The sequence below is a fragment of the Heteronotia binoei genome, chromosome 6, assembly GCF_032191835.1.
Source record: "Heteronotia binoei isolate CCM8104 ecotype False Entrance Well chromosome 6, APGP_CSIRO_Hbin_v1, whole genome shotgun sequence".
Lineage (NCBI taxonomy): Eukaryota > Metazoa > Chordata > Lepidosauria > Squamata > Gekkonidae > Heteronotia > Heteronotia binoei.
Window position 1 is genome coordinate 112,254,275 of NC_083228.1, and position 72,089 is coordinate 112,326,363.

The window sequence follows — 72,089 nt, forward strand, 5'->3', positions numbered from 1 at the left end:
CCACTAAATTCAATGGACTTTAATTAAACATGAAGAATGAAGACTATAGCCCTAATTTGAATGCCTCTATAAATGTGGCAGCAATCACAGAATAATCCAGTGGATGATCATCCTGTTCCTGATGAATCTAGAAGGAATGTGCATAAACCTCCAATCATCATCTTTAGTGCAGGAAAGCAAAGCATCTAGACTCTCAATCTTAAGGGCACAGCTCCACCCTTCAAGCCTCTTCCACGGTTATGTTGTTTTTATAATTCTGCTGTGATGAACATATGCACACAATCGTTTTCAGCATGAACATAATGCTCTCAGGGAAGAAAAACTATTTCCCAGCAAGTAATTTATTTCACCTTTATTTGCTTGCGCCTCTGTGCAGCTGCAAAATACCATTCTTCCAGACAGCATCTTATCCCTAGAAATAGGCGTCTTAGTCAGTTAGGGATCACATACTGAGCATGAGCCAGAAACCAATTCAGAGCAAGAGCAATGCTTCCTGTAATGCATTGCTTTCACTCTGAGTAAGCACTGGGACAAGGACACTGGCTAGTGGCTACATTAATGGTGTTCGAAGAAGACAGCTTTGTTTCTGGCTGGGCTGCCAGGTAATATACTTTCCTACCTATACTGTTGCAGTACTGATACTTCCTTACCTAAAGTATCACCCCCTTTCAAGCCTGTGAATTATTTGTGAAAAGTTTCCACTCTCCCAATTTGGACTTAAACTCGAAAAGCTTACTTAAGAGCCACTACACTGATGCAGTTAATTCCAAAGGTTTGTGTTTATGGAGGGGAGGGGGAAGCTATCATCTGAGTTCAAAGGGGCCTATGCTATCCTGATAGAACTGTATGTAAGACTGTACTCACCTGGAAGCCAGTTGAACATATTTTCAATTGGCCTTTATTTTATGTGCACTCAGAACAGTCTGACACTAGAAAAAACGATAAGGTTTGAAAATATAGTATGGAATAGGTGTAAGAATCATAACACAGACATTTTTTAAAAAATGATTTAAGGCATTCTCATGAAAGCAGCGAAAGACTTCAGTATGATTTAGCTGGGACTTTGACGCCAAGAAGTGTAAGCATTCAGAAGGAGCAATACGGAGACCTCATGGGTCCACTTGAGGTTTAAGAGACTGCCTTGTAAGTATTTTCATGATTGCAGCTGTAATGTCCTATTTGTCTTCAGTAAGTTCAGCTGCTTTTCAAAGTTATATTTTAGATTTGATTGCTCAGCAAACTGAGGGACCAACCAACCTTGAACTTCAGTTTTATTAATCTGAGAAATGATTCAAGCCTGAGCAATTTGTTAAAAATCAAACTAATGTAATCAAAGTGCTCACATAATTAATTTGAGAATGCAAAAAACCCCTGGAGTTTCATTAACTGAAAACATAATTGTATATTTCCCCTTATCATTCACAAAGTACAAGTATATTGCAACAAAATCAAAAGCCAGTCCTAAAATAAACAAGGTTGTTATATTACAATTAAAACATTTTGTTTCCCTGAACTGTGGGTATATGTCGTCATGAAGCTGTGAAAATGTTCAGGGCAGCTGGTTTTCAGGCTGAATGTGATCTTCAAAAGCCATTTCAAGCTTGCCTCCTTCAGCAGGAAGAACATCTCCTATCCAGGACTGTGCTCCTGTATTTTACCTCCTTCAGCAGCCTTGCTTGAGAAGTGTCACTGAAGCAGAGGTGCCAAGAAAAGCATAGTAGATCAGGGGAGTCAAACATGCAGCCCCAGGGGCTGAATCAGGCTCCCGGAAGGCTCCTATCAGGCCCTTGAGCAACTGGCTCTCATCTGCTTTCTTCTCCCTCTCTCTTGCTTCCTTCTGCATCGGCTTGCTTTGCAAGGCTTGCTCAATCACACAAGAGCTACAGAGCAAAGCCTCTGTTTTCTCCACTGGCTGAGGCTGCTCCCTTGGCCAGGCTCTCTTAATCGTATAGCAGAGCTACTGATCCAAGCCTCTCTTCCTTCTATTGACTGAGGGTGCTCCCCCTCCTGGTCCCCTGGGGAAGGAAGGAAAGAGCCAGAGCTTCCTTTGCCCAGTTCCCTGGATTCCATGGGAGAGATACAAAGGAAGCACCTTTAAGACCAATGAGTGCTAATGTTTTAAGTATGTTTCAAGTTTTTAAAAAAGATCTTTAATTGTGTTTGTGTCCTTTATAAAGTTTATATCTCTGCTACCTAATCTTGGCCCAATAAGGGCCAGATTCGGCCCTTATAACAAAATGAGCTTGACACCCCTGAAAAGTCAGATACACCCCACAGAAAGCAAAGGCTAAGCCTTGGGCATTAGGGCTTTGTAGTTCATTCCAACTTCCTTCCCAGACCAAGTTCTTAATTATCTGTCACAGAAGACAATGAGCAAATTCTTTTCTATACAGGCTAAGGCCAGGTTTCAGCAACCTGCTGGCAGGTACATCTGCATCCTTTTTCACACAGCCAGCATCTCATTGAATTTCATACACAACTTTAGCCAGAGATTTGTAGTCCAAGCATGCTTTGCATTGGCATGCTAAAGATGTATGCATAACAACACTGCCAGAATAGCACCTCATTTTACAGCTATTCCCCTGAAGTGGTACATTAAGTTATCATGTTGGGGCTCTAACATCTCCTTCTCTTGCATTTGTTGGCCTTAGGATCAACTTAAACCATTTAATGTAAGCAGCAGAGTTCAGCTAATTGTCTGCTTGCATCTCACACAGGGTATGTGCAAGACCAGACCTTAACATCATGGCCTGGAAAATCTATTGTGCAGAGTTGTATCTTTAAAAAATTTGTAATGTCCAGCCTGATAAAGAGTTCTGGTGAGTTTGAAAGCTTGCATATTGTTCTGTGGTGATTTTGTTGGTCCTAATTAAAAGGCATTACATGGATTTTATGTGGACCAGTTCCCTCCCTCCCCAATTAAAGCATGACACTGGAAGACAATAATTTGCCTGTGTGACACAGAATACCCTTAGCATGTCATTTTGATGAGTCCTCAGGCATTAGGCTAACAGACTTTAAAGATCTCAAGTCTGAGTGGCTGCTGTGCTGGCAGGAAATAGTGTTCACCTTGTGGGCCAGTTTAAATGAGACCCTGAGCATGTGTGAAGGTTAACAAGAATGGCCTTCTTGCCCATCTATTTCAGGATTTTAAATACTCCCCAGCAATGCTCCCTCTAAGCTGTGGAGTCTTGAGCAAAAATTCTATTTTGTGAGCTACTAACATTAAAGTTGTGAGCTAATGCATAAATTAGTTTGCTCTGGGGCCATTTTTCCTGAGCTGAGACAAAAATGTGTGAGCCAGAGGCTAAAAAACTGTTAGCTAGCTCACACTATCTAAGCTTAAAGGGAACACTGTTCCCCAGACCTATGAATGCAAGGGAATGGAGATGGTAAATCCTGTGGTAGAACCACTTCAAACAGTAGTTAATAATGTTCTCCAAAAGCGTCTTTGGAAACTAATTCTTAGCACATCTGAGCTGTAGGCCAGCTTTCTCCGATATACTAGTTGTCTCCTTGCAGTGATTTTGAAATACACAGACACATTAGAAATGGCATTCTCTATTCCAAATCCCTGTTCTTAAGGTCACTGGAGTGGAAAAAATAAGAAACTTTCTGTTGTTCTGTCTAGCAGATGATACCTAAGACCAGCACTGCTGACCTAAACCACTGCTCTTTGAAATGCTCCCTCTGATAAACCGCTTCCGATGTTCAACTGTCAGTCAATCCATCCTAGAAGGCGATCTGGACTGCCTCTGCGACCCTGGCCCTGACTTTCGGTGTTGGAAAGCTTCTCGGGGTTCAAGACTAACCAGCAGCCGATCCTGTTTCTCATTCCACGTGTTACCTGGAGGAACGTCTGAAAAGGCTTTAAACTGAGAAGAGCATAATCCGAGGCAGGCACTTTTCATGCAGCCCCAACCCCGAGAACGCGCTCGAGCTTCCCTCCTTTCTAAACGGCTTCTACTCCGCGGTCTCCCTGCTTTTGCTGGGGGGCGGGGAGGGAGGAACCCCACGAAGCCCCTCTTACTGTTTTCCCAAAAGCCCCAGTAAGGTGAGGGAGCATTTATGAACTTTATGGGCTTTCCCCACTCGCAGACCTCCACACGTTCCCACACCACCCTCCCCCTCCTCTCTCGCTGATGTCAACCATTCCCTTGAAGGAGATTGTTTTCCCTCTCTCTCTCGTCGTCCGTCCCTCTCCCTCAACAGTAACCCCTCCGGCGGCCTCCTGGCGCCTCAGCCGGTCGTCAGTAGGCGGGCTCCCCGCGCGTCGCCGCCTGCCTCGCCTTCCCTGCCTGCTTCTCTCTCCCTCCCTCCCGCCTGTGGGGCCCGCTGAAGAAGGCGGCCCCCGAAACCCGACTCCTCCTAGCGGGGAGGAGCGGCAGGATTAGCTCATCTCGGCGGCGGCGGCAGAGCAGCAGCTCGTCCGCGGGAGCCTGCTTCTCCGCACCTCGTTGCTTCACAGCGCCCCTCTGCTGAGCGCCGGCGGCTGGCAGGCGAGCGAGCGAGCGCGGAGCGATCTTTGGATTGGCCCCCCCGCCACCCGCTTGTGTTTCCCCCGGCCGGCTCTGATGGCTCTGTGCAATGGAGACGCCAAGGTCAGTGCCGCGCCGGCGGGAGGGACGGCAAGGCAAGGCAAGGCGAGAGAGAGAGAGGGTGACGGCGGGCGGCGAAGAGGCGCCTCCTCGGAGGCAGCCGCGCCGTCCCTCTCCCTTCGCGTTTCTTCTCCGCGCTCATGGCCTGGCCGCTTCCTCCGGGGTGCTTTGTGTGTGCTTGCGCGAGTGCCGGAGGCGGGCGCGCTGTGGGGAGGGTGAATCTCTCTCCTCTTCGCGGTTAGCCCCTCAGGGTCCCCCGCTGGGCTCGTCTGGCCATCGCAGTCCTTCTCCCCTCCTTCGCGGGAGGAGGTGCGGACGAGGCTCCACGCCGGGCATATGGGAACGGGAGGGGAGGAAGGAAGGAAGGGAAGAGGGTTGCTGACTGGCACTCGCCTCCCCCACCGCGGGCACCCGGAGAGGAGGAGGAGGAGGAAGAAGGCGGCAAGAGCTCGGCCCCGAAGTCCGCCGCTCCGTAGTCCCTCCCCTTCCCCTTCAGGCACATTCCCGCGGCAGCCGCTTGTCCCACATGGGGCGGCCGTGCTCTGCTTGCCAGCCGGGGCGAGAGCCCTTGTGTTTCCTGCCAGGGTGGGAGAGCAGGCGAGCGCCGGCCCACTTCCAGCACGTGGTGGGGCTTGGAGTTCAGAAAGGAGCTGTAGAAAGCCTCCCTTTGAATTCCTCCCAAAGGCGGAAGAAAACCTGGTGCTTGTTTATGGTTTAGTTGTCCCCCTCCCTTTAAAGCAGTAGCTGCTTTCTGTATCCAAACAAAGTGAGTTTTCTTTTCTAAGTAACCTTTTTATTTTTCCTGAGGCCGAAGCAGAGTGCACTGTTCTCTCCTGTCACACCCTCACAACAACCGTGTGAGGTAGGCTGAGAGTTGGGCCAAAGGTAATTTAATCCTATGCACAGTTATTCCAGTCTTAAGTCATTGAAAACTGAAATCAGTGGACTTGGACTGGAATAACTCTGCATAGGACTGCACTTCAAGTGAAATTCATGCAGGGTGGGGGATTTGAACCCAGCCCTAGAGTACTAACCTATGGAGAATTATTCCAATCTAAGTGCATTGTTTCCTTTGGGTTTACACTGGAGTAATTCTGCATAGGTTTACATTGATAGTCTGAGAACTTAACACCCCTTTAACTGTGCTTGTTGAGGTGGTAAAAAAGTATTTTCCGATACTGACTTTTGAATACATTCTTATGTGTGAAGTGTGAATTCAAATCTATGTGCAATTTCAGAGAGTAGGAGTGTTTTAAAGGATGCTTGTATGGTGTGCATATTGTGTCTTTACTGCAAGAGATTTCAGAAGCTTGCTTGTCTTCCTACTGCTCTTTGAGCTTGGGATGTGGGTGGGACAAGAACAGGGATAACCATCATCATACGCACTTGGACTGTTGGGTAGCAAGGACGCTTAACTGCTTGATCAAATTGCTTCTGTGCTTGCTTCCATGGTGTCCAATAGCTAGCTTATTCAGCACAAGAACTTAATTGTAAAACACTCTTCCTTCTATTAGCTACAAGGAACATTTTCTCTTATATTTTAATAGTATGGTACCTCTCTCTGTGTTGTAGTATGTCACTTCTTCGCTCTCAAATACTGTGGGTTTTACAAGTTTAAAGTTTTCTAAGGTTGGACAAAGTTAAATCTGATATTTAAAAAAGGTTATATTCTGTCAACAAATAGATACAGTGTGACAGAATCTATTGGTAGTTTGTGGACAAATAAAATAGCTGCTTGAGGTATTATACTGGTAGCATAACTGAGACATAATGACAGTAGCACATATTGCACCCAAAATTCTGCTCCTGCACTCCTTTAGGATTTCAAGAGGCATTTCAGGCTTCTGCAGGAAGGGGGGAGCTGCAGGAAAGGAGAAGCTGAGAAAGGGGAGAGGCTTCTGCAGGAAGTGGGGAGCTCTTGTGTGGAAGTCCTTGCACTGTAAACACACTATACTGGATCTGGCTCATGGCTTGTTTTTGCATAAAGGTCTCTTTCATACAGGCTCTTTAACCCACTTTGTTAAGCAGATTTTAAAAAAGATTTCACACACCTTAAGGATAAAGTGCAACAAAAACAAATCTGATCAAAACAGGTTATTGGAAGGAAAGACAGGATTGGTTTCATTAACTGCGGGACAGCATTCTGTCATTAAGGCCCATGAAACTTTAAAAGCCATCCATTTACCTTCAAAGTGGGTTAAAGAGCCGGTATGAAAAGAACTGAAGGATTGTGAAGCAGTCTTCATGTGCAAGTGCTTGCTTGCCCCTTTTTTTCATCTCCTCATGCACTGTGATAATGCATGGTTTTCGCTTCCATGGAAAGTCACAGTTTGTTGATGCATCTGAACCACTGTTCATGATAGACCAAGAGTCCAGGTCAGGATTATATCCCTGTTAGGATTCCTGGCTTGAAGAGAAGGGAACACACCACAGTTTGTGGTTCTTGTATAATCAATGATCTATATGAGTTGCTGCAGAAGTAAAAGTCTTTTTTATTATTGTGCCAGGTGAAAGAGGAGGAAGGAGAGAGTGCATGAGCTCATGAGCCCAACAAGATTGTCCATGGCTTGTTTACCTAATGAATTGTCATATATTTCTGAATCAATGGTTGAATGGTCTAGTCACAAACTTAATGCATTGATGAATACTGGTGGAAGAAACATTTGATTTGGGGACAAATATCTTTTTGTCCATACCAAACTGAAGGACAAATGTGTTTCTCTACACAATTATTTAAAATAATATGTCTACCTCTCCTGATTTACTCTTTATTCTTGAGAATATGCTGGTCAAGATAGTTCTCATAGGTCTTGCAACTTCGTTCTTTAATTCATTCTTTAATTTAGTTCTTTAAGTTGTCACAAAACTACAAGTTTGTTTTAGTAGGTTCCTTCCCAGAGAATCTGTACCTAAACTCTTTATTAAAAGTATTTCTAGCCCAGCCTTACTTGTTCATATGGATTGTAGGTCCCAGTTTATATAAAAATGTGCAAATAAACTGTGCAAAACAATAAACACAAACAAAAATATGTACGAAAAAAGACAAGCCATTAGAAGAAGATAAACATCATGATTTTTCAGCCCATAAAGCTTTTTAGGGGGACATTGGGGAAAAGCACAAGAACAAAAGAAAAGCCAGCAAAATCCAAATATAATGAACTCATATGCCAGTAACAGTGGAATTATAGTTAGCCAGCAGAATTAACAGTTTATAGTTAAAGACTCACTTTAAAATGTCTTCAGCATGCAGTAGAAACAAAAAGGGGATGTGGTAAGTGGGAAGGGCACTTCACCGTCACAGAGCTGCTGTTGAAAAGGCTTTCTTACAGCTACCTGTTGTATTTCAAAAGGACCATATGAAGCAGGATCTTAGCATATTACTTCAGTGGTGTGGATGGGATTGTAGGGGAGAGGTAATCCTTACAACATCCTGACCCATGACTGTCTAGTAGAGCTTTGAAGGTTCAGAAACTGGCCCAGAATGCTGATTGGCCCAGAAACTGGCAGTCAGTCCAGGTGAAACTGCCCCTTGGCTTGCCCCCATCAGCATTCTGTCAGTTGCATTTTGAATCAACTGTAGTTTCTGAATGTTCTTTAAAGGCAGTTAGTTCCATGTAGAGTGTGTAACTGTATCTTAACTGTGGTCAGCCTCCTCTGTCTAGGACAGGGCACAGCTAGTGAACTGATCAGCATGATTAAAAGCACTTCTAGCGGCAGCCACCCCTGGACTACCTAGGAATAGCCTCAAACTTTGGATGTGAGCTTTCCAGAGGGGTACAACACCCACCTCAGGTCAATACCATTTGTCTTGTCCGCCTTAAACTTCAGCTTGTTCACCCTTAGTCAAGTCTAATGCTAATCCCATATTTCAGTATTTCCACCGAAGACATCTTTTTAAAAAATCCAAACCCTTACTTTGACATTAATCATTCAGCACACAAATTCTTTTTTTGTTAGAAGGCATGCTCAGTTATTCTTAAGATGAGGAACCTAACAGATGCTCCTCCATTTACAGACAGAGGTGCACCTGAGCATATTAAATCTACTTTGCACAGAATTGTAGTTTTAAGGATTGGGGCAGGGGAGTATGATTTTATGTATGCAGTATGTAACATTATAGTCAGGCGCTACCACTGTATTTTTCTGGGAGCACTGGCATCTTTTGAATGCTTCAGATCAGAAGAAAAGACAGAAAAGGTATGATAGAGTATGTCTTCTTCAAGCCATGTGTAGAGATACTAGGAGAGGCAGGCCTGCAGAATGTTAAGAAAGGGGAAAGTTGGTTCTTTCTTAAGGTGCAGAAAATAAAACCTCTCAAGTAGACCTGGCTGGTTGCTTGGCATACTGCAACTTCTCTTTAATACTTTTAGCGGAACAAGGGAAATCAATGAGAAGCAGCTATTCTTGAAAATAACTATAGACAAGAGGGATATGTTGAGGGGAGTCTGCTCTCTGTGTTAAAGAGGGCACAGAATCAAATAAGCTAGAAAACTGCACTAATTGATGGATATCTCAAGGCAGGAAAGGTACCACCAAGTTTAGAAGGATGCCTGTGTAGTTATTAACAACGCAATTTCAGGAAGCCATAAAAGCTAGAAAAGCTTCCTGTTAAAACTGGAAGGTAAACATCTCAATTAGGGGAACAGAAAGGAGCACAGGTTCAGGCATTGCAAACGTAAGTTGCCAAAAAGAGTATTTGACAAGCAGATTGCAGAAGAGGTTAAGACAAACAGTAAACATTTCTTCAAATATACAAGAGCAGGAAAGTGCCCAAGGAGGTAGTTAAGTCTTTTGAATTATAAAGGAATAAAAAGATTGCTTAAGGAAGATTTGATGATGGTAGAGGAACTGAATGAATTATTTGTATCTGTTCTCATTGTGGAAAGCATAGGGCACATACCCACATCAGAGCTGCTGATTTTGGGAAGGGTATCTGAAGAACTGAATAAAATTGAGGTAATGAGAGTTGAAGTTCTAGGACTACTAAGCAAAATGAAAACCAGTAAGTCTTCAGGTTCTAAATGAACTCAAATGCAAAATTGTTGGATCTGCTAACCAAAATATAACTTCTTGTTAAAATTGGCCTATGTGGTGGATGACTCAAAATAACAAATATATCATTTTTTTAAAGGTCCAAGAATCTAAGGAATTACAGGCCAGTTAACCCAATGTCTGTTTCAGGTAAATTTAGAAACTATGCATGGGCACAGACCTGAGCCGAAGTCCAGACCAGACTTTGCCTGGTTTGGAGTTCATGAGCTGAGGTCCATCTGTAGCTGTTAGCTTCAGGTATAGAGGGAACACCCTGTCTGGGGCAGTGAGGCTCTGTATTCTTGGTGCTTGGGGGCCAACATTGGGAGTTCTGGCCCCACTGGTGGAACTCTTGATGGCAACTGGGTTTGGCTACTGTGTGTGATACAGAGTGTTGGACTAGATGGGCCATTGGCCTGATCCATCTTGGCTTCTCTTATGTTGTTAGAGAGTTCTGAGTAAGTTTAGCAGAGTAACAGGATAAGAAGATGGACTTAAAATTGGTTAAACTCCAAGAAGCAGAAATTATGAATAATGGACAGTTCTAGCAATGAAGGGGAAATGAGCAGTGGGTTACTACAAGAAGAGTAGGCTTTCATACCCCACTTCTGTCTTCCTTAAAGAGTCTCAAAGTGGCTTATAATCACATTCCCTTCCCATCCCCACAGCAGCCACTTTGTGAGGTAGGTAGGACTGAGAAAGTTCTGAGAGAACTGACTGGCCCAAGATCACACAGCAGCCTTCATGTGGAAGAGGGGTGGGGAATCAAACCTGGTTTTCCAGATTAGAATTTGCTGCTCTTAACCACTACACCGTGCTGGCTGTCTTGTTTTCAAGACTAGTGCTATTTATTTTATTTTTTTCATAAATGATTTGGAATTGGGGTGAGCAGTATAGTAGCCAAGTTTGCAGATAATACCAAATTAACACAGGATAATGAAAACCAAGGTGCATGGTGAAGAGCTCCCGGAAGATCTCTTTAAATTGGGTGAGTGGGCAAAGACATTCCAGATGAAGTTCAGTGTAGGTAGGTATAAGGTAATACACATTGAAGAAGAAGAAAAAGAAGAATTGCAGATTTATACCCCGCCCTGCTCTCTGAATCAGACTCAGAGCAGCTTATAATCTCCTATATCTTCTCCCCCCACAACAGACACCCTGTGAAGTGGGGCCGAGAGGGCTCTCACAGCAGCTGCCCTTTCAAGGACAACCTCTGCAGAGCTATGGCTAACCCAAGGCCATTCCAGCAGCTGCAAGTGGAAGGGTGGGGAATCAAACCCAGTTCTCCCGTGCACTTAACCACTACACCAAACTGGCTCTCGAACCGAAAAATCCTAACTTTAAATATGTGCTGATGGAGTCATCTGGCCAAGACTGAGATTGCAAGGAATCATTGAGCTGGAGTGGTAACTCAGTGAAAATGTCGACTCAGTGTGCTGCAACAGTGAAAAAGGAAAACTCCACTGTGTGGATTATTAGGAAAAGAAAACAGCCATTATTGTAATGTCCCTATATAGACTGATAGTGCAGTCTCTTTTGTAATTCTTTGAGTAATTATGGTTGCCATATTTTAAAAAGGATATTGTAAAACTGGAAAAAGTACAGAAAAGGGCATCCAAAATTATTAAGGGGATTGGAGCACCCTTCCTATGAGTAAAGTCTGGGGCTTCAGTTTAAGAAAAAAGGTGATTAAGGGGAGGGACATTATAGATGTTTATATCACCATGGGTTGTAAAGGGAACCTCCGTAAACAGAGACAGCAAACTTTCTGAATACCAGTGTTAGGAGAAAGCCTAAGGGGAAGGCTTTGGACTGTATGTGGTTGATTAGTTGGTCCTCCATTGAAACTGGTTGGCTGTAGCATAAAACAGGAAGATGGACTAGTCTGATCCATGGGTTTTTGACTGCTCAAGACTTTTAGCCAAGAAGCTTTAATCAAATTAAAGGAAAGGAAAGGACTCTTCTTATACCTTCTTCTCTTTTTTTTATGGACAAGGAGCTTGAATGCCCAATTAGTTCAGTACAACAAATGAAGATTTACCTATTCTCTGTCCCTCATTTTATCTTGATGTCACCTTTAAGGAAGCTCAGATTTCATTGTCCATCAGAGTCTCCAAGGATTCTGGGGTCATTTGAAGAAAGAGGGACATATGTTTGCAGGTGGGGAGACATGTATACTAGTTTCTTGATGGAGATTTAGGGAGGTTATTTTACCATGTCAGCTCCACATTTTGGGTAGTATTTGTTATGAATAAGCCTTGGCAGGTGAAAAGTTTGACAAGTGACGTTCCTGATGAGGTAAGTACTGGTTGTCACTGTATAAGGGAAGTATAAGAAATACTTTCCATAGTAAATGGAGTAAAATAATCTTGTGAATTATTTAATGAATAATCTTGTGAACATGGGAACTGGGGTTTGGGAATGCATTAGGTAAAGAATCACAACTGGTATGAATGGCCTTCAATATCTACCATATATCCTCTGAGCTAACACATTGGATACTGTTTTGAATAGAGAAGTGTGCATGCACAAAGTTACTCCTGAACACAACAGGTCACTGGAGTGTTTAGGAACAATCATCAGTCAGTCTACTCAGTAGTAAATCCAATTTTTTTCCCCATTGGGCTTGCTTTCACTAAAGTGTTTTTAAGACTGTGAACTTTGATTAGTGCTGGGAATGTGTTGTCTTGAATTGTTAATCAGTTCTGAGTACTTTAAAAGCAAAAGGGGAAGCCAGGATCTGAACCAGCCTTTCTATAGCTGAACTTTAAATTTAGTGACTGACGTTAAAGAAATTCCAGCCTTGGGGAGTCGCTCTCTTACCTGCTGCTTTCACATGTGGAATGTAGTAGCACGACATGTGGCACTGAAACATGGTCCTCTTATTCAGTGCAGAGCTCTGAAGGCCACAAGATGGGCATTATGAGTCTGTTTCCTCCCCCTCAGATGCCTCTGTGCCCTTCCTTTTGCCTCTTGCTCAGCACACTACTGCCACAAAACCATTTTCCCCCAATACAGCAGTGATGCATGCAGGCTGATGCTTCTGCTGACCCAGCAGAGATGTTTCAGTGCCAGAGCAAGGAAGATGTTCCCTTCCACTTAAATTAACAGAGAAGTGGACGTTCATCTTTATTTAACATTTAAGAAGAGCCCTGCTGGATTAGACCAGTGGTCCATCTAATTCAGCATCTTATCTCACACAGTGGCCAACCAGTTCCCCTGGAGGGCCAACAAGAGGGCATGGAGGCCAAGGCTCCTAATGTTGCCTCCTGGCTCTGGAATTCAGGGGTTTAGTGCCTCTAAACATGGAGGCTTCCCTCAGTCACTATGGCTAGTAGCCACTGATAAATCTATCCTCCATGAAACTTTCTAGCCCCCTTTTAAAGGCCATCACTACATCCTCTAGCAACAAATTCCACATTTTAATCACTCTATAATTAGCTTTTAGTATTCCGGTTCCCTCAAATTTACATTCTTAGAATTTGCTAGCAAAGCAAATCATGAGATGACTGTAAAATATTTTCTCGTGTAATTGGTTTATTTGGTTGATCAGCCACAGATAGTGGCTTACTTCTCTTGAATGAGATTATTTCTTTCTGTGTACACTCTTGTGATTTAAATTAATGTACACAATCTGATAGCTTGAAAAGGGATGAAAGGGGCCTATTGTAATTTTACTCTGACCTCTTCCTTCACCATTGCAGTGTTCTTTCCTGAAAGAAGGTTTCTGATTCACATGCTAGAGAGCTCTTAGCTTGTTAATGATTTTCCTGCTTACTTAATTTCACTAGTATTTGAAATGCTATTCATTACACAATCCTGCTGTACCAACTACTGGTCATTGTACTCTGTGAAAGCACTTAGAATGCATTCGTGTGATCAATAATATGACATGGTTTAAATGTTTTCTCTGTGAGCAGTCGATGAGTGCTTGTTTGTGGACACCCCCACATGTGACAGGTTTCAAGCAAACAGTCCTATATAAGGAGCAAATGTTCCCAGACCCTTTGAATAATTATGATAATAATATTAACACAATAATAATAATATTTGTTATTGTTATTATCCCACTCTCCTTGGAGATCAGACTCAAAGTGGGTAACATAATTTGTAAAAACATTCAATACATAATCACAATAAATACCATAAAATACATAATAAATAAATACATCCCCCCAAACAGCTAAATAATGGGGTAAAATCTCAGGGGAGGAATACGGTATAGTTATCTGATGAGAAGGAAAGGAGGAGGGGAGAGAGGAAGAAAGGGAGGAGGCCGGTCCGAGATGGAAACCATCAAGATAGAGCCTGTTGCTGTCCTCAGCTATATGCCTGGCAGAACAACTCTGTTTTGCAGGCCCTGTGGAACTGTAACAAGTCCTGCAGGGCTCTGATCTCTCCTGGGAGAGTGTTCTACCAGTTTGGAGCCAAGGCAGAAAATGCCCTGGCCCTGGCTGAGGACAGCTGGACATATGTGGACATATGAAGCTGCCTTCTACTGAATCAGACCCTTGGTCCATCAAAGTCAGTATTGCCTGCACAGACTGGCAGCGGCTCTCCAGGGTCTCAAGCTGAGGTTTTCCACACCTATTTGCCTGGACCCTTTTTTTGGAGATGCCAGGGATTGAACCTGGGACCTTCTGCTTCCCAAGCAGATGCTCTACCACTGAGCCACTGTCCCTCCCCACTTTGGGTCAGGGATCACCAGCAGATTTTAATCACTAGAGTATAACGTTCTTTGGGGGATATACCAGGAAAGGTGGCCCCAAAGGTATGCTGGTCCCAGACCAGTTAGGGTTTTAAAGTCCAACACCAAAACCTTGAACCTGATCCAGTCTTCAATCTGGGGCCAGTGCAGCTTGTAGAACACCGGTTGCATACGTGCTCTGAAAGATGTTCCTGTCAGAACTCATTCTGAACCAGCTGCAATTTCTGTGTCAGACTCAAAGGAAGCCCTGCATAGAGTGAGTTACAGTAGTCCAAACTGGAGGTAACTGTTGCATGGATCACTGTGGCTAAATCAGAGGAAGACAGGAAGGGAGCCAATTGTTTAACCTGGCAAAGGTGGTAAAGTGCCAATTCAACAACCTTTTGTGACCTGAGCCTCCATTGAAAGGGAGGCATCCAAGATCATCCACAAGCTTCTGACAGATGATGCAGGTGTTAATGGCACACTATCAAATGCCAGGAGTTGGCATACCAACCCTGCATCCCCCTGGCCCAGCCACAGGACCTCTGTCTTCGATGGGGTTAAGCATTCTCCATCTCAAGTTTTCTTCTCCTTCCAATAACATTTGTGAGGAAGGGCTCAGATAGCTCACATTTGTTTCCTAGATAGTAATCCCTGTAATGATCCCCCCCCCCAAGTTCTTTACATTCTAGGTTAGAAATACCGTATTTTTCACACCATAAGACGCACTCCCCCCCCCCCCAAAAAAGTGGGGGGAAAAGTGTGTGCGTCTTATGGAGTGAAGGTACCATACGTACCTTCCTCGGGGGGGGGGGGAGTGTGATCCGCTGCCTCCGTTGCGGCGCTTCCCGCGCCTGCCTGCCTGGCTCCAGCTCTGATGCTTACAGCAAGCGCCAGGATCGTTCCTTCCGCCCTCCGATCCCAGCGCTTGCTTTAAGCATCAGCGCTGAAGCCATGCAAACAGGCAGGGAGAAAGCACGCCGGCCCCTCCACAGCTGGCGCTTGCGAAGCGCTGGGTTTGCGGAGGGGGCGGGTGCTTCCTCTGTGCCTGTCTGCCTGGCTTCAGCTGCTGCTTATAGCAAGGGCTGGGATCGGAGGCTTGGCTGCCTCTGATCCCAGCCCTTGCTATAAGCAGCAGCTGAAGCCAGGCACAGAGGAATCAGCCCCCCCCCTTCGCAAACCCAGCGCTTTGCGAAGCGCTGGGTTTGCGGAGGGGGGGGTGCTTTCTCTGTGCCTGTCTGCCTGGCTTCAGCTGCTGCTTATAGCAAGGGCTGGGATCGGAGGCTTGGCTGCCTCCGATCCCAGCCCTTGCTATAAGCAGCAGCTGAAGCCAGGCACAGAGGAAGCACCCCCCCCCCCCTTCGCAAACCCAGCGCTTCACGAAGCGCTGGGTTTGCGGAGGGGGCGGCATGCTTTTTCCGTGCCTGCGTGCCTGGCTGGGAGACAAGCGGCGAGATCGCTCCCTCCGCCCCCACTGCAAACCCAGCACTTCGCAGGGAGCGATCTCGCTGCTTGTCTCCCAGACAGGCACGCAGGCGCGGGGGAAGCACGCCAGCGCCTGCGTGCCTGGCTGGGAGACAAGCGGCGAGATCGCTCCCTGCGAAGTGCTGGGTTTGCGGTGGGGGCGGAGGGAGCGATCTTGCCCTTGTCTGCCAGCCAGGCACCTGCGTCTTATGGTCCGGAGCGTCCAATGGACCGAAAAATACGACTGGCAGTAGTGAAGCTGTTGCTTGTGCATGTGTCCTGTATTGCCACCCCCCAATTCATGCCTGTCTCTGCAGTTGAGGTATCCACTCTCCTTCCTAAGTTGCTTTTTAAACTTGGGAGTTTAAAAGGACAGTTTAAAGTTTCCCTTTCAGGTGCTCTTCTAATTGGGATATGTCCCTTGGGGCCAAACTAGACAAGGCTGTGATCAGATTGCCGGTATCTTTTAAATGTTTAAAAAATAGCATTTGCAGGAAGGGGAGGGACGGTGGCTCAGTGGTACAGCATCTGCTTGGGAAGCAGAAGGTCCCAGGTTCAATCTCTGGCATCTCCAAAAAAGGGTCCAGGAAAATAGGTGTGAAAAACCTCAGCTTGAGACCCTGGAGAGCCGCTGCCAGTCTGAGAAGACAATACTGACTTTGATGGACCAAGGGTCTGATTCAGTATAAGGCAGCTTCATATGTTCAACTGCATCTGAATTGTAGAAGTGGTCAAAGATGTAGTTTAATCCCCTAAATTCTTTTTTTTGTATGACCTGGTCTCACAGAGGTGTTATTTACCCTAGAAGAGAAACTCTATATATGTTTCAAAGATTTGTATTTTTTATATGGCATGAATGACCCAGTGCGAGTTATTGTTTTTCTATGAACAATCACTTAGTGTACAATTGAGTTGTATTTACCATGGTAGTAAAGTTTGTCTGCCTTCCCCCATTCAGGCTATCAGTTCCTCACCAGTTGCTGTGCAGGGGTACATTTTTATCTGCAGCTCCCTCCACTTCCCCTCGCAGCTTCTGGATCTCTAAAAAACAAGAGCAGAAAGTTGCAAGGGAAATTGAGGGAGCTGCGTATCAAAATGTATCTGTGCAGCAACTGGGAATCAATCACTTGAGTTGGAGAAAGCAGAAGCCTGGGGACAGAGCAACTACTAGTGAGGAATCGGTCAAGATAAAAAAAATCATTAGCTGAAGGCCTACTTATCCCTGAAGCAGGGTGGCCAAACTGTGGCTCGGGAGCCACATGTAGCTCTTTCACACATTGTGCAGCTCTCAAAGCCCCCAGCACCCTGTTGGCCAGCTTAGAAAAGGCATTTCTCTCTTTAAATCACTTATCCAAGCCAGCTGGCAGCTTGGAGAATGCATTCAAAGTTGCTTTCTTTCCACCTCTACCTCCTCCTTCTATTTCTCTCCCTCCCAGGCCCATAGCTACAGTAGGGGCCAGAGCGGGCCAGGCCACTCCATTCAACCCCCCCCCCCCTTCTATCTGTATGGCCTCTCCATTGAAGGGCCTCCAGTCTGCCTTCTTTGTTCACCACCAATTGCCGCTGCTTTGAACAAGTGCAGCATTGCTACTGTAGGGGCTTCAGATTGGGAAGCAGGGGAAGAAGCCTACTTGCAGCTAGTTAGAAAATGGGGGGGGGGGCTCTCACTTTACTTGAGAAGGAAAGAAAGGATTTAGGGCCAAACCAGGTGGCCCCCTGCCCCCCCCCACAAGAAATGGTGCTGCAGGCCCCTCCAAGCATGAAATACTGGCTACGGCCCTGCTCCCTCCCTCCCTCAAACACCTAATGTTCATGCCTTGCAGCTCCATTTATTCTATGTCTTTAAAATCACTCACACTGACATATCTCATTTTACCAATCTGAAACATGTTTTCATCTCTGTTGCTACTTTGTTTGGAGGGAGCTGCACCTTTGGAGCTTTCACCGGTTTTCTGTTTCTTTACAGGCTTTTCAGGGGCTGCCTGTTTTTTCCGTTTTGCCTTTTTATCAACTTCACTGTCTGAATCACTGGCAGATGAGCTTGAAGACACAAGTTCATTACATAAGTCCCTCTTATAATGGAGTGGAGTCAGATGTGTTTTGATTTCGGGTTTTTCCCCTTCTGCCCTGATAGTCTTCCTGAACTGATGAGCAAGGCCTAAAAAGCTGAACCTTTTAGAAGGACATTTGCAGTTTCATAGAAGGGGAGCAGTGTGCAATTTTTAGATGACAGCTGTTCTAGAAATTCAGCCTAAGACTGAATTGTATTTTTATCACTTTAATTCTGTGTAATTTTGTTACCCTCCTTGGGCCTAGATTCCTAGGAGAAAGATGGTTTTATAAGCCATTTTAAATAAATGACTAAAATCTTTCAATCAGAACCAGAAGGTTTAAACATTTATTATTAAAGGATGAATAAAACATAATACACTCTAGTGTCTGAAAATGCCCTCCATGCTAAAGAGCCATATTGATCTTCTGTTTGGTGCATAGATAAGTTCTAGAAGGCTTTGCAATACAGCTCTGGCATGCTTTGAATCACAATTGCCTTTTTACTACATGGGTGGGGATTATGGAAATTTGCACAGGCCACACCGCTTTCTGCATTAAGCGCTTAGTGGTGTAATATGTGGGCAGGGTTCTGCATTTTGATACAGCCTCCATGAGCACCGCTTGTTATGCTGCATGAGGGTGCAGATACAGCCTGTTCAAGTTTTGGCCAAGTGTAAAGAGTTGCTAGGGTTGAACAAACCTAGCTGGCAGTGAGTCATTCATGGTATAACCTGAAAAAGCATCCTCCTCTGCCTCTCTACACTTTACTTCTTGTGCCATCTTCCAGGCTGGTGAGAACAACTTGTTGCCTGTTCTTGAACTTTTTCTACAGTAGCCCTAACTTTGTGGAGTGGGTTCCCCTCGGAAGTCCACCTGTCTGCTTTTGGAGAACCAGCATCCCTATGAGACTGTCTCTCCCCATATGTGTCCCAGAGAGCCTTATGCTCTGCACATCAGCATCTACTGGTAGTCCCTGTCTGAAAGACATTCATTTAGTCTCAACTTGGGCTAGGGCTTTTTCAACCCAGAGCCAGGGCAAGGTGCTTTTTCTGGCCTGGTGAAACATACTTCCATCTGAGATCAGGGCCTTGCTAGACTTATTACTGTTCCACAGAGCCTGTAAAACTGAGTTGTTCCACCAGGCCTTTGGCTGAGGCTGCGGACGTTCAACCCTCTCGACCTCCCCTGCTCACAGTAATTTATTATCTGACTAACTAGGCATGATGGACTGCCTTGAAACAGTTGTCTTCGTTTTAATTGCCGTCTTGTTTTAAAATCTAGTTTATAATATTTTGTACGTGTTGTGAACTGCTCCGAGCCCACTTGCAGGATAGGGTGGGATATAAGTTTAATAATAAAATAAACAAATGAATATGTTTCAGTTGTTTTAACATTCTTTTCTGGCAGGAGGAAAGTTTGGTAAACAGTGTTTTTTTGTACAATAAAGTCTATTTTACAGAAACTTCCTCACCTGTTTGTCTAGAAACTTGCCTGAGGCATGGCTATTTACAAGCCTGCTCTCTGCTGACCATACTTGTTCCCTTCCCTGAGCTTATGTCATCTCTTCCTGTAGCAGCAAAAACAAACAAACACACTACTGCTTGGAGGTTATAGGCATATATTTGACTGTTAAAGAGCTGTTAAGCTGCAAACTCCTTCATTCTTTTTGAATATTGTGAACCTCCAATCTTTTACCAACTGCTAAGCAGAAGTTGGCAGTGTTTTTATGGCAATGATAGCTGCTGATTCTTGCTACATTGTGGAAGTTTGGCTTCCACAATGTATCATAGCAAGAATCTGTATAAGGCAAAATTTTTGTTGTTTTCTGTACTTTGGCTGTAAGGCAAAAGCGATTCTTCAGATTTGCTGTGCACAACTTCCAGAAATACCTGTCCTGTCCTTCCAGGGCATGGGTTAGCAAATGGAAAGGTGGTTTGAAGGCCTAGGGAAGCACAAAAGAATTAAAAACTTCATGTTTAGTATTGTTTGCAGTAAACATGATCTGCTGAACTTTGCTATTCTGGAGTGGTTTCTCATATATTCACTACTTACTGTGTATAAAAAAAAAAAGGAGGTAACGGAAGTCCCCTGTGCAAGAACCAGGCGTTTCTGACTCTGGGGTGATGTTGCTTTCACAACGTTTTCACGGCAGACTTTTTACAGGGTGGTTTTCCATTGCCTTCCCCAGTCCTCTACACTTTCCCCCCAGCAAGCTGGATACTCATTTTACCGGCCTCGGAAGGATGGAAGGCTGAGTCATCCTCGAGCCAGCTACCTGAACCCAGCTTCCACTGGGATCGAATTCAGATCGTGAGCAGAGTTTAGGATTGCAGTACTGCAGTTTTACCATTCTGCGCCATGGGCCTCTTAGTTACTATGTAGGGTGCTATAATAATTTTTTTTTTAAAAAAAAAAATTGGTATAGACACTTTCAACATAAAATAAAACATTGTAAACAATAAGTTCTTTACAGGGATTTATTAATTACATTGAAAGACTGTGTCTATACTAAGACACTGTAAGATGCTGTCTATCCCAAGCATTGCTAATAATTAACTTCCCAGCTAGTGCTCATTTTAAAAGACTTGCTTTGATTTTCTGTCCTCCCTTTTCTCTGATAATCTGTTTATGATAAAGTGCTTATTTAAATAATGTTCACAGTTGGAGAATACCGGAGAAGATCTCAAGGATGGTCTCTGCCGTTACGAGGGAGCTGTAGTCATACTTGATGCTGGAGCTCAGTATGGGAAAGTGATAGATCGCAGAGTGAGAGAATTGTTTGTCCAGTCGGAGATCTTCCCTTTGGAAACGCCAGCATTTGCCATCAAAGAACAGGGATTCCGGTAAGATTTATCTCTGTGTTGACCATTTTTTTTAAAGGTACTTTTGGAATAGGACTTGGACAGTGCCTTTATTTACCTTACGTCACTGGGCTGTCAAATCACTATTCTAATATTTTGTTTTCTCTCATCTCAGTATGTACTTTGGAAGCCTTGAGTTATCTACATGGAGGTTCAGCACTGACTGCCATAATGTCCAAAGGAAAAGTTCTTACAGTTCTGGAATGCCCCAGGCTTTGGTGACAGGGAAGAATTTAGTGGTTTGGGGTTAAGTACCGTGAGCCATACTCACATGTGTTTCCAAGTATAGTGGCATACAGATAGTAAACTTAAGGAGGTGGTCTAGGTCAGAGTGAAGATCAGCAACAGGAACCTGGCTTTGTCCATTTCCTCCTTTCTAGGTTGCTAGAGATCTGTAGTCATGTTCTCTAGATCCATTTTCAGTCAGATTGCTTGTCAGATAACTCAGCACCTGACTGTAGGCAGCAGTGATATGCAAGCTCTCATTGCTGTTCTCCAACACCCATGAAAGCTCTGCTGATCAGAAATCTGCAAATACAGCAGCTCCAGGGGCAGCAGCATTTTTTCCCTTTCAGAGTTACAGTTCTATGGGTGGTGTTTCTTTAGAACTATGCATCAGTTGGTCTTTGGCTTTCATGTAAGTCAAGTACCACTTGTGTTTTTGTTCTTTTTTCCATTAGTAGAAGAGCTTCCACCAGTGAAGTGGCAAACTAGTACATATAGATGACTAATGTAGGCATACAGACTGCATTTCAATGAGAATAGTAATGCAATGAATATGTCTTCAGGTGGTGGGTCTGGAATACAGACATCTCTTGAGTCCGTAGTATGACTGTGCTTTGCTCCTGCAGGAGCGCACACTTTATTTACAATGTCCAGTCCACTCTAATGTTATTGGCCTGTTAATGAAACAGGAACAAAGGATAACAGAGAAAAAATGTAATAGGGTTGCCATCACAGCACTGTTTTCTCTATCTTCTTCCTTCTGTCCTTTAACTGACCAAGTCTTTTCCACCTTTAAAACATGCCTGTTTGTGTTCTTCAAGATTGTATAACAACGGTTGCTTTCGCTTCCAATATATGTACAGGAAAGATTATGTCTTTTGTATGCCTTTCTTCTGAGAGATTTCTTTCTTAGAAAAAATTGATATTGCGGTCTCTGTTTTGTTATAAATACAATCAAATGCATGTCTTGAGCAAACTTGAATTATGACTATATAAAAACATATTCGGAAGCAGATTCAGCTAACAGAGATTTAAAAACAGCCTGGGAGCCAGCATAGTGTAGTGGTTGCATTGTCAGACTTAAGATCTGGGAAACCAAGGTTTGAATCCCCACCTGCCACGGAAGCTTGCTGGGTGACCTTGGGCCAGCCACATACTCAACCTAACATATCTCGCAGGGTTGTGAGGATAAAATGGAGGAGAGGGACTTTGGGTTCCCATTGGCAAGAAAGGCAAGATATAAATAAAAACAAAGATTTGCTTCATTTAATAGATATTTAACATTTAATCTCTGGTTATCAACTGGAACATTACAGACAGTAAGTAACTAAATAATGTATATGACCAGAAATGAATTTTTTTTTCAGTGTTGGGAATCCAAAAAACAGAGAAAATAGTGCTAAGGAATTTAGAATTTCCATATTAGAATGACAGAATAGAATCAGAGTTTGAAGGGACCTCAAGGATCATCTAGTCGAACCCCCTGCACAATGCAGGAAATTCACAGATAGCTCCCCCCCACCCCCAATTATCCATGCCCCAAAGATGGCAAAACTACAATTTAGCACTGATGCATTCCTTCTTGCCCTCCCTCCCATAATCTATCTAAGTTCACAAAATCAGCATTGCTGTCAGATGGCCATCTAGGCTCTCTTTTAAAACCTCTAAAGAGAAAGCCACCAGTCTATTCACTCTAGTCTATACACTCATATGATTTGCTCGGTCACAAAAGTTCTTGGTTCATTGATTGTTTATATTAATATAAAGTGTGATTGTTAGTAGGAAAAAGGTTTTTGAGGTTCTTAGGAGCAGTTTCTCAACTTGCAAAAATGTGCCTCTTCAGCAGATTTTTAGGAACAAGGGAGAGCCTGTGCTCCCTGCCCTCCCTGTGCGATATCATGCTTTAGAAATAGTCTCTTCATGGCATCATTATGCCCTCCTGCTGTGTGGTTCGCAGTTTGCTGGGATCTTACAATCAGGAAGTGGGATGGAAGCTCTGATGTAAAAAAATAATAAAATGACAGTGTTGATCAGTAGATCAGGAAAACTAGCAAGGGTGGACATGAGCAAGAGATTAGATACTTTGCCTCTCAAAAGCCCCCATTTGTGTTAAAAATATTTTCATGTGAACATTTAGCTCAGCCATACTGCCAATGAACAAACATGGAGACAAGAAGCAACCTAGAGTAGACAAGCAAAAAAGAAAGGCAGAAAACAATGACTTGTACTGCCTAACCGCTGTTCTGCCCACCTATTCCAGCTCCCTGGTTGGTTTCCATAAGGCTCTTTCATATGGCACTTACATTCTTGGTGAGAAATAGTAGTGAATGTTTTAAATACACAGTTGTCTACACATAGCTTGAATTGACACTGTTGGAGGAAACACTTCACCATTTGATTGTAAATTTAGTAGAGAATTTGTGTAGGGTAGGAGTGAGCTCAGCAGGCAACCAATGTTCCCTCTAAGCTGCAGAGTCATGTGAGCAAAAATTCTACTTTGTGAGCTGCTGGCATTAAAGCTGTGAGCTACCGGCATTAAAGTTGAGAGCTGCTGCATAAATTATTGTGCTCTGGGGCCATCCTTCCTGAGCTAGGACAAAAATCTGTGAGCTGGAGGCTAAAAATCTGTGAGCTAGCTCACACTGACTCAGCTTAGAGAGAACACTGCAGGCAACAGCTGTGGAGTTATGAGTTTCAAAAGGGCATATGTAGAAATCCCCAAGGGTCAGTTTCAGGAGACCCAAGTAGTGAAGGTTTTTTTGAGGACAGCAATAATTCAAGGGGGGGTTTTGGTTGGGGGTGTGTGTCAGGGAATGGCTGTATATTTAAGGTTAGTGCATCAGAGAGATGGTAAGCTAGAACCCGTTTCTCTGACATGCTGTTTTTCTTTGTACAGCATTACAATGTTTTTTTCCCCCTCATGGGAGAATATACAAACCATGCAACCCCCGGCATCCTGCCCAGGAAAAGCTTTGCTACTTGATTCAGTTCATTGTATAAATAGGCCCTTAGAGCCCTCAGGAAAGTCAGAATTCCTCTGCTGTTCTCTGAAAAGCTCATTCCTACCCATTGAGATTTTCTCCTATTAAAGATAAGCTTGTACTGATCTCTTAGCTGCCTCAAGAATTGTGTTTCAAGCCTGTGTAACTTCTGGTTTAAGTGAGACATCAGTCTCGAAATGAGCAGTGTGTGGACAATAGATCCATGTGCCTGCGGAGGCAGAGCACTGCTTGTTTTTGTTATTGAACAGTGTAAGTACACTTCCCGGCAAACAGAAGCTACAGTATTTCATAAGCTGTTGAGTAACAGCATGGTAAACCTGAAATCAATTTTAATAAGTATTAAGGACAATAAAACATGGCAATATCTTAAATAGGTCAAATCACTGATTTTATTTATTGAAAATATTTCTCTTTTGTCTTATTTTCCTCAGTCTAAAAGACAAATAAATGTGTAAAGTATTACTTGGTAGGATATTTTCATATGATTCCACGTTTTAAGATCTTATGTATGGCGAGGTTGGTGTATATTATCAGCTTTGATCTTTTTTAGATGATGACAGTCTTTTTTAGGTGGAACGTAACTGGAAAAAAATAAGCGCCACTGGTCCATCTAGTCCAACATCCCAACCAATTGCTCTGGAGAGCAAACAGACAGCAGGTCATAGAGATTGAGCCCCTCCCCATATATTGCCCCTTAGCACTCATTCACCAGCTTACTGCTTCTTAATATGAACGTTTCCTTTAGTCACTGTGGCAAAGAATTCAGTGATTTGTGCTCTGTTATAGTGATCTGTTGTAGTGTTTCAGTTGTGTATTAAGTGGTTTAATTTTTAACATTTTTTGAAAGCCATCTTGAGTGTGTCTGTTGTATGGAACATAAATTATATCAGTTAATTAAATGTTTATCTGAGATTCTGTTGGAGCATAAACTGGAGGAGAATGGCTACTGTTTGCTTTGTGGGAAGGTTTATCTGCCTGCCATACGGTGTCTAATGACATGATCTACCATAATCATGTGGGCAGATGGATAATCTTTATGTTGCTAGATAAGGTATAAACTGGACATCAGAGTTGATGATTCTTTCGTCTTCTTTTGAGGTTCTTCCACTGTGAAAGTCAAATAGTCATGAATGATAACAGTGAAGGCTATGGAAATCTCAGCTATCATCCTAATAACATTTGCTTACTTAATTTAATTGGAACTCTACTCCATCTCATTGCACTGAATGTGGCAAAGGCTACCTGTAAAATGTATGTTGGAGCTCTACAGTGTAGTGTCAATACCTCCAGATACTAGCTATACTTGACAAAGAATAATCTTTTTAAAAAAAATGAGATCAAATATAATTTCTTTAGAAGCTAAAATGAAATTAGAATAATTACGTATTAGCTTATTTTGAAAACCTGTGTTTTAAAGCCAGTAGTTTGTATGATGGCTTGCATGAAGAACAAATTGTGCAAATGAACTTTTTTTTTGTTTTGTCTGGACCATTTGTTATGCCAGTATGGCAGACATTTATGGATCAAGATGTGAATATGAATAGGAAGCTTGCTCTGTTGCCTTGATAAATGTTCTCTGGTAGTAGAAGTTTAAAATAACTTTTGTTAAAGTGGTGTGTGTTTGTTTTTAAAGAACTTACTTTTAAAAAATCTGTTTCCTTTGCAGGGCTATCATCATATCTGGAGGACCAAATTCTGTTTATGCAGAAGATGCACCCTGGTTCGACCCAGCAATATTTACAATAGGCAGACCAGTTCTTGGAATATGCTATGGCATGCAGGTGCTAGTTACAAATCTTCAAATATTGTTTTAATAGTTTTGTCATATGTCATCAGCTTAAGAACAAACTACTGGCATTGATTTATTTTATGCATAGTTGGCTATAGCAATAAAATGTGTGAAACATAAGTTTTGGAAGTAGAAATAAGCAAATGGTGACAGTTTATTTTTGAAGAAACTGAGAAATGATGTATTCCCTCTTGTATGCAGATCGTATGTAGTACTTAAATTCTCCCTGTCCATTAACTTGTTACTCTGGTCAAGCAAGGTACCACCTATGTGTGGACACAAGGTTTCTGCAGAGGTTACTGCTGTATGTTATGCACAGAGGTGTGCTGTGTGGTGATATATGAATGTCTGAGTCTTGTGGCTATTTGTCTGGAATACTTACATAATTTTGAAAAAGAGGTTACTGCAGCCTTTTTATGGCAGTAAGTGCTTAGGTTTTAGTACTTTATTTAAGCTCTGACATTTATTTGTGGTCTGGAAGTATTATCAAGATACTAGGGACAATTTTAATTCTTGCAAAAAGAAGTTTTCTTTCATCATCATCATTGTTGCTTCGTTTATTGAAGTACGAAAGCCTACAAGGTGCTGAAATGAATAAAATAGATGTGTTCCTGCCCCAATGTTGATGATCCAGTTTAAACATACGAAGTGACATGAATGGGCAAATGGTGGGGAGAGGACTTTGCAGGTTTAGTTCACAAGACTGAAAGGAAGAAAAAGTTATACTCCCTCAAATAGGTCTAACATAAAACAATAAAAATAGAACATGAAGAATGGAATATAAGATATAAATGCGTTTTTAATCATCTATTAAGTGTGGACAAAGGAGGCCTGCCAAATTTTTCAAAGGGGACATTTCTATGTGTAAGGGAACCAGAGAAAGAGAAGCATGCAGTCAGTAAATGATGCAAGGAAGTGCAGGCCTGGTAAGAAGATTAGTGTTATTAATATAGGAACCAACAAAGACAATAGAAAGAAAGCAGTGAATATTGGCAAGGTGCAAGAGACTATTAAAGTGCTTTAACATCAAAAAAAGGTTTAATAAGAGGAAACTAATGAAGAAAAAATTGAGAGATGTGATATGTTTAAAGCAAGAAGAAAGAAAAATTGAAGTCTTGAGAACAGATATGGATTTAAATTAAAAGGCACAAAATCCAGTAAGCAAACTTATCAACATCCTAGGATAAGGATCTCAAAGACATCCCATAGAGCAGTGCCCCCCAACCATTTTGGCACCAGGGACCAGTTTCGTGAAAGACCATTTTTCCACGAACCGGTATGGGGGGGGCAGTCACCCCAGGCTCCCCCCTACTCAGACACCATGGGGGTCTTTAAATGGGGGGGAGCCTGGGGCTTTTTATGCTGCCTCCCCCTAGGTAGCCAGCCAGCAGAAGGTCAATCTGCCTCCCCCTCCTATTTAATGACCCCCGCCAATCATCTGAGTGAGGCCATGCTGCCTCTTTCGTCTGCCTGGGTCCCGGGCAGGTAGGGATGGTGCAATGCCTCTTTCTTGCTCCATGACCTGGTTGCTAGCAGGCTGTGGACCTGTCCATGGTAGCAGTCCATGGTTGGGGGACCCCTGCCATAAAATAGAGGAAAAGTGGCAAGTTTTAGCAATATGGGGTGGGGCATTTTAACTAGAGCAAGAAAGAAGATAGGCACGTTCAGAGAACATTGATGAGTTACCTTGTCAGTGTACCTTTTTTGTTATTATGGCCCATAATAACTTATCCTATTTTTGGGGGGGGGGCAAGCTTCTTAGTTTTCAATAATTTTTAATATTCTCTTTTCAGTTATCTTGCCAGTCAGGGTCATAGCCAGTGGGGGAGCACATGGGTGGTGATCCCTATAGAACCTGCAGCACCCCCACCCAATCTTTGTGTCAAGCCCCAATATTCCAAGAAATTGAAAGATTAGTGAAGATTGGGTGGGGGTACTGCAGATTCTATAGGGGGCACCAACCCTGTGCCCCCTTCTGGCTACAGTTGTGGTACCTACCTCTTCAAAATAGCCTTCACCTATACTAAGTTAAGATGGTGCCGCTGGATATGTTTTTTGCCACTGAACTTATGAAAGACCTATTATAGCACCATAATGTTAATTTTAATATAATCTGTAAATTGATTTATGATGATTTTATTGCTATGTATGATTTTATTGTATTGCATTTATATGTTGTGAGCCGCCCTGAGCCTGCTTGTGCGAGGAGGGCGGGATATAAATAAAAAGTATTATTATTATTATTATTATTATTAGTAGTAGTAGTAGTAGTAGTAGTGGAGAGAAATTAATGGTTTAGGGAGCAAATACAATAAATTCTTTCATGAGGTATTTTAAAGTAATGATCAAACATTCAAGAAAAATTAACTGTAACATATTTGTAAGAAGAGAGTGAAGGAAGTTAGAGAAATACCTCATACTGTATATTGTCATCATAACATTGACACTGTAGGACAGAAGAAAATCATACCACTGGGGGGATGAAAAGACGTACAGTATTTTAAAAACTGGAAAGCGAACAGCTTACATAAAATAAGAAGGTGGAACACTAGAAACCTGACAATGTGAGGGACAGAGGGAAGGGAGCAGCATTTATTTATCATATGGCAGAGTTACACACAGGAAACATATCATAGTATAAAATATGTAACCAAGTTGATACAATGGGTATACTTATTCTATAGGATGTCTTTGAGATCCTCATCCTAGGCTGTTGATTAGAGTAGTTTGCTTACTGGATTTTGTGCCTTGCTTAAATCCATATCTGTTCTCTCAAGACTTCAATGGGTATGCAGACTATTATCCAGTTTCTTCCGCTTGTAGATTGTAGATTGACTGACTCTTAATTTCTCAGAAAGTTCTGTCACTCAGCATGCTCTTTAGGAGTTGAAATAGTGTTCTGCAGGGAAAAATTTGTAAAAACCTGTACAGTAGACTAATTTGTAAAAACCCATACAGCAGACTGTCTCTCCAGACTGTGTCTTAAACAGCAGTTAGATCTACGAAAACTGCTGATATCTTAGAGGCATCTTAAGATATCAGCACTAATACCCTGCCTTGCTGAGAACCTGGTCTTGTCAGCTACAATGGGGTCTAAATCCTACTTGCTCTATAGGGACATGTTGATTAATTCTGTCACTGATTCTGTTCAGTGTTAGCCTCTTGAGGAGTTTATAACAGAAGCTCAGGAGGGAAATAGGTTTGTAACTTTCTGCCAGGTGTATTGGTTTTCCAGGTTTGAGAATAGCAGCTATCTTTGCTTTCTCGAATTCCTCTGAGAGTCTTCCTATTCTTATGATGTCAGTGAGAAACTTTGCAAGCCATTTTTTAGTGAGTGTGCCACTGTTCATCAAGAACTCATTATGGAAGCAGTCAAAGCCTGATGCCCTCCGCTCCTTGGAAATCTCATCAGCACTGAAATCCCTGACAGCTCACAGTCTTTAGGGAAGGTGTATTTCAAAATTTGGAGTTACTTCTTAATCTTGATTTGATGTTACCTTCAGATTTTCTCAGAGCACAGTTGGGTTTACACCTGGTTTTTTCAACAGGCACCAGGCTTTCCTACCAGAAGCTAGAAATCCAGATTTGCAGTTGCTTTGGTCCATTTTGTCTACAAGCAGCGTCGAGTTCATGGAGTATTTAAACTGCTATTTCTGGGTCTTTTCTGTTGAGGAAATTTTGATACAGCCTCTCACTCTGATTGCTCCAGCCTGGAATATAGTCTTTCCAGTATCCTCAAGGAATGTGGCTTTTGGCTGTAGGTGTAACAACTCCAATGAATCAGCAGTAGTTGTTATGTGCTGGAGGGACCCAGATCTTCTCTGAAACCTTTCCAGTTCACACTCTTAAAGTTCCATCATGATCTTGGAAAAAAAACTGTTAACTGGTATTTGGATTCCTAGCTTGAGGGTTACAGGTTGATGCTGACTGTGAGAACGCCTCAAGAACATGAGAAAACTGTGAGAAAGCCTCAGGAACATGTCTGGATATAAGCAAGGACTAACTTCTTCGGTCAGATGAAACAAATGTAAAATCAGGGTTAGACTCTCTAGTCCATGCCACTAATCTGAAGGTGCCTCTGTCTTTAGTGTCGAAAATAAGATGTAAGGCGTGTTCTTCAACCCAGTTGACAAGTGCTTCACCCTTCTTATCATTAACCGTGTATCTTCACTTTCCGTGGTAGCTGTTAAAGTCACTGGCATATACAGAAGGATGAGGGTAGGTTGATAGGACATGTACTGGCCTTGAAACTGTAAAAGGTTTCTAAACATTGACAATATGTACTTCCCCAACTTTTACTACAATTGTGTGGATGTCACTGTGGACATTGTTCAGTACCAGCTTCAAATGTTCAGTGTTGCTTCAGGCATAAATCACTGTGCTGTAGGTATGATGGTATGTGATGCCAATAGCATCATATCTCACAATTTTCACTTTGAGGAGGGCTTGATTTTCATTATCAAGATGAGTTTATTGAACAAGAGTTAAATCTATTTTATTGGCCAGTAAGATTTGCGACAGGTATTGGCATTTAGACTTGCTTATATCCTCAATATTCATTTGGAAGATTCAGAAGCAGTCTCCTATACCCCTTGTCAAGTCGTCCCAAGATTGTTTGATTGTTTCCAAATGTCCAGAGTAGCCAGGAGAGCCTACAATTATCTGGCAGCCTGAAGTTTTAGCTCTTTAGTGTTATCCAGAGCGCACTAAGAGGAGGCAAGCTAGAATCGCACCCCAAATCCAGTAAAACTGACAGAGAACCAAAAAGACCAGTAAAACTGACAGAGAACCAAAAAGATAAGTGATAAGTTTAGCTGAAGAAAAAAAACCAAGATCAAAGGCAGGCACAGGAGAAAAAAGAGAGAATAAATGGTAGCAGGAATTTTACAGCCAGAAAAAGGGGGGTATATAATGAAAAGTGAATAACAGACATAAGTAAAATATTGGGGGAGAGTTTAAATTACAAGGAGGATGAAAGAACAAGCAGAGTGGGACCAGAAAGAAGATTAAAGAGAGTTTGAATAAGCAGTGAAAATGGAGATGACTGAATTGGGTGTGTGATTCCCTTTGCAGAAAAATAAAACTATATGAATTGTATGATAGTGTGAATTTATAACATATGAAGTCAGAAAGAGTTACTTAGCAGCACTGCCAGAGCAGCAAAACCAGCATAAGAAGGTGACTAAAGATAATGAAGAGTAGGACAAAGAAGAGAAGCAAATAAAGTATTACAAAACAAAAACATGCAGCAACTGAATTGGGGCAAAAGGTGGAATTGGCAAGAAGATAAGCCACCTCTGTTCTCCGTAGGAAGTGGATGTTGGGAAAAGGCTAATGAACTACAAGAGAGAGTAGCAGGAGTTTGGGTGTCAGCTGGAGACATCCAGGTTTCTGGGAAAGCAAGGAGAGACAAGAGAAAGAAATCACGTCTGTGTTCAGAAGTCATGACAAACCTCTGTTGATCCATAAAGGGAAGCATCACAGCTTGTTTGCTATTTTCTCTTCATCTTTCTCTTGCACACAAACCCAGAATTAGCCACTCTAGAACTCTGCCTCTTTCTGTAAATTTGCACAAGTTGGTGGTGTGCCAATTCTGTTAATCACTGCAAACTCAAACGCCACTACTTAAAGTATATAGTAACAATGTGGAACCAGTCAAGCATAATGAATGCATCATCAAAACACAACTCCCTCAAATAGTGAGGCTTTGTGAGGGGTTCAAATGCAGTATAGTAAGAAATAATAATAAAGCAGGCTTTTAAATTGCTAACTGTCATAGTCATGTTTACATGTGCAAGGAAATCTCTGTGAAGCTGGTAATCCAAGATGAAAAGGACTGATCTACTGGTGGTCTGAGTAGGATAGATAATCTTCCATTATGATGTGATGGTGAAGGAATAATGAGTGGGTTTTTCGCATCTGGATGAAGACTGTAATAAGAGAAGTGGAATAGTGTCATCTGGTTACTTTATAATACAGCTCACTAAGGAACTGGGCTTCAGAAGTCTGGGATACTAATTATTTGTATGTCAAATGCAGGCATATATCTACATTACTTTCATGACTAATTGTACACAGGCACTCATTGATACTCCTGTGTTTGAGCTGCAGTCGTTCAGATTGCAGGTATGGGTTCACATGATAGTTTGCTTCTCCATGCAGAAATTTCTTGAACCAAGAAAAAGTAAGAGCCAGATAGAAGTACTATAACCTAGAATTCTAGTTCCATGTGCAGGGATTGGTTTGCTTTTTAATATGGGAGAACATTCTGTGATATGAATCCTCACCTGAATTCTGAAATACTATAATCTAGGAAGAGATTTACCACTTCCTTTACTGTTTGTGCAAATTAGACCTAAATGTACAGAAACGAATGTCCCCTAGGTTCAGTGGTGACAAAAAATATGTACCAGATGTTTTCCTGTGAGTCTCACTTAAAATTGCCCTCTTATAACCAGGGGAATTTAAAAGTGGTATGGGAATTTAGTTGTTGTTCCTCCAGAGGAAATGCTTGGGAAATCTCCAGAGTATATGTGCCAGGAGATCCGAGTACATGGCTCACATTGTAGCATTGTGCTAACTATGGTGAAACACATACTAGATTTATGTGGTAGTAAAATGCATTCCATCAGTACACATGAAAAGAAGCCGCTTGATTACAGTGACACCCTGGGATCAAATGTAAAAGAACTAATTAGGGCATAGAAAATTTCTAGGCATGCATTTGTTTGTGTTAACAAGCCTGCTGCCAATGATGAGGCCAGACAGTGCTGCATAGTTCACCGTACAATAATATGAATTGTCCCCCCTATCTTGGGGAGGCTAATAAAGAGGAGGCTATGTCTGTTGAGGGATAATGCAAAATCTTACTGAAACTATGGAAAATGGTAATTACCTGCCCTTCCAAGGTATCTGCGTAAGTTTGCTGAGTAGTTAAAATTCAATGAATTCAGGGAAGTTCTCCTTCCAAACAAGTAAGCCAAAGATTGAAACTTCAGTGTTGCCCTAGTAGTTCTTGTGAAATCTGTCTGCTGTTTGGATCATGGCTTTTATTTTATAACTAGGAATAAGGCCAGTTGTGGAGAAAAATACAGCAGGCTCTAGAAAGAGGCTCTGGGTGAGTGCTCCCCCATCCTTGCTGTCTCCTCACCCACTCAAGTGAAGGCATTCACTCCCCTCCACTTCAAGGGGAGCTGATCTCTACCATCTGGAGAGCAGTTGTAATTTTGAATGATCTACAGCCCTCACCTGGAGATTAGCAACCATGGTTCCTTAGGAGGAAATGGCATTGTACCTGTCTGAGGTCCCACCCCTGCTCAAACCCCACCCTCTCCAGGTCCCACCCCTTAAATCTCCAGAAATTTCTTAGCCTGGAGTTGGCAACCCTATCTCCTTCCCTTTATCTGCCCCTCTGACTTCAGCTTTCCATCGCCTTCCCCCTCCCTGCAGCCTCTACATAGGAAAAGGAGTCCACGGGGTGGGCAAAGCAACTTACATATTCTCTCCCTCCCTCTGATCCGAACAACAACCTTGTGAGGCAGGTTAACCTAGAAGTCTGTGACTGGTCCGAAATCACCCAGCCAGCCTCCACAGCAAGAACCTGTGTCTGGCAGACCCAACTCTGAAACCCTAACTCCTATGACCTCCTCAAACACCACAGAATCTCCAGGATTTTCCCACCAACCTGGAACTGGCAGCCGTAATCAAGACTGGCGCCAATGAGTTCTCCCTCAGAGGCCTGTAGTGATACCTTTCAGTCTATCTCTGAGAATGTTGTTGGTCTTAAGCACAGGACTTCAATCTCTCTGTATGTCTCACTTGCCTTCCACATCTCTCTCTCTGTATCTGGTCTGTTGCCACAGGACACCATTTCCCCCCCTTTCCAGAGGAGGATAGGGAGGAGTCCTCAGCCAATCAAGGGAAGCCTTTCTTTGGCTGTTTCTTTCCTCCTCACTCAATCAGTCGAGGGAAGGGTTTTTCTCTCTCCTTTGTGAATCACTGTGACAGGTGGCTCAGCCAATAGGAGAATAGGGAGAGCCGGTAGCTGTCAGAACGAAAGTTGGTTGCCTTTTACTAACAGAATCAGCTTTGCTAACTAGCAACATCCACTTGGGCAGGAGAGAGGAGAGGACTCAGCCAGTGGCATGCAAATACTCTTGATTGATAGTTTGATGGGCCAAAGGTTGATGCATCACAGTCCTACCCAGTCCCAACCAATCAGGTTGCTCAGTTTTGCCAAAGTGAAAGCGCTCTTATTACATTATAGAAGATGTTGATGTTAATCTCTTTCTTCCTTCGCCTGCATCCTGCAGCCTTAAAGTACCAGGAACCTGTTGAAGCTAGGGGAGAGACTGTGAACCAAACTGCTGCACTGGGGGGGGGGGGGCAGGGAAAGAAGCAGTACAAATGAACAGAGCAAAGGCAGGGTGACTAACCTCATTGCTGTTTGCAATGCTGATGCAAATTATCAGAAGTTCTGCTGTGTTTCTTACAGGTTAAATACTTTGGCCAGTTGCTGGTGAATGTTCACACAGTGATAGTGCAAAGGGAATAAATAGGAGTGTGGCAATCAAAGTAGACTGTAGTAATTCAATTAGCTTTTCTGTTTTGACAGATGATGAACAAGGTATTTGGGGGTACGGTTCACAAAAAAGATGTTCGAGAAGATGGAGTCTTCAACATTACTCTGGATAACACCTGCTCACTGTTCAGGTACGCATATACTTGTAAGTAAAAACAGAAAGGAAGGGAGATTAAAATGGCACTGGTAAACTCTAATAGTTTTGAAATTGGAACATTTAGCTTGGCAAAGAGTTTCAATCTGTAATGATAGGGCTGGTAAACTCCAGATGGCAATTGGAGATCTCCCTCTATTACAGTTGATCTTCAAGTGACTAAGATCAGTTCCTTTGGAGAAAATAGCTGTTTTGAAGGGTGGACTCTGGCATTTATACCCCACCCCTCGCCAAATTCCATCCTCCCCAGGCTCCACCGCCAAAATCTCCCAAGTATTTATCAACTCAGAGCTGGCAATCTTACGTGGTGGTGATGGGAATATTATTAATTGGTGAAAAGAGGACTTTGTTGCAAGTATAATAGTGCTTTTACCACTTTTAGCTGATGGCTTTTAAAATAATGCTACTCTTGTATTTGGTTATCTTGTTCTCAGGGGGCTGCAGAAGGAAGAGGTTGTACTCCTTACCCATGGAGATAGTGTAGATAAGGTAGCTGATGGATTCAAAGTTGTTGCGCAGTCAGGAAATGTTATAGCAGGTATGTATTTTGTACACCATTACCATTTAATTTATGTTGACAGTACATCCTTACAGAGAATGTGTTGATCAAAATCTGCAACACACTTGTGTATTTGTAAACTTGGTGGTTCCAAAAAAAATATGATTTGGAAAACATTTGTTTGCTACCCCCACCCAGTTGCAACAGAGAATGTGGGTATCATTTTAGTTTCCAGTGATAAATTGCACAAAAATGAATCTTCAGTATTTAAATTAGAGTAGCAGTGTGAAAGGGAGGCAGACATGCTTCGTCATTCTGCATGAATGTCAAATTCAAAGCAGCTTTTGAAGTTAATGATTTATTTTCATAAGCTGGAATCAGTACATTTGGAATTTGGTTTCACAGTTCAGAACTTGATCAAATGTTTCACTTATGGAACCTATTGCAAAAGTCATAAAAGTTGGATTTTGTGAATTTAGCTTTCAGAAAGCTTTATGATTTTTTTTGTAAAACTGGCTTTAAAAATACTAGGTTTTTTTTTTTTAAAAAAACACCTTGATTTATGAAAGCAGATAAATGAAAATATTCAGTTTATAGATTTCTCAAGTATTATTTTAACTTAAATCTGTTTGTGATAGAACAGGGGGGAAATCCACTTGATTCTTAAAGCAGCAATCTAATCTACCACTCACAGATGCAATTCCTTTGTTGTAGAACCTTGTATTATTAACAAAAATAGTCTCCAGAGATTTTGTTCGGTATGTGCAAGCTAACTCTTGATCATAACCGGCAGCTGCTTGTTTGTCTTAGATTAACAAATTTGAGCTTTGTAGTGCTCAATTCCTTGCCCAAGCAGCTATTTATCTTTTGTTTGTGGCCTCTTGAATCCCCATTTATTTGGGCATTTTATACTTCTTTTCTCCCCAGGGAACTGAGAAAGTGGAAACTGAGTAAGGTATTAAGGAAACAGACCGAAGATTAGATATCAGTCTGTTGTTTCAGGATTACAAAAAATTATTTTGATAATTTTCAACTGATTCTTTTGACCTATTTTTGCTAGGATTTGTTTTGTAAACTTTCAATGAAAGTATGCTTGAGTATGGTTTTCAAGAAGAGACTGCACATTTTTATTAATAATTCTCTAATTCCTTTATAGTGGTTGAATTTACATATGAAAGACTTTCTGATACATATATAAATTCTTGTGTGTGTGTCACTTCTGACATGATGACCCTCTGAATTAATGTCCTCTAAAATGTCCTATTGTTAACAGCCATTCTCAGGTCTTGCAAAGTAAGGACTGTGGCTTTGACTCAATCCATCTCATCTTGGATCTTCCTCTTTTCCTATTGCCTTCAACTTCTCGAAGTATTATTGTCTTTTTCAGTGACCCTTGTCTTCTTATAAGTACAGTAGCCTCAGTTTAGTCGTTTTATCTCAGTGTTCCATATTGTTATAATTCTTCTGTTTTTAATGCTTCTTCAGCCATAGCAAATGAATCTAAAAAACTGTATGGAGCACAGTTCCATCCTGAAGTTAGCCTTACAGTAAATGGAAAAGCAATGCTGAAAAACTTCCTTTATGAAATTGCTGGGTGTAGTGGCACCTTTACAGTTCAGAACAGAGAAATGGAGTGCATTCAGGAAATCAAAGACAAAGTGGGTTCATCAAAGGTCCTGGTAAGGAAGTTCTTAAATATATTGAAAAATTTATCCACATTCTTAAAAATTACAGCATTTGATGCTTTAACTTTCACTTATTTTAAACAAGTGCAATCTTCATTAAAAAATATTGCTTTAAATTATGTTCATTTTAAAAAGTGTGTTACTTTTCCTGCCTTGTTGCACAGTCACCTAAGTGTATTTATGACTTTGGTGATGTCGCAGACTGTGAAAAGCAGTAATGCATATGAAATATTATGGCATGTTTGTATTTACTAAATACATGCAATTATTTTTCTTCTATCTCAATCATTGTAGGGTTTTTTATTTAAGTACATTTTATTTTATTAAATCTAATCCAATACAAAGGGAGCAGAGGGAAAATAAAAAATAAAAATATAAATCTAACATACAAAGATCCAATTTAGACCATTGAATGCATATAACAAACAATTTACAAAAACAGTACATAATATGCTAAATATTAAGAATTGAGAAATAGCCTATAATTCATTCTATTAGGCAAAAAGAAAAAAGAAATACATGCAATTTTTTTCCTTCTATCTCAATCATTGTAGGTTTTACTCAGTGGAGGTGTGGACTCAACAGTATGTACTGCTTTACTGAACCGCGCTTTGAACCAAGATCAAGTTATAGCAGTGCACATAGATAATGGATTTATGCGCAAGAGGGAGAGTCAGTCAGTGGAGGAAGCACTCAAGAAGTTAGGAATCCAAGTTAAAGGTACTAACTTCTGTATTCATCTGAAAATCGAAAAAAGCAATAATTTTATTGGCTGTTCATCTCATTTCAGTCTCTCCCTAACCCAAGAGGGTTTTAAAAGGAGTTTTCTTGGAAAATGAATGCCAGAAATTTACTCAACTGTGCACTTAGTTTGTTTACTGTTTACCTTTTCTCTTAAGTAATTTCATCTTTATTCCTGAAATTCTCCCCTAGAACACCTACTTGTTACCATTCTCTCATCTCTCCAAACTCTTTTCAAAAATTAACCTCTTTTGACTTCCCTGTAGATCTTATCCCCAAGTGAAAGGAAAGGGAATCTGAATACACATAATCAGTGTTCCCTCTAAGCTGAGTTAGTGTGAGCTGGCTCGCAGATTTTTAGCCTCCAGCTCACACATTTTGTCTTAGCTCAGGAAGGATGACCCCAAAGTACACTTAATTTATGCAGCAGCTCACAACTTTAATGCCAGTAGCTCACAATTTTAATGCCAAGTAGGCAGCCATGTTGGTCTGAAGTAGTAGAACGAAATAGGAGTTGATTGCACCATTAAGACCAACTTAGTTTTATTCAGAACGTAAACTTTAATGTGCATGCACACTTCTTCAGACGAGGAATGAGGTACAGTAAGCAGAGCCACATATAGCTGGTGGGGTTTGGAATGCAAAGTGGTACAAAGTTAAAATCCAACAGCAGAATAGTAAAATTAACAAATTCAGAAAACCTTTGATCTGGGTTGCATTAGCATGGGAAACCATAAAACGGTAACATGTCAGAATGTGAGAATGCCTGTTAATTATTCTATTGCTAATAAACCTGGGTCAAAATGAGGGCATTTCTTTCCCAGAAGTTTTTCCTGTCCAACTAATTTACCTTTTAACATGTAACAAATATATTCATCATTCCAGTTTGCTATTACGAAAAAATACATTAAAAATAGTGGAAGATGGGTTTAGTATATGTAATGAGATAAACAGCCAATATCCCTTGTTTGAGTATGTCAGTACAAAAGCATTATTCCGATACACTATCCTAAACGAGAAGTACATTGGAATACTGTGGATATATCACCATACTTGGTGAAAGTGGGTTTAGCATATGTAATGAGATTAAAAAACAAAACAACAACTCTGTTCAGTCCTGGGGAGGTGTTTGTTCCAAGTTTCATAATAGTTTGTAATTCAGCAATTCCCCTCTCCATTCTGTTCTTGAAGTTCTGAGAGTGGGTTTAACATCTGTGAGTGCCAGTAGCTCACAAAGTAGACGTTTTGCTCACAAGACTTTGCAGCTTAGAGGGAACATTGCACATAACTGTAGTTGCAAATACTCAACACCAGTTATCTCCACTCCTCCATGTTTGTATATATTTTAAGCCTTCTCTGTCAGTGTTGCTTTTGGATCATTTTTGTGGTCTCTATGCAGGCCACACACTAGGGATTACTGCACCTGCGCTGTGCTTCTCTTCAGAAAATTCTAGAACTTAGATTTTTGGCTTTCCCTCAGCTCTAGGGAGCAGGCATTGATTGCTCATGCCTGGAGCTGAGGGAAACTGCTCTTATTGGAACACTGACATAAGATCATAGAAGAAAAGAGTCCTGTAATATCTGTTATATCACGTGTAATGGCTGGTTACAGTTTAAATTGTTATATTGCTATTTTGAATGTATAAACATATGTATGTCATAGTTTGCAATTAATGCAGATATAGGTCTTTCAGTTATGTTTTCAAATTGCTGGCTTGCTAGAATAATTTTTTTTTTTAGTGCCAGATGCTGTTAGTAGAAAAGAATGCCTGAGTGAATTATTTTCAGAGCATCTTAGAAATCTTTGGAATTTCTCTCATCAAAAACAATCTTGTATGTTGTGCAGTGGTAAATGCGGCTCATTCATTCTATAATGGTACGACAACCCTGCCTATCTCTGAGGAAGACAGAACTCCACGAAAAAGGATCAGTAAAACATTGAATATGACTACTAGTCCTGAGGAAAAAAGAAAAATTATTGGTGACACTTTTGTGAAGGTATCTGTTTTAAGCAGTAGCAGTTTTAATTTTAATGTACCTAAAAGCAAATCTATATAAACATTTCCCATTAATATGAATACTCTGTTTTTCATAAGAATTATATTAAATTATGACTTTTTAATGCCTTATTATGCCCTTACTAGAATGGCCTAGGCTAGCCATCTCATTTTTCTGGTGCCAGATGCTGGTGACACCTTTGTCACAAAGGTGTTCAATGTACCAGTTAAATCCAGTAGAGAGCCAGTTTGATGTAGCGGTTAAGAGCAGCAGACTCTAATCGGGAGAACCGGATTTGATTCCCCACTCCTCCCCATGCAGCCAGCTGGATGACCTTGGATCAGTCACAGTTCTCTGAGAGCTGTTCTCTTAAGAGCAGTTCTCAAAGAGGTCTCTCAGCCCCACCTATCTCACAGGGGGTGTCTGTTGTGGGGAGAGGAAGGGAAGGAGATTGTAAGCCGCTCTGAGTGAAGGTCGGGGTATAAATCCAACTCTTCTAGTCCGCTAGTTAAGATTTCTCTTCACAAGCCCTGCTCTCTGTGCTGCAGATATGTGCTGCAGATAGTGGCAACAAAAGAAGGGTGGGGTTTTTTAAGTGATGGCATCCTCACCTGTGTAATTCCTTTCCCCTTGAGTCTTGCTTGGCACTTATCCTACTTTTGAGTGTAGGTGACAGGCCAACTCTCTTTTTACCCAGTTGTTTAATTAAGGGAGTTGATCGTTTGTTATTTTTAAACTATTTTATGCTATTTTGTGATTTTATTATTTAGAACATTTTTATGCCGCTTATCCAGGAACTTGGCCAAGGTATCTTACAAAGTACAAATAATTTAAAAAAAACTATTAGTTCAAGTTCAAATTGAAATGCAGCAATTAAAAATCCTCAGCCTGGTATAAGTATATGTGTACATATGAAGCTGCCTTATATTGAATCAGACCCTTGGTCCATCAGGGTGTATTGCCAAGAGGCAAAAAGCTTTTCAGCCAGGGGATTCAAAGGCGATAAGCACATCAGTGGTGAAGGAAAAGTACTTTATTGAACCTTCATAATAATATTAACAAGTCACGAGAATAAAACAGAAGAATATACTCATGCTCCTTCTGGTACAAGAACCTTGAAGAATGACAGCAGGCAAACTCCAGGTGCTGGCTGGTGTGCTCAGTGCTGTTCCATGGTCTAGCTTGAGCCAAGGTTCCTCTAGCAGCAGGGGCTTGGGTATACTCTCTGTTTATTCTTGTGACTTATTGATATCTCATTATTATGAAGAGTTCAGTAAAGCCCTTTTCCTTCGCAACTGGTGAGCTTATTGCCCTTGGATCCTTTCATGGAAAAGAACCTTTTTGCCTGAGAGCCAGTGTGGTATAATGGTTAAGAGTGGCATACTCTAATCTGAAGACCTTGGGCTAGTCACAGTTCTCTCAAAACAGAGATGATTGTAAGCCAATTTGAGACTCCTTAGAGAAAAGCAGGGTATAAAAAACAACTCTTCTGCTCTTGGCAATACACAGAGTCAGTATTGTCTACGCCAAGGGTGGCCAACGGTAGCTTTCCAGATGTTTTTTGCCTACAACTCCCATCAGCCCCAGCCATCTGCCATGCTGGCTGGGGCTGATGGGAGTTGTAGGCAAAAAACATCTGGAGAGCTACCGTTGGCCGCCCCTGGTCTACTCAGACTGGCAGCAGCTCTCTGGTCTCAGGCAGAGGTCTTTCACATCACCTACTCACTGCTCCTTTTAGCTGAAGATACCAGGGATTGGAGCTGGGACCTTCTGCAAGTAAAGCAGACTCTCTACACTGAGCTACAGCCCTTCTCAAAAACATAAAAATATAAGTAATAAAAACAGACAGTGTTAAAACAACAGTTTTCAGGCTAAAACAGTGATAAAAGAAAGATCAACCCTTAAGTTAACAAATATTTTGGCCTGGTGCCTAAAAGAAAACAAAGGCAGGCATCTGATGAGGCTCAAGGGGAAGGGTATTTAACAAGTGTGGTGCCACTACAGAAAAAACCCTGTTTTTTGGCTGCCACTTGCTTTACCTCTGAAAGCGGAATCACAGAGGGCAGTGCTTGTGCGGCCGATCTTAACTGGTGAGCTAGACATTTTATAATGTTTTACTTTGTAAACAGTCTCTAGAAGGTTCTCTGGAAGGGCATCATATACATTTTCTGAATAAATACTGGCATTGTGAATCTATTCTTGATCAGAGATTTGGTTGGAACATGAACTGTGATGTGAAAATCCAGTAGTTTCAAGTGCTCCATCTGAACATGAGAGCCAGGATTACCCATTCTATGCTGCTGCTTAACTAGAACAATTCTGCATCTCCCTCCACCCCCCTTCACCATCTGTTCTAGCAGCCTCTGGGCTTGTGTTGCCTCATGGCAGTGAGCTCAAACCACTAGGCCTAGAAGAGTGTAGCTGTGCATAGGATTATACTGTAAGCCCAGTATTGATAGTTGTATGTTTACATGCTATCAGGAAAGTTAGCTTGTTAATACTAGTTAAATAAAACATGCTTTCAAATAAAGTCCAGTGTTTTGTCCAGTAGGGGTCACCAACTATCCACACTATTCTGTAAATTCAAAATGCCCTGTTATAATGCAGTGGGAACAGCTTAATCAGTAGTACTTGCAGCATTTTTCTTTAGGCTTCTTTCTAACCCTGAACCCATTCCTGCTTCTTAAATAGCTGTAAATGATTGTGTACATTATTAGAAGGAGGTTTGTGTTGCAGCTGGAACAAATTCTTAAGACACAGTTATTGCAGTATCAACTGAAAATGATGAGCAGGTTTGCATTAACACTTCAGTGCAAATAGAAAATGTGATAGTAACACAGTGAATAAAATGCTAAACATTCATCTCTATCTTTACATAAAGAAGAGAGGGCCTAAAGAAAAATTCTACATTAGCATAAGAGATTGGCGAGCTCCCCACCTCCTCTTTGGGTTTAAGCATCAATGAATCAAGCTATTTGAGGATAGAAAGCTCACATTATCCAAGTTCATTTGGAGCACTTGAAGCTTAGCTAGCTACCTTTCACATGTCAGAGAATCCCTCTGGATAGGCATAGCAAAGGTTTCCTGCCAGATGAAAGTTGAACTGCAATTGCACTGGTGGCTCCCCACACACACACACATTGAAAAATGACTGCTTTAAACTTACAAGAGAAGAGCATTTGCAAGTGCAGCTCTCCTTGTAATGCTTTCATGGATAAGGAGCAAGGCAGTTTTGAGATATGAAGTGGTGAACTCCGGCATAGCATCTCTCATTAGCATAGCTTAGTAGTAGTATATCTATAGTGAAAAATTAATAAGACTGCACTGTCGTGCAATGTGTTGGCTTGACTTTTAAGAACAGAGCGTAAACAAAGCAAAGATCTCAGGAGGGATCTTTTGTTAGCTCCCCTTTCACACTGGAGTTCCCTAGGACCTAAATGCCACTTGTGAGGGTCGGGGGGAGCCCCAGGAATATGTCATGAGGAATGTGGCACAGTGAGGCTGCATGTAGAGGCTCAAGTCACTTCCCGCTCACATACTTTCCCTCCTCCATTTGCGGCTCCAGGCTGTTCTCAAGGATCTTGATTTCCAAGGGCTTATTGGATGGCTGTAGCAGGTGGGGATAGGCAGCAGAGATCCTTTCTGCAAACTCCTCTCTATTTACATTTCTTTATGGGCAAGTCACTGTTTTAGTTGTGTAGTTCATGGCCATGGCAAAATTTGCTGTTACAATAAGAGTAAGCTCAAATAGAGCAGATGTTTATGGAGTCAGGTTAGATCCCCCCACCCCCCGAGGAGTAACTGCAGATATTCCATCAATGGAGTTAGGACTGCAATTCATGAAGGTAAACAAAGCCTGCTTTATACTTTACAGGTTTAGATATCTGATAACAGAGCAATATACTTTTCTTGTCTTCTTCCTCATCCCCTCCCCTACTGTAGATTGCAAATGAAGTTATTGGAGAAATGAACCTAAAACCTGAAGAAGTCTTCCTCGCTCAGGGAACTTTGAGGCCTGATCTCATTGAAAGTGCTTCCGTTGTTGCTAGTGGCAAAGCTGAAGTCATCAAGACTCATCACAATGACACAGAACTCATTAGAAAGCTGAGGGAAGAGGTAACCAGAACCTAATTTTTCAAGGTCTCTCAAAAGCTAATGGAATTTGATAAGCAACACAGGCCTATGTCCACATAAATTCTATCTACTACTAAACACAGGAGTGACTGCCTCTTCTGACATGTGCCATGTGGCGTCTCTACCCTGTGGTCTTCAAAGTTCCCTCCCTGGCTGGGGTAGGATCGCTTGTGGCCCAGACATTAACTTTTTCAGTCATGGCCCTTGTGCTCTGAAACAGCCTTCCAGAGCTGCCATATCTTCCCAGAAAGGATGCCAAACCAAGTTGTTTAAGATAGCATCTGAAGTCAGCTGAGTAGTGGTTTGGAGTCTGAGAGCACAAAAGACTAAGAATCCATGTTTTTGACGGTCACAGCCTCTGCCGGTTATATATTCCTGTTTTGTTAATTGTGTTGTAATTGCCATTTTAATTTTTAATTTATATATTATTAATTGCCCTAGGTTTCAACTTGTGTCAGGACAGGAGAAAAATGGGTGTAGAAGTATATTTTATATAAACGAGTAAACACAGGGATGGGTGCACTTTATTTCTGGCCGCATGTGCGTAATGCTGGGCATTTGGGACATCATGTTCAAATAATATATTGGTGACTTTTATATATATATATGGCCACACTTTGAAGGCATTTTAGACTGAATAAATGAAAAAGGTTTAACCTGCAGCACAATGTAAGGTTCAATATTAAGTGCAAGCCAGAGTTTGTTGTTGCCTGCTTAGATGGCAGGAGGCCAAAACAACTATTGAATGTTGTGGCATGCATATAGATGTGAATGTATGTGATACACACACAATCACATGATAGCAATTACTAAGTCTCCTTATTGAGTTCTTTGAATCACTTCATTGTTACCTTAGTTCATGTGATACTTCATTGAACTGGCATTCAAAGCATGGTTTAAATTATAGCTTTATGTGGCTGCATTACATTCGAAATTGTTTTGCCCATTAAGCAGCTTTCTTCTAGTTTGTAGTGGCTTCCAAGAGGGGTCTTAAATACAGATTGCTCTTTTCCTTACAGGGCAAAGTAATAGAACCACTGAAGGATTTCCACAAGGATGAAGTCAGGGTGCTTGGGAGAGAACTGGGTCTGCCTGAAGAGCTGGTCTCGAGACATCCATTCCCAGGTAAAAGATCTGTCAATGGCTACTAACAATGATGATTCAAGGGAACCTCCTCCTCCAGAGGCAGTAAACTGCTGGATACCAGTGCTGAGATGCAACATCCAGAGGAGGCTGCGTTAGGTGGACCACTTCTCTGGTCTAGTGGGGCTCCTTATGTTGTGCTGTTATATAAGAAGGATTAACAACATTTGCTGATAGCAGTTTATTATAAAAGTTTTTTCTCCTCTGATTCCTGTGTAAGCTGGTGAGGTAAAAGAGCCTGAGATGTGATGTACCTATTCAAACTGCTTTGGCCCAGAGCTAGGGCAATGTCAGTGCCATCCATCTGTAGTAAGGGGATAATAGTGAATTTTACTATAAAGATTGCCTGAACCACCAAGTCTGAACACTGTGTAAAGAGCTATATATAAACAGACAAAACAGATAAATGCTTGAGAGAGGTACATGTTGACCTTCTCCAGAGCCCCCAGAAGAACCAAACATAATGTTAGGGCCTCTCCTAGCATGTTAAGACTTTCCCTAAATGATTAAAGATTAAACAAAATAAAAACATAACATAACAGGAAAAAGAGAGGTGCCTGAGTACTGATGAAAAAGAAAAGAAAGGAGGAAGAACAATGCCTGCTGGGCTTAATCTATGTCTTTCCTTTTTGTGTATATTTAATAACAGTCAGGAACTCACTGTTGTGCATACATTCCAACCTAAGGTCAGAAAGGAAACAGCAGGCCTTTCCTCTTTTTCTAGTTATATATGTGTATGTGTTATGTATACACACACACACACACATATATATATATCCATCCCCTATGGAATTGGCCAAATCTGGCTCTCCCATTGGCTGTGGTGTGTGCATCAGTGATTGGCCTGTGAACTGCCAGTCAGTCCTTCTCCCCATACCATTCTCTGACTACACTCTCCCCCACCCACTGCAGCCCCAGAACAGATGAGGACTGGGGAAACTGCTAGACTGTGGCTGTTGCTAGGCAACCAACCTTTGTTCTCAGTAAAAAGCAACCAAGTTTGGTTCTGTCAGTAAAAGGCAGTGGGTGGAGGCCCTTTTCAGGTCTATTTTGCCCTTTGAGGGAGAACTCCTTGGGGCCAGTCCTGACTAGGGCTGCCAGTTACAGGTTCATGAGAAATTCCTGGAGATTTTATGGTGACGTTTGAGGAGGGCAGGGTTTGGGGAGGGGAGAGACCTCAGCTGAATATAACACCATAGAATCTACCCTCCAAAGCAGTTATTTTCTCCATTGGGAGAGTTACCTGTTGTCTGGAGTCCAGTTGTGATACTAGGAGATCTTCAGGCTCCACGTGGAGGTTGGCTGCCTTAGGCCTGGCTGCTTGTTACTGTTAAGCAGCAGCCCCTCATGACAGCCTTGTGTGGCATAGGAGTCAGTGCTTCAGAGCAGGATCTGCCAGACCGAAGTTCTTGCTGTGGAAGCTGACTGGATTATTTCAGACCAGTCACAGATTTTCAGCTTAACCTACCTCATAGGGTTGTTGTGTAGATCAAAAAGAGGGAGAGGAGAATGTTGTAAGCTGTTTTGGTCCCTACTGTGAAGAAAGGCTGTATTTTTTTCTAGATAGAGGCTGCAGGAAGGCAGGGAGGAGATGGAAAACTGAAGTCAGAGCAATTTCTCTACAGAAAACGGCCACCATGGGTAGATGGGAAGACAGCAGGGAGGGGGGCACTCACCCAGAGCCTCTTTCTCTATAGAGCCTGTTGTATTTTTCCTTACAACAGGCCTTATTCCAAGTAACATAATAAGAGCGTTCATGAAGCTCTTTTGAATTAGACTGTAGGTCAGTAATGCAGATGTTAACTTACAGTTTTCGTGTCATTTGCTAAGCCATTCACTACCAACCAGAATAGTCATAATGCTCATAATTTCAATTACTTAGCTTCAGTGAAATAAAATTTCATCATTTACATATGGGTTACTGTCATGTGGTGCTATATGATATTATGTTTCAGGTCCTGGCCTTGCAATTCGGGTAATATGTGCTGAAGAACCATATGTTTGCAAAGACTTCCCTGAAACCAACAACATTTTGAAAATCATAGCAGACTTTTCTGCTAGTGTTAAAAAAGTAAGTAATAGTACTTGATTTTTAGAAGATGAGATGGTCAGGAATAAATTATTTAATGGCTACACATTCACATATGAACATAGTAATGGATATGGCAAAATTATCCTTTGTTCCAGTTATTTAGGGGAGTTGCTTCTATATTTTGCCATGCTTTGCTAGAATAAGGCCCTCTAAGAAAGAGCACAGCAAGTGTTATTGAATATTTTTTCTGGGAAGTTGCCATGACTCAGTGACAGATCACTTGCTTTCCTTGCAGAAAGTCCCCAGTTCAGCCCACAGAAGCTCCAATTAAAAGGAGCAGGAAGCAAGGGGTGCAAAAGACCTTTGGTTGGTACCCTGGAATGCTGCTGAACTTCATAAGGCCTTAATTGCTTCATTTCAGTGCAATGTTAATCAGTTTCTGCTCTTGTACCATTTGTTATTATTGAATTTATTTAATCAAATTTTATCTCATTCCTTAGCCCGAAAGCACTTGGGGCAGCTCAGCATATAGGAAAATATACAAATCAAAGATATATTAGAATGCCACCTAAGACTTCAACAAGGCACTTTATAACACATTCAGGATGTGAATAGTTGAGATCAAAATAAAAACAACATTCTTTTTTCAGAAATTGCAAAATTCATTCCCCCCACCTTACATTGTTTCATCTTGATTTCTTCATTTTTCCCCTCTAAAAGTTATCAGCTTGTTTCCTTACCCCTTATCTTTCGTATCTGTGTTATTTAGACAGCACACCTGCTTTCAAGGCATGTCTTTGTTATATTTTGTACAGTACTTAGTGGATCTGCAGTGCTTTACCGGGGGCTGTCTTTGAAGACCATTTGGAAGCTTAATTTAGTAAAAGGATAGCAGCCCATCTTTTCACTGATAATAGTTACAAGGAACATTCTTTGTCAGTTCTAACAAATTGTATGGGCTGCCTGTCTGTTTGCAGACCCTTTACACCCCTGAGCAGTTGGAATCCAGGGTACTTAAAAGACCACATGCACTTATCTGAGCCTTCCCACCAACTGAGCTCATTTAAAGCGCTCCTGCCCGACCCAACTTACTAAAATGAAATGGGCAGCTAGAAGGGATGTGACGATCTGAGTCATGGTGCCCTGGTTGTGGAATGCCCTCTCTGTGTCCATTTGCTTGGTACCGGGTTTTTTTGAGTTTTTGTTTTCAGGTTGAAATTTTTCCCCCAGCATTGCTTTTGAGTGGTTGTAATTTGCCCATGTGTGGGTTTATTCTTCTGCTGTATATTTCCTAATGATGATTATCTATTGTTACAAGGTACTTAGCTGATTTTATTGTACATTTATTGTTGCCAAGGCCCTGTAAGGTTTTTTTCTGGTTGTTTTTATCAGTATTTGTATTTTAATCTGCTGTCATTTGTTATAGTAATCCACCTTGAGGGCAAGTTTTGGCTGTGAGTATGGGCTTTATACAGGGCTTTTTTTTGTAGCAGGGACTCCTTTGCATATTAGGCCACACACTAATGATGTAGCCAATACTCCCAAGAGCTTACAGTAGGCCCTGTAATAAGAGCCTTGTAAGCTCTTGGAGGATTGGCTACATCAGGGGAATGTGGCCTAATATGCAAAGAAGTTCCTGCTACAAAAAAAAAAAACCTGGCTATATATATTTCAAATAAATGAATAAATATAGAAACAATTGTAATTACACCTTCAGCTGACTTCAGGGGAATGGCTGTGATTCAGAGGAGGAGCACCTCCTTTGCCTGCAGAAATTCTCAGTTCAGTCTTTGGCATCTCCATTCAGGTAGCAGGTATCTGGAAAGATATTTCTCTACCCAGGAACCTGGAGAGCCGCTGCCAGTCAGAGCAGGCAGCACAGAGTTAAGATGTATGATTCAGTAGAAATCTGCTTCATGTGCTCACTCCAACGTATTGAGATGCTGGTCTGCCTAGTCCACCCACTAGATGTGTACATGGCCTCTTTGTTTGAGAATTTCTGTTTTCCAGGATCTGTGGGGAATATTGACTCCTGCTAAGACACAATTCATGTAACATGAGTGCTAAGCCTTGAAATGCTTATGTATCACTTTCTGTTTTGCTATCCAGCCACATACACTGTTGCAAAGAGTCAAAAGTTGCACAACTGATGAGGACCAGGAGAAACTGATGCAAATCACAAGTCTACATTCATTGAATGCCTTCTTGCTGCCAATCAAAACTGTGGGAGTCCAGGTTAGTAAAGTAAATCAGAATGATTTGAGGTATAGTTGTTTCTATAGATGTGAAGGATTTCATATTTCTAAATAGTCCGTTGAGTATGGGTTGGAAATTTCATTTGAAGACACAGAACTGTATACGTTATTAAGCTTCAGTAGTATCAGCCACACCATGTTGCATGATGTTCAGATAGCTAGATCAGAAGTAGCAGTTAAAGGCTGTTGGAGACTATGCCTTTACTCATTGCTGATGGAAGCTAGTAGCATGGTGTTTACATATGGCATCTTAATTCAGCTTTTCCAAAACTGTCCTGGGTAACACACAGCCAGTTAAATGCTCAGAATTACAGTTATGCGATTACAGAGTTAGAGCATCATTTGGTTTAGTTAATATAGTTCCCAAATTTGGGATGCCATTGTTTAAATAACGTTGAAAACCCAATTTTTAAATTATTTTCTTAACAGTTGACTTTTTTGCCTGCTGTTTTCCAGGGTGATTGCCGTTCCTACAGCTACGTGTGTGGCATATCCAGTAAAGATGCTCCACACTGGGAGTCCCTTATGTTCCTAGCCAGACTTATACCACGCATGTGTCACAACATAAATCGGTAGATATATATATATATATATACACACACACATAGTAATTAAAAAAGAAAACCCTGCTATTTAGTTATTTACCTATCTTTTATTTGAAGGAATTTCTTTACATATAAGGATATGTGTCTGGAAAAAAATTCAGAATATTTCAGATTTGGGGAAGGATATTTATATCAGTATTCAGGATTATTCAGATTTCCAATACTGTTTTGGAATTTGTATTTGGATTTTTCAGAATTCTGAAATTTTGTGGGGGGCAGCTCTTTCCAGTAGAATGGAGTAGCTATTTTTCAAGAAAATGTCACCAAAGTTGAGGGAACCTAATCCTGCCTAGTCAAAGGATCCAAGCTACCGTTTCTCCACCCATTGTATTTGTCTCCTTTGTTTATTTTTGGGAGAAATCCATATTTTCTCCAGGGCAAAGAAGCCAGTAGCCAACCACACATAAGCAACCACTGGCTAAAAGCCTCTAAATGCAAATGGAACCAACAAGCCCAACAGAACCAAGGGCTTATGCAAGCCCAACAGAACCAACGTCAAACTGGAAAATTCTTTAAAACAGCACAAAACAATTATTTTTAATTATTTTAAAATAATCAGAAAGGGCTTTAAAAGTGTCTTCTTCACTACAACATGCCCAGGCAAAACGAAACAAAATTTTGAAATAATATTTTAAAACAAAGTCCACTATGGGCAAACCAGCCCTAAAGATGTCCACTGGCAGAGAACAAGATGGACAGCAGAAATCCAAGGCAAAGTCCAGAGCAGCAGAAGCAAGCAGTACTAAAAAAAGCTTGCAGTACTAGAAAAAAAAAAACTAGTCTTGAAATGGAATCAAGCATCAGAGTTACTTTGTGAGAATCATAATGACAGGCAAACAGTTCCAGTGATCTCCCTAAAATCTATTCCCATTGGCTAGGCGACCTGCCTTCCTTGGCCATCCTTCCCTCCCATTGTCCAGAAAACCTGTAAAACTGAAGAAAAACAGGCTTGGGAGCCTTCAAATGTTGGCCTTAATATTTCTGGGATTTTTTGAGATAAGATTTCCAGTATTCTGAAAAATTGGGTGTCACTCCCAATAGCCAAATATATATATAAATATACAAGGTGCTTTTCATATATATATATATATATATATATATATATATATATATATATATATATATATGGGGAAAAAGAACAATAGAACAATATATTAATGCCTTTTAAAAATACTATTTAACATAGAAGTGTCCCACTATATATGCTCTATATTCATTGTTTGGTCCTAGGAATCAAGCCTCTTATTTGCAAAACTTTTCATGTGAATGTAACCAAGGTATCAGTCCAATTTAAATAGAACCCCACCCCCAACAAGTGCACTCCTTAGATGGGCATAACTATCCATAGGATTACACTGGAAGTAACAAATGTTTAGAAAATGTGTCATGGTTCAGATGTGAATGAGCTCCATGCTGTCACACTGTTTCTTTCTCCTCCCCTCTCATATTCAGAGTTAATTAAGTGTGCATATGCATACGTTCTCTGTTGTAGCTCCCATCCAGTGGAATGTCAAACCTGACACAGTCAGAAGACTCCCACCCCACTACTGTTTCTGAGTACACAAACATGGAGTTGTTCATTGGGGCGTTTTTTATAAAAGAAATAGGGAAATCTGCAGGAAATAGAAAATCTGCAGAAAGGGCACTTTCTGTCAAAGTGATATCGTTCTATTTTTAATTGCCTTTTTGCCTTTTAGGCAGTTTCCCCCCCTCCCCCTATATTGCAATGCTCATTGGATGTATCATACTGTTTTCATTGTTCTCTAACTCTGGTTCAGTTTTATTGCATTTTTATATTGTACTGGTATTTATTACATTGTTGTACAATATTGTAATCTACCTTGAGGCTTAGTGAGAAAGATGGATAATAAATGAAGTAAAATAAATTAAATGAACCATTTCCCTACCACCACCACACATATTAGAGTTTGTCATATCTGAAATAATAGGAACCTGCAGATTGTGTTGACGTTACATCTGAAGCAGCCCAGTGTATAGCTGAACAATGTACCCGGATCCTTTGCATGGTTGATTTAAATCAAGGAGCTTATAATACCATCACGTTGTCTGACAGTATCTTTAAATGCATTGCTGGAATAGAGAGACAGTCACTTGGGACTATGTTTTATTGATTTAGATATAAAACAAACAGTTCATTGTTCCATTTTCTGCTTTCCTAGAGTTGTCTATGTCTTTGGCCCACCAGTCAAAGAACCTCCCACAGATGTTACTCCCACTTTCCTGACGACAGGAGTCCTTAGCACATTGCGGCAAGCTGATTTTGAGGCTCATAATATTCTCAGGGAATCTGGTGAGTCTTCTGCAATAAATCTTTTTTTGTCTTTACGGTGCCACAAAATGCTTTTCTAATTTTTGCTGCATCAGACTAGCACAAGATTCCCCACTGGAAGTGGCTGTGTGTGCGTTTTGATTAGTAAAATGTGTTGCTGGAAAAAAAAAACTTTCACATTCAAAACCATTACAGACATTTGTTTTGGTATCAGTTCCATATTCTTCAAACCGCCAAACAAAGGTTAGTACAGCTGATCCTTATTTTATAGAAACCTGCCTCTGAATTTGTTAGGATATGACAATTTCAGTATTAGCGGCTAAGAATGTATATTAGAGTGCAATGACATGAATATTTTAAAATTCTATCCTTGCTTTTGCACATTTTTCTCTAAACAAAGGCAGCTTTTGTGCAATACTTGGAGCACTGTCTGTCCTGGCACTGTATTATGCTTTATTAATTGTAGCCATCTTCCTCTTTCTCTGAAGGTTATGCTGGAAAAATCAGCCAGATGCCAGTCATCTTAACACCATTGCATTTTGATCGAGATCCCCTACAGAAGCAGCCTTCCTGTCAAAGATCAGTTGTCATTCGGACCTTTATAACTAGTGACTTCATGACTGGTATTGCAGCAACTCCTGGAAATGAGATACCAGAAGAGGTAAAGTAAAAAGAAACAAGATTAATGGTGCTCCCCCACTCCCCTTGTTCTTCCTGTGCTGATTTTTAAGGCTTTGTCCCTCTTTAAAGACATTGAGTTTAAAGTGCTGAAATTGTCATTTAACATTGAAAGAAATCCCTTTTGTATAGCAAGTCTTGAAGAAAGGCTGTTTGAAAGTATATCATTGGAGACTCAATTCATTTACAATGAAAAAATATGAAGCTGAAAGCTATCACACATCATTGACTAAAGTCATACCTACTAGTTGAATACCTACTAAAGTAATACCTACTAGTTGAATAGTGAATTGTTATATGTGCCTTGTTCATTGATTACTGTTTTTTTGCCAGTCAAGAATCTGCAAAGAAACTTTTGTAGTCTGTTAACACTGTACCGGCTACAGTGTGCATCTAAGCTTGGGAAGTCCTGCATTCTCATCCCCACTTGCCACGAAACTTACTGAGTGACCTTGGGCCAATTATTCTCTCTCAGCATAATTTACTTCACAAGGGTGTTGTATTAAATGGCAGAAAGGAGGATAATGTGTGCTGCCCTGAGCTGCTTGAACAAGGGCAGAATTCAAACACCCTCAATAAATAAATATTCTGTGTGTGAAAACATATGTCTGCACACAGCTCTGTTAAAGCATGAGTTTATTATGCTTTTGCACTTAGCAAATAAATACGTGTAGCCCCAGCTCTCCAGGGTCTCAAGTCTTTCACATTGTGTATTGTTCTATTCACTGTTTTAACTGGAAATGCCGTGGATTGAACCCGGAAACCATGGAAAGTAGATGATCTAGCCTTTGTTTGTTTATGTGGAAGTCCATGTTTCATGGTACAAGCTTAAGTAGGTGTGCTTAAGTTTGCTTCTCAGTTTTGTCCTGCAAATGAATGGGCTAAGGAAGGGGCAGGGAAATTGGGGTGAGTCAGGGGCTGTAATAAATGGTGACATCTCCTCTACTAATTCTTTGGTGCTCACTGAACCCCCCCTCCCTAAAAAGTCTCTGTGTGTGTGTTCCTTTCTGGGGGGGCTGACTGAACTATGCTACTTTTATATAACATAGTTTATAAAACAATCCAGACATGAGCCTCCCTCTTTTATAAATGAGGACCCTGTCATGAATCTCCCCATCCTTTTTGTTTGCTTGTTTCTAAACATAGGTTGTGCTGAAGATGGTGACAGAGATTAAGAAGATTCCTGGCATCTCCCGGGTGATGTATGACTTGACTTCAAAACCACCAGGAACAACTGAGTGGGAGTAATTATTTTCTCCCTCAATGAAAGTACTGTATGCAGTTTTAAATTATATCAGAAAAACCATTCCCAGTGTTGACATGCAGTACTGTGAAAAGAGTGACTGGAGCTGCTGCTACATCACATGTGATTTTTTTTTCTTCTCTCCTGGAAAATAATCTGCAAATTAAGAGTGATGATGTGGGGGTGGGGCGGGGGAATAAGGTAAGTGGGGCTGAGGATATGTACGGGTAATTAGGGCAGTGTTGCCTTTGTGCAGATAGATTTCATATTGCTTTGCCTTGGTTTTTTGGGGTCTTATTCCTGTTTTGTTTTTTTCCGCCCACCACGTGTTTTTACTGTTACTGTTATTTCATTGTCTCTTTTTAATTTTTTTGTATACTGTGTAAAAAGAGACAGTTTATTTACATTTACCAAAACCATTGTTAGAGCTTATTAATAATGTAAAATGGAAAAAAAAGTGACCAATTGCTTTTGAAACAGATTTATTATAAATAAATATTTTGCCAAATGGAGTAGTGGGTATTGTTGAGTTGTGGAATTAATGTGTATTTGTTCATTGTGTATTGTAAACCCTGTTCCATATCATTTGGAGTATTAAGCCCATGGCAATAAGCGTGGAAGTCCTAAACAGCTCATTTAACAGCTTCATTCCCCCCCCCCTTTTTCTTTTGCCCTTATTTCCCTCCTCCATAACATTTTTTTTTAAAAAATAGGTTTTGTTAAGAATGTAAAAGCATGCAGTTTCCCACCATCGAGTGACATCTATATTTAATGTACATTAAAGAGAGACAGATATGAATTATGTATACAGTTGAAAAAGTGTCTTGTTGCTTAGACAAAATCTGGGTGACTAGAAATCTGCTTTGTAACCATCATAATCTTTGTGACCTTATTCCATTTTTTAAAAAAAATTCTTACCAGTTGTTTCTGCTATTTCTGTCAGTTTTGTTAAATGCTTTATAAAGGCATGGGAAATGTTGCTTTTAATAAAATCTTTCACAAGGTGTATTAAAATATTTATACTGATTGGCTAAGCTGGACCTGAAAGCCAATTTGATTATAAATAAGTTTTACCATCACCACTACTTAAGGGATAGCTAACAAATAGCTTGCACTCACATAGAGCTGCTTCTAGCAGCATATTGTCAGTGTAGTAATAGAAAAGCACTTTTTTATTCCTAGAAGATAACCCTACTCTAGGGATGCATGTTTCTACTGTCTCCCATTCTGCATACCTTCCTCGTTCAGCAGTGTAGTGACAGATCAGTGCAATTTTAGTAGTCATGGTTTGTAATAAAGATGTTAAGCTGCCCAATATAATTGCACTCATTACCTAAATACAGGCAACCATTTGCTATGCAAAGGCTGCTTGTAAACTCACTGCAGGTTATTTACAATCTAACAAAAAGGTGATGGAAACAGCTTCTGCTTTATGCAAAATTTGGCAGCCAAGTGATTCCAATTCAAGATGAAGCTGCCATTCTTGTGAAAATTACAAAGTCCCGCCTGGAAAAGAATTATCTGGGCCAGGTCCCTCCTTGATGGTCAACCCCCCCCCCCCCACACACACCAGTTAACTTGGTACAATGTCTGCTTAGAATTGGGGAGGGGAAGAGAGAAAGGATGAGTGATTACAAGTCCATTTTGGCCTATCTGAAATTTGTTGGGCTTCATGTATTTAATATGAAACATTTGTTCCCAGTGTTTTAAGAGAGTTGGGAGAAGGTGAGGTTTGCTCGTAGTGTATTGACTACTTTGCTGTGCCTTTCCTGATTTTGCAGCCTGTGTATGAGTGCTCTGGGTGAGCTGGTTTAGACATTTGGAGTGGAGTAGTCCGATGATGTATGGTTTTTCTCCAACTCATGGTGGACAATGGGTGTGATCCAGCTTAATTGGGAAGTGTGAATTCGGAACCTTAATGGTGTTTAGCTTCCTCTGGACTTTTAGGCACTGGGATGGCTCCTGGTCTATTTACCATGCCTCAAACCTGAGGTTATAGTAATTGATGGTAGCGCTTGTTTAAATTTAAAATGCTGCCTTTAACTTAATGTTTGAGATTATATAACATGTAACATCATTATTGTATATGATGCAACAAAGAAAAGGAGAATAATAACACATAACAATAGCAATGCCAGCAATTTAATTGCACAGTACCACTGTGGATGGTAACATTTGCAGCTAGCTTGAATACTACTTTCACATTTGCAGCGTTGGGTGCATACGCAATAAAACCTTGATAGGATCTGTGTTTTAACATTAACAGATGTGCAGATAGGGTCTCCACTGTATTACTGGTTTACTTTTATTTAAAAGAAATTTAGTGAATGTAAGAGTTTGGCAAAGGGTTCCTAATTTCATAAAGGAAATTATGGCACAACCAGAAGTAACTCCTGGTGCACATGTCAGTACATTGTGAGTGAATTGTTAAAATTTTAAATTGCAGTGTTGTAAGGAACAGGCTTTTCTTTGCTTGGTGATCCACACATTGTCTTTGGGAGGGAGATAGAGCATACCTTTCGATTGCCATCTTTACAGGTTTTGAATGTATTCCATGGTGTTAATTCATATACTCTCAGCCAGATACAGATACACAGACGATTGTCCTCTTGTTGCCCAGAAGGGAATGTAACATGTAGCTTATGAATGCAGTTGCTCTTGTTGTTCACCCTCTAGTCTTCAGTAAGACATGTCAACGTTTTCAAAGGAATTTGTATAGGGAATAATTCCTAGCATTCTCATTTTTTAAAAAAACAAAAAAAAAACATTTTCTGCTTGTAAATGATAAAAGTACTGTGAGCCTTAATTTTTATCCACAAATAAAAGTGACCCATTTGGATATTTGTGTGATTTCTTTAAAATGTTGTTGTTGTTGTTGTTGTTTGGCAACCCTTTGTTTTCCTATGACCTCTTCCACACTGAAACCTTATTATACACTACAGCATGTGATGTACATAGAAATACATAGTACATGGAAGTCTGTGCAATAGGTTTACTTCCAGGAAAGTCACTCCATGTATTCTCAGGAGTCATTCCATGTAGACTCAGTGGGAGGTGAATTCCACGTGATTGGCAAATGTCAGCCACTCACTGTATGGAGGATGTAACAATGTAGACTGATCCAAGAGAAAGATCTGATTGGAAGCATTAGAGATGGCAAGTATTTAATCTTCTGCTCTTAATGATCAGATTCCCCTTGGAGTTATCACTACAAGACAGTCATGTGGGCAATTGCTGTGGACTTGTGAACGTAATCAGGCTTAAGAACACAGTAATGCAGAACTGGCATTAACTGAAGATCCTAAGCAAATCCTCTATCATGGAGTTTTAACATTTTCATAGTAATGAAATGCTACATTCCTCCCCCACCCCACCCCTAATACTTCAGCTGCAGTATCATTTAAAAGTGCGAAGTTCAGGAACAGATATTTGGGCTGTGCAAGAAATGTGTAACACGTCAGTTTTTGCTTAATAAATAGATCATTTGGAAAGGGTCCTATTGTATCTTCACTTAATCCACCCCAGCCCTTTCCAGTCAATAATACCCAGAGAAGTGACATAGTTTAATAAGCATTTAAAAAAAAAGTCAGTTCTACTAATGAACTTTAAAATGTGCTATAAATTCAGACAGTAAAGTTCTAAATTTCGTATTTTGGAGATGCTCAAAACAAATATCTCCCTTGCCCTGATGAAATTTTAAATCATAAGTTGCAGTTTATATATACATGTTCATGAACATAGACTCAAGTAATTCAGATATAGCTGTTTCTAATAATAAAGCATCCGTTACCAATCACAAAAGCAAAATTAGGATGTCCTCATATAAAGTAGGCATCTCTATATATTGGGGGGGAGGGGGGCAAAAAAGTAGAAGCCTGCATAGAGAGAATATGAGGGGAGGGATAAGATTTCCTAATGATAACCTCCCATGATTCCTCACACGCTCTCAGTTTGTTTAAATGTTCTTTATCTTAATCAGATCCGATTTACAGTACCTGCAAATAATGTTAAAATGTGTGGGGTGATAATTACATGAATCCATTATGTAGCAGATTAGGAGACAATGAGATCAATGTTAGCAGAAGACTCTGGATGAATCAGGCAGAGCACACCACAGAGCCTATTAAGTGGCAGTGATGGCAGCCACCACTACATCAACTGAATCTCATTCAGCTCAATTGTTCAAAGTGGTTTCTGACTTGATACCACCAAAGTCCAACCTTTCTGGTGGTGGTTTGACTCCTACTTGTGATGTTTTTGTGAGGCTCTTTGGAGATAAATTTTCTTCTACCATTCCAATTTGGTAGCCAAGTTGAGAATCGATATGGTTCTTCAGGTGTCAGAAATCGTCTTTTGTTGCAGATGGATTCAGGTTCATCCTGCCAGTGTGAGAGCTTCTAACCTGTGTCTAAAACCATGCTGGGAAAAGGTATCTGAGCAGTTGGTTAAAATCATTAACGCCTTGCTGACTGACAGAGTTCTCTGTAGAGGGTTGAAGAAGGTAGTTATTAAACTTTAGCTAAGGATGAAGAGGCCAATTATAGGCCAGTGTCCAAATGTATAGTGGCAGCCCAGCTCCAGGTATTCTTGGATGACAGTCATTTCAGCATCAGGATGGACTTGTAGGGTTTCCCTGTTGCTGATGCAGCTGCTGATATAGTACTGCAGCAATGGGACTTACACATAGCAGTTTACTCTGCCCCAGAACCCCAGTAGTAACCAACCCCCTGTCCCCTTGGATTCTACTCTCTTGTTCATGCTCTTCAATATCTCTATGATGTCGCTTACTGAGATAGTTTGGCGCATTGGTGTCAGCTCTATATTTCATTATCTCAGTCTCCAGATGTGTCCACCTTGGTGCTGAACCAGGACTTTGAGCCTGTGGTCTTGTGGCTGAATAAATAAGCTGATTCCATACAAGAAAGCACTGAGGCTGGTTGGGAAGGCTGATGCTCTTGAAGGAGTGGGTCTATTGTCTTAGAGGGTGTGGAGTTGACTTCTGCAGAGAAGGGTAAGAGCTTGGGGATGCTCATGGACCTGGGTCCATGCAATTCAAAAAGCAGATTGGCATAATGGCCAAGAGCGCTTACCATCTGTATCTGGCTCTCTCCTTTATAATAATAATAATAATAAATTTTATTTGTACCCCGCCCTCCCCCGCCGAAGCAGGCTCAGGGCGGCTAACAATACGGTGACCAATGGTGCACCAACAATAAAACAGTTACACTAAAAACATTAAATTAACATTAAACTAACCTTAAAAGCCTGAGTTAAAACAATTAACTAAAACATTTTATGACGCTATCCTTGACACTCTTCTAGTTGATGCTGATGGCGGATTTTCAGTTATTCATAAGCTAATTTAAAAAGGGTGGTCTTGCAGGCCCTGCGGAACTGATCAAGGTTCCGCAGGGCCCGCACCTCCTCTGGGAGTTGGTTCCAGAGATGTGGGGCTGCGGCCGAAAAGGCCCGAGAGCGAGTATTCTGTAGTTTAATTTGTCTTGGCCCAGGGGTAGTCAGTCTGTTCTTTCCTACTGACCTCAGTGCTCTCTGGGGTTCATACGGGGAGAGACGGTCCCTCAGGTAGGCTGGTCCTCGGCCATATAGGGCTTTAAAGGTGATAACCAGCACTTTGTACTGGACCCGGTATACAATCGGTAACCAGTGCAGTTCGCGTAGCCCCGGCCGCACATGTTCCCATCTTGGGAGACCAAGTAACAGCCTGGCCGCCGCGTTCTGCACTAGCTGTAACTTCCGGGTCCGGCACAGAGGCAGCCCCATGTAGAGGGCGTTACAGTAGTCCAATCGTGAGGTGACCGTCGCATGGATCACCGTTGCTAGGTCCCGACGCTCCAGGAAAGGGGCCAACTGCTTTGCCCGCCTCAGATGGAAGAAAGCTGACTTGGCAGTGGCTGTTATCTGGGCCTCCATTGATAATGAAGGCTCCAGTAAAACACCCAGACTCTTCACCTGCTGCGCCGCCTTTAGCTGCACACCATCGAAGGTCGGGAGGGATATTTCCCTCCCTGGAGCGCCGCGACCCACACAGAGAACCTCTGTCTTTGCCGGATTCAGCTTCAGCCCACTCAGTCTAAGCCACGTTGCGATAGCCTGTAACGCCCGATCCAGGTCTTCCGGGGGGGAGGCGGGCCGGCCGTCCATTAGCAGATAGAGCTGGGTGTCATCCGCATATTGGTGGCAGCCCAGCCCAAACCTCCTGGCAATCTGGGCAAGGGGGCGCATATAGATGTTGAATAACATCGGGGAGAGGACTGCTCCCTGAGGCACCCCACAATCTAGTGTGCGCCTCTGGGATCGTTCACCCCCGATCGCCACCCTTTGTCCCCGACCCATGAGGAAAGAGGAGACTACCTCTATTAGGTTGAGACTACCTGGCCTTATTGATCCATGCTTCTGTAACCTCACAGATTATTGTAGTGAGTTCTCCATTCAGCTACCTTTGAGTATAACCCAGAAACTATAGCTGACTCAGAATATGTCAGCCTGATTATTGTCGGGCTTGCTAATGGCAACATCCCTTCTGCATCTTAAAACAGCTGCATTTTCTGGCAGTTTGTTGCCAAATCCAATTCAAGATGTTGGATATGACCTTGAAAGCACTTCATGGCTTAGGACCCAAATATCTTAAAGACCATTTCTTCCTATATGTCCATGTGTGCCAACGACAGTTTGAGGCTGACCCCTAATGTCTGTTTTTCCACTCAAGCTGGCCTGCCTGGCACCAATCAAACCTACAGGTGTGCACTTCATATGTCTTCATTTTGTTTGGGGATATTGGTAAGGGCATGGTTTTCATTATCTGGAACAGCTGAGAGTGCTAACATTCTAGAAATCCATTTCAGGGACATTATTGCGTTTGACAGGGATATTAACCTGAAAATCATGCTTTTAAAAATACCCAGAATTAAAACACAATGCCCTTCCCATGTGTAGCATGAGCAGTGGGGGAGGAGAGAGATAGAGAATGCCCCAATTGGGCCATGACATTGCCACAGCCCCCTCCCCCATTGCACTGGATCTTTAAGGAAGGAGTACCAAAGTACCACAGTCGAGGGGGCGGGGCATCGCTTAACAATGGTGGATGCGTATTTTTGAGCAGGCTCCCACTTTCCCAGCACTAAATTGAACTGCCACAGATCGGACCGAGAGATATGAACAAAAACAAATGTAGGAAATCAGCAGTTAAAAAGAAAGCAAGAAACTTAAGATCAACAACGGTTGAAGAATACTTTTGGCCGGAGGAGCAGAGGAAATCCCAACCCCCCTCTACACAAGAGCAGTTAAAAATGGCGCCGGTGGCTAACGAAGGAGACAGCGGAGGAAAAGAACAGATAAAACAAGATTCTAATACTCTTACAAAGCAAGATCTTAAGGAACTTAAAGATGACCTACGTATGTATATAAAAGAAGCAGTCGACGATGTCCTGCAACCGATTAAACAAGATATAGAACAGTTAAAAGCGGCAATGCATGAAATGAACAAAATGGCAGAACACGCAACTGAAATCGGCGAAGCAGCGGCATCCCAAGTACAAACCCTGCAAAGGTCAGAAAAAAATCTTGCAGATAGACTTTTAATTGTAGAGAACAGATGGAGATTGTGTAATATTAAATTAAAAGGGGTGGAGGAGGACATTGATTATAGAGGAGACCTAGCAAGTTATGTGTCTGTGTAGATTGGAAAGGCGATTGGAGCGGAAGACAGGGTGGCCCCAGCCATTGTTAGAGCCTATGGACTGGGAGCCTTGGCTAGAGCGAGAAGAGCTGGGCCTCAGGATACCTTGGTGCAATTCTTATACCCAAGATCAAGGGACAAAATTTTAAAAGAGGCCAGGAGAACCGGAGGTCTTTTACATGAGGGAAGGAAGATTCAGGTCCTACTAGATCTCCCCCCAGAAGCAATTCAAAAACGTAAAACTCTTACCTTCTTTGCTAATAAGCTTTTTACATCTAATGTGAGATTCAGCTATAGTGCATCTTCAGATATATACGTCTTTCACAATGACTCTCTCATGGAGGCTTCAGATATCGCTTTGGGAAGAAAGCTATTGAAAGACTTGGGGATTGTACTGACTCCAGAAGAAGAAATGAAGATATCCACTAAGGCCCCTGAGGATAAGTGATAAGTGAGACACTAACAGTCTTTTTCTAACGACAACAGGACTGAACTTAATGTGATTTCTGCAACATAAATATATATTTTATTTTATTATATGTTACCACCTACAGACTTTGGATAAGACTTTCAATAATATTAGACTTTAAAAATAAGAATCTATTACCAATGATTGTACTTCTGCAGCTGGAACACTGACAAAATGAACAGAGTTTATAGGATTGGAAGACACAAAAGAAGTCTTTCTCATGTTTTTATTTTTAATTTAAATTGTTATATACTACAACCCATAGAAGCAACTGTTAAAAATATGATGGGAAAATATCTTACAGTATAAATATCTGACTAGTTCAAGTGCCTGATGTGTGTGTGTGTGTATATATGTATGTGTAGGTGTGTGTGTGTGTAAATTAGGAATGAATTAATTGGGTAATTACAAAATTAAGCTAAAAAAGAAATGAATTGATATAAGGTAATGATAAAAGGTTTTTCTCCCCCCCATTTCTTTTCCGTATTTTCATTTCCTTTTCAAGCTCAATTTCCCCTATCTCTGCTTCTCCCTCTCTCTTCCTCCCCCCTTACCCCCCTCCCCTTTCTTTTTTCTTTTTCTCTCTCATCCAACCCTCCCATTCTAAAGGCATATGAGAATGGATAATAAATAAAAGTGATATGAGAGGGTTGGGTGGTGTGAATATTACTAGAAATAGAACCATTTATGGATGCATAAAATTCATAAAGACAACTGGTACAGATATTACATGAAATTATCTTACAGTATAATTATCTGACTAAAGTGTTTTAGATATATATAAATTAGAAATGAATTAATTAGGTAATTAAATAATTTGTGCTAAATTGGAATGAATTAACACAAATTAATGATGAATTATGTTTAATCTCCCTCCTAACTCCTTCTTTTTCATATTTTTACTTTATTTTGTCTATGGACTTGGTCTTCTATATTTTCGATACCTATTTATTTTTTTTTATCTCTCATTACTTTCCCTCAATCCCCTTCTATAAAAAGGCACGTAACTGATTAGTAACTTAAATTGCTATGGGTAGGTTGGTGTTTATATCATTAAGAATAAAAACATGTATAGATATAATTTATAGAAAAGAAAATATAGTTATGATAGATTAGTGTTATTCAATTACTACAGTTGTTAAGTATAGTCATAGATGTAGGTGGTAACAAAAGTTTAACTATACTTACAATGTTTAAAGGACATTAGTAATGTGAATGTGTTTTATTAGAATGTTTTATAGGGTCTTATATAGTATTGATATACTTAAGATGTTATTGGAAAATATATGAAAGTTTACAACATTCTTAATAGGTTAATATAGGCAGTAGTAATACTTCTTTAAGAGTAAGGGAAAATAGAAGGCTTAACAAAGTAACTGGTTTGTTTGTTCTTTTTATATATATAACAAAATTAAATTGATTGAACTAAGCCTCCCATAGGGTAGGGTAGGGTAGGTTAGGTTAGGTAAGATATTCTTTTCAGACAAGGAAGCTTCTTTATAGCTTTCTTTCTCTCCCCTTTATAAAGGGAAGAAATTCTGAGAAGTATCCCTATTTAGGGAAATCACATTTGTAGTTTTCTTGTTAAGTTGTGTTAGGTTATAATACAGTTGAGCACTCTTAAGTCACACCAAAGATGGCACATATGTACAAACTTCTTAGTTGGAACTGTAGAGGTCTTAATATCATTGTAAAGCACAAAAGGCTTCTTAGCTCTATGCAAAGGGAAAGGGTAAATATAGTATGTCTTCAGGAGACACATCTAAAAAATGCTACTGAAAAAGTGTTATCCTCTAATTGGTTTAATCAAAGTTATTTGGCTGCAGGGACTTCAGAATTCAGAGGTGTAGCAATTCTGTTCTCAAAATCAGTACCTTTTCACTGCCAAAAAATAAAGTCTGATCCTAAGGGTCACTATATTTTTGTTAGAGGGGAACTAGAAGGTCAGCCACTTACAGTAGCATCCTTGTATGCCCCAAACGTAAACCAGAAAAAATTCATAAAGGCCACTCTTAATCTCCTAGCAGAATTTCAAATTGGTGAAACCGTAATTGGTGCAGATCTGAATTATATAATGGATCCTACAATGGACAAAGCACACAAAACAGGAAAAAAGCAGCAAAAATCACTGAATTATCAAATATGATTGATTCATTTAATCTGGTAAACATATGGCGTTTATTGAACCCGGAAGTTAAACAATACACTTATTCTAGTTTACATCAAATTCATACAAGAATTGACTATCTTCTTGTAACTAAAAGGCTAGCCAAGCAGATACAAGAGGCGGACATTGGCCCACGCATAATCTCAGACCACTCATGGATAACATGTACGCTCTCCACCCAAAATGATGACACACAAGGATATCATTGGAAATTGAACAAATTGTTATTGCAAGATGAAGGGATATGTGAAAAAATAACAGCTTCAGTACAGGAATACTTTAAATTTAATTCAACCAATGATGTATCACAGGAGACATTATGGGACGCATTCAAAGCTGTTATAAGAGGGCAGTTAATAGCAATTGCATCCACCTATAAAAAAGAGAGACAAGCATTATTATCTGAAATAACCAGTAATATTAAGCATTTGGAACTACAATATGCTAAAAAAGGAGGTAAAAACTGTTAAGAAATTTAGAGCAGGAGCGTAAAAAACTAGAACTATTAGAGACTTTCCAAATACAAAAAAAATTAATGATACTTAATCAGAAATATTTTACTAAAACACCAAGGTCCATTAGGTTGCTTAGACAGAGGACCATCCGAAAAAAGGTATCTCATCTTATTCATAATATGCGTAACCCTCAAGGACAACTTGTTAATAAATCTAAAGAGATAATTCAGATTTTTTATAATTATTACCAACAGCTATATAAATCAGAGGAACCTGATAGAGCAAAAATTAAAGAATACCTTAATGCTATAAACTACAATGTCAAACTAACACCTGAGCATCTTTCATTTCTAGAGCAAGAAATAACACAATCTGAACTATCTGAAACTTTAAAGCACATCAAAAACAATAAAGCACTGGGTAGAGACGGTATACCCATTGAATTCTACAAGAAATTTAAATCTGTGTTATTAGATCCCTAGTACAAACTTGTAATTCAGTAATGGTTAATGGAACTATGCCTACTACATGGACAGAGGCTAGAATTACAGTGATACCCAAACCAGGGAAGAATAAACAATACCCTACTTCCTACAGACCCATTTCTGTCTTAAATAATGACTTTAAAATATTCTCAGCCATAATGGCTAACAGATTAAATAAAATAATTGCAAACTACATACATAGCGACCAATCGGGCTTTATTCCCACTAGAACCCTCACAGAAAATATCCGTAAAACTTTAGATTTAATTTTTGTAGGAAAGCAAAAAAAGTGGAATCAGTTCTGTTAGCCATTGACGCGGAGAAAGCCTTCAACAAAGTGGAGGTTCCATATCTACTTACTTTATTACAACATATGGGCTTTGGTCCAAAATTCTTAACCTCCATTGAATCTCTGTATGCTAAACCAAAAGCACAGATCTATATCAATAATTATAGATCAGAATATTTTAATTTATTTAGAGGCACAAGACAGGGATGTCCCTTATCCCCCATCTTATTTGCCCTCTCAATAGAACCATTAGTGTTTGCTATAAGAAATGACAAATTAATTAGTGGTATTCAAGTAGGAGAAGAGGAATATAAATTAAGTCTCTTTGCAGATAATGCAGTTTTTTAACTAACCCCTTTCAATCAATTAGCTCATTACTTCATCAAATCAAAAAGTTCAGTGAGATGTCCAGATTTACTATTAATTATATGAAATCTGAATTATATCCTATTTTTTGCTGCCAACCTCCAGACGGGAATTAATAAAGGCTTTTCCATTTAAATGGATACAAAAGTCTTTTAGACACTTGGGAATTCAAATACCATTGAATTTACAAGACTTTTATACCGTAAGTTATAAGTCTCTTGATAGCTCTATAAAATCAAGCATGGAACAATGGGGTAAGCTTAATCTAACCTTGCTGGAAAAAATAGATATGATTAAAACCTTTGTACTTCCTAGATATTTATTTCTATTCTATAACTTACCGTGTTATATTCCCTCTAAAGAATTCAAGGATAAACAAAACCTTATTTTTAAATTTAAATGGTCATATAAAAAGCCTAGATTTCAGTTTAAGTTAATGACTCTACCAACAAAACAGGGTGGGTTAGGCTTGCCTAATTTAGAGGCTTACTATTTGGCTGCTAATTTAAAAAATATATTATGGTATGCAATGAAAGGCTGTGATAAAGCTTGGGTAAACATCGAAGCATCCTATTTATTAGGGGACCAACTACGGGAAGCCATCTGGAATACTCCAAATGATAGACATTTCATTTCCAAAGACAATCCTTATTTATCCTTAACATTAAAGATCTGGGACAAATACAAAAAAATTCTAATACTGTCTATTTCACTTAATGGCAAGCTTTCTAGGACAATCCTGGTTTAAACCAGGTCGTGCTACAAATGATTTTAAAGTCTGGAGAGAGGCTGGTATATATCAATTTCAAGACATTATTAAAAACAAACGAATGTTGACTAAAGTGCAACTAGAAACCCAATATAACATAACTATACCATGGTTTCAATATCAGCAACTTCATTATGTCCTACATAATCCTAGAATTATAGATATAATAGACAGGCCATTAACACCTTATGAAAACCTGTTAAAAAGAAGTCCCAAACAAGCTAGAACTTTAACTTCAATTCTTTCTAGTCTTCTTAATTTTAAAAGTTGGTCCAAAATTACTAGTCAACAAAAAGCTTGGGAAAGGGATTGTGGTATATCATTTACTTTAGCACAATGGCAAACTATATGGGAGTCCCCCCTTTATAGTACCTACTCCTTTAAATTAAAACTTCAGAATTATAAACTCTTCTCAAGGTGGTACCTAACGCCCAAAAGGTTATTTCTGTCCCATATAAAACCTACCCCTGAATGCTGGAAACAATGTAGACAGGAAGGGTCTTTTCTACACTGCTGATGGCTGTGCCCAGAAATTAATAATTTTTGGAAGGAGATTAAAAAAATAGTAGACAATATTGTTGATGGTAATATTCCTTTTACCCCGGAATCAATCCTTCTGAACTACTGGCCAAATTTAAAACTTTCTTCAGTAAAAAAAGAGTTGGCAGCTTTACTACTCATGGCGGCTAAGCTTCTGATAGCACGACATTGAAAGAGTGATGTGTCTCCTAATAAACAACAATGGATGTCCAAAGTATGGGAAATAGCAGCATTAGATAAACTAGCTATACAGATAAGGGTGAATGAATTACCGCAGAAAGACAATAACTTTATTGAAAAATGGTTGCCTTTTTTAAACTATATCAGTTTAGATGATGAATTTGAAAAATGCATTCCAAAAATGTACATAACCTTCTCGTACTACTGAAGTTCTTCTTAATTTAAAAATATAAGATGATACAATGAAAGATAATATATTTGAAATATGGATGGTAAATGCTTAGCTATGAATTAATAGAAGACTGTAAGAGTACTCATAATATTGTTTTTATGTATTTGTGTTATTGTTTATTATGTTTAATGTCTATGAATATTTTGTTTAGAAAAATTAATAAAAATTTAAGTGTTAAAAAAAAAAGTACCACAGTCTAGCTCAGGGGTGGCAGAAATTGCTTAACGCAAAATCCACATACAATAAATGTCACATGTTTGAGAAGAAGAAGAAAACTGCAGATTTATACCCCGCCCTTCTATCTGAATCAGAGACTCAGAGCGGCTTACAATCTCCTATATCTTCTCCCCCCACAAAAGACACCCTGTGAGATGAGTGGGACTGAGAGGGCTCTCACAGCAACTGCCCTTTCAAGGACAACTCCAGAGATAGCTATGGCTAAACCAAGGCCATTCCAGCAGGTACAAGTGGAGGAGTGGGGAATCAAACCTGTTTCTCCCAGATAAGAGTCTGTGCACTTAACCACTACACCAAACTGGCTCTCTGCTGCAAGACATGATATTTGAGAGTCAAAAGGGAGGGAGGTAAATAGATGGGGGAGAGGGAGGTAGAAGGAAAACAACTTTAAATGCATACTCCGAGCTGCTGGCTTTTCTTGAAGAAGTGATTTAAGGAGAAAAATGGCTTTTCCAAGCTGGCCAATGGAGTGGTGGGGGCTTTGAGAGCCACACAATATGTGTGAAAGAGCCACATGTGGCTCCCGAGCCACAGTTTGGCCATCCGTTGTCTAGTTGAAGTGCTCTTTCTCCCCACTGTTGATGTTCCTGCTGTTTCTTCCAACCCCAAAATGCTCCCAAAATTTCAAGAGAGATTTTATTTAATTACACACAAAATTTCAGGAGTGTTTTGGACTATTTTGGATATCCCCAAGCTGACTTGAAAGAGAAAAATTCAGGAGTAATTTTGGCTGCAAAATATCCAAGTGTACACCCCTAACCAGAGATCATTGCAGCTCCCCATTTGTCACATGGATTTCTTAAGGAGTTGAGCACAGTAGCATTGTTAGAAAGCTTCAGAAAGCACTGCAAGACCGTGTTACTTACCAGGGCTTTTAATGTAATTTCAAATGTTGGTATCTTTTGCCAGGAGGGAATAGTTTGGATTTTAATGTCTTGGTTTTAAACTATATTTTCATTCATATGTAAACTACCTTAAGCCACTAGGAAAGTTGGGATAAAAATAAATCCTAAACAGCCTTCTGCTCTAGGTTTTACTGAAGGCTATGATTTACTTGGATGAAAATACATTGAAACTTATGGGATCATGATTGAAATCAGTGTGGCTTACTTCCAAGTGAATGTGTTTAGGCTCAGAAAAGGCTCATGTATATAAAGAGATGGCGGAGGGTGATCATAGAACCATAGAATAATAGAGTTGGAAAGGACCTCCAGGGTCATCTAGTCCAACTCCCTGCACGATGCAGGAAATTCACAAATACCTCCCGCTAAATTCACAGAATCTGTATTGCTGTCAGAAGGCCATCTAGCCTCTGCTTGAAAACCTCCAAGGAAGGAGAGCCCACCACCTCCCAAGGAAGTCTGTTCCACTGAGGAACCACTCTATCAAGAAGTTCTTCCTAATGTTGAGCCAGAAACTTTTCTGATTTAATTTCAATCCATTGTATCTGGTCCAACCTTCTGGGGCCACAGAAAACAACTCAGCATCATCCTCTATATAACAGCCCTTCAAGTACTTGAAGCTAGTGCTCATATCACCTCTCCAGGCAAAACACGCCCAGCTTTCTTCATAGGACTTGGTCTCCAGACCCCTCACCATCTTCGTCACCCCCCTCTGGACCTATTCCAGCTTATCTATGTCCTTTTAAAAATGTGGTGCCCAAAGCTGATCACAAACTACAGGTTTAAAACAGTTTCAGTGATTTCTGTATAACACTGGCTTGTAGGATTTTTCACCCACATATTTAATTTCATTTCCCCTTGAATTACATGTGTCACATTGAAGAGGAGAACATCTAGCAAAACACTCTTGGTTGTCATGAGGATAACCACAAAATTAGAGGTGCATTCTATGCTGTGCCACCCTTTGAATTATAATAAATTTAAGTTACAGCAAGAACATTATTCAATGTTCCATCTGATGATATAATTGTCTCAGAGTAAGCCTGAAAATTAACTAGGAACATAAATAGAATTGTTGCTTGGTACTGTTAAACATCTTCATAATTTGAGCTACTTGGTTCTTTTTAATAATTTTTTTCTTTCCCTTTTATATTTGTTCTTAAAAGGAATAGTGGCTGCGCTTTCCAAAATCTTGTTCATGGACTTGCACATTCATATCCTGTCTCACTGTTGCCAACATTCCATCATTCTCTAGCCTGCTCAAGAAATTGACCAAGGCTGGCTTGATATTCAGTGGCTTTCCAAGCACTAAGGAGATGTATTGCTTCAGTTGAAGCACTGTGCTTAGCAGTGGGTGGAAAAGTGAAAAATGGCAGGGGGTGAGATGAGTGTAACTCTGATATACCATAAATAACATAAATCTCTCTTCTCCATCCCTGTCATGGCTCACAATCTAAATGATTGAGGTCATTCATTAGCAGTACAATCCTAAATAGAGTCACTCCCTTCTAATTCCACTGAAATCAATAGGCTTAGATGGTTGTAATTCTGTTCAAGATTGTAGTGCAAAGGGCTTGACCAACAGGGTCAAATAGATTTCAAATATTGAAATTTAGAATTGCATTTTTCAGCGCACAAGATTCAAACAGATCAGGAAATCTAATTTCTCAGAGACTAGAAGAAGAAAACAATAGTGCTCTGTGATAATCTCACACCGACTGGCCCCTGTTTCTGATAGTTTGGGTGGACGGGAAGCTTTATGATCCTATGACTTTTGCAACATATTTCCTTTCTAGTTAGTCATTCAGTCAGGGGCTACTTTGTTGTTTTTAGAACTAAGTGCATGTCATTTGCCCCAAAGTTAGGCAGCACTATTAAATACTGGCCAGCAGATAGACTATTCTTAGCCAGTTCAGGCTGTTGAACAGTTCTGGTCAGTATGGCCAGTATGGTATAGTGGTTTAGAAAGGTGGACTCTAATCTGAAGAAATGGGTTTGATTCCCCACTCCTCCACATGATGCTGGCTGGATGACCTTGGGCCAGTCACAGTTCCCTCAGACTCTCTCAGCGCACCTAACTCACAAGGTGCCTGTTGTGAGGAGAGGAAAGGAAAGCTATTGTAAGCCATGTTGACACTCCTTAGGGTAGAGAAAAGCGGGGTACAAAACCAGCTCTTCTTCATGGCTGTTTCCACAGATGGAAACATGACTTTCTCACATTCCCTCCCTACTGCTACAGCTTAAATTTTACCCCCCCACACACACACAGAAAAAGCTGTTCCTGCGGGACAGCTTCAACCCAAAGCCAGCAATTCTTCCATCTCCATAAACACTCCTTTGGATCCATGCCATAACCTTGCTTGATGACCTTGGGCCAAACCTCATGGCAGAGCACTGGCAGCTGAATAACTTGGAATGAAAGCTGACCATTGTAAGGCACTCACTTGGGGTGGTGGTGGGGAACAAGTGCAGCATATAAAGCACAGAAAATAATTAGTATCTCTTGCCCATCCCCTTCACATTCTACTGGCCCTTTTCCCACCATGTCCACTGCTTGCCTCAGCTGTGGATCCCCAAGCTGTTGTTCATAGAACTCAGTGCTATAGCAGCTGTCAAACTCCAGGCTTAGGAAGTACTGGTTCTTTAAGCTGAATGAAGAGAGAAAGATGATGTTTGCTTGTATCTATTCAGTCCCTATAACACTGACCTCCATTGCTTTGATTGAAAGCAGTGCTGGCAGCTGTGGTGGACAAAGACAAGCAGATTGTGAGAATGGGGGGTGCAGTAATTGCCCCTTTCTCAAGAGGTTTCTTGTGCTGCTTCATTAAAGCAGTTTATTAATAACAGTACTAATAAAATATGTATTGAGTTTTCTGTTGAGTGCTTTTCTCCCATCTTCAGAATGTTCTCAGTTACATCCAGCCCTGTAACGACTGCACATGAAGCATATAACTTGAGCATGAGCATCACATTCTGGAGGAAAAGACACTGCACCCTTTCAGAATGTCTTGTTGAAATATGTTGTAATTAGGTGTGCAGTCTTTGGAAGAGAATGTGCTGTTTTATTAAGGATGCAAGTACATTCTCCAAAGGCTTACTCCATCCTGGTCTCTCTGCTGATTCTGTGCTGTGATCAAATATTCCCCATGCCTTTGGCTGATCCAGCTAGAAGTCAACTAATTATGTGACCCTAAGCTTCTGATGCCAATGAATAAGCACTCAATGTGTCACATATCTTTGCCACTGAGGCAGGATGTTATGCTGGCAAAGTAGGCAGATGGGTCAGTTTCAACAACTTTTGGAATACAAGTTCAAGACTGGTGATTGAGTCAGAATGGTGTAGTGGTTTGAGAGTTAAGACTAGGGGCTGGGTGAAGCCAGGTTTGAACCTGTGGTTTACCACAGAAGGTTGCTGGATGACCATGAGACAGTCACTCTCTTGCTTTCAGCTGACTTCACAGGGTGGGAGTTTTGAGGATAAAATAGAGGATAAATATGTTGTGTTTTAAACAATTTATTGGTAGCATATGGTTACAAAGCTTATCTATTTCT

At 40.8% G+C, this 72,089-nt stretch overlaps 1 protein-coding gene across 1 annotated transcript; it reads left to right on the plus strand.

Annotated features, from left to right (window-relative positions):
• Nucleotides 1–4,327: 4,327 nt before the first annotated feature.
• On the plus strand, nt 4,328–54,262 carry GMPS (guanine monophosphate synthase). Its single transcript, XM_060242372.1, has 16 exons — nt 4,328–4,601; nt 20,497–20,678; nt 25,590–25,704; nt 34,327–34,424; nt 34,882–34,985; nt 36,432–36,625; nt 37,186–37,351; nt 39,219–39,370; nt 43,313–43,486; nt 44,524–44,629; nt 46,603–46,718; nt 48,789–48,914; nt 49,391–49,506; nt 51,720–51,850; nt 52,318–52,490; nt 53,654–54,262. Exons 1-16 carry the CDS (start codon nt 4,575–4,577, stop codon nt 53,753–53,755), a joined length of 2,082 nt encoding a protein of 693 aa, XP_060098355.1. The 5' UTR covers nt 4,328–4,574; the 3' UTR covers nt 53,756–54,262.
• The last annotated feature ends 17,827 nt before the right edge of the window (nt 54,263–72,089 follow it).

Coding starts and splice junctions, on each gene's coding strand:
- GMPS (XM_060242372.1), top strand. CDS start 4,575: ATGGCTCTGTGCAATGGAGACGCCAAG. Junction 25,705..34,326: donor GAATATGCTATGGCATGCAG/GTGCTAGTTACA, acceptor CTGTTTTGACAG/ATGATGAACAAGGTATTTGG. Junction 39,371..43,312: donor TTGGTGACACTTTTGTGAAG/GTATCTGTTTTA, acceptor CCCCTACTGTAG/ATTGCAAATGAAGTTATTGG.